General features: G+C 37.9%; 1 protein-coding gene across 1 annotated transcript; it reads right to left on the bottom strand.

Annotated features, from left to right (window-relative positions):
* Window positions 1-15,481: 15,481 nt before the first annotated feature.
* On the bottom strand, window positions 15,482-33,802 carry rspo1 (R-spondin 1). Its single transcript, XM_085177900.1, has 7 exons — window positions 33,349-33,802; window positions 27,591-28,251; window positions 25,454-25,648; window positions 22,965-23,108; window positions 22,156-22,380; window positions 17,316-18,228; window positions 15,482-17,274 (listed from the first exon to the last, which is right to left on the bottom strand). The coding sequence occupies exons 2-6, from the start codon at window positions 27,685-27,687 to the stop codon at window positions 18,059-18,061; spliced, it is 831 nt and encodes a 276-aa protein (XP_085034026.1). The 5' UTR covers window positions 27,688-28,251; window positions 33,349-33,802; the 3' UTR covers window positions 15,482-17,274; window positions 17,316-18,058.
* Window positions 33,803-50,892: the final 17,090 nt, after the last annotated feature.

The raw sequence follows: 50,892 nt of genomic DNA, 5'->3' as shown, positions 1-50,892 counted from the left end.
GAGAAGTTCAGTCATTCACCAGCATCTCAGAGTAGAGCCACTACTATTCCACATTGAAAGGGGCCAGTTGAGGTGGTTTGGACTGGATAACTACGGGTTGTTTCTGACTTAAATGCCTCCTGGTTGCATCCATCCATCCATCCATGGGACAAACCGCAAGTGAGAGATATAATCTCTCTCCTGGGTTTGCCTATGGGTCTCTTCCCAGTGGGACACACAACAGGTAAAATAAGTATTGAACACGTCACCAGTTTTTCTAAGTAAATATATTTCTAAAGGTGCTATTGACATGGAATTTTCACCAGATGTCAATGACAACCCATCCAATTCATACTTTACAAGAAATCAACCCATAGATGTCCATAAATTAAGTTATGTGTAATAATGAGAAATAACACAGGGAAAAGTACTGAAAAAACTTACTGAAATGTATTTAATACATCTTACAAAATGCCTTTGTTGGTGATGACAGCTTCAAGATTTTCCTCTATGAAGAAACTAGTCACAAGGGTTACTCAGTTGTGATTTTGGCCCATTCTTCCACAAAAACAGACTTCAAAACCCGAAGTTTCTGTGGGACCCTTCAATGAACTTCGAGCTTCAGTTCTTTCCACTGATTTTCAGTTGGATTCGGGTCGGGCAACTGGCTGGACCATTCTAGCAGCTTTATTTTCTCTCTCTAAACTGGACTTTCATTGGATGTGTGTTTGGGATTATTGTCTTGCTGACATGTTCACTCTCATTTCATCTTCATCATCCTGGTAGATGGCAGCAGATTTTTATCAAGAATGTCTCAGTCCATTTTTCCATTCATTCTTCCTTCAGTTATGTGAAGTGTGCCAGTCACGTATGCTAAAAAACAGCCTCGCACCATGATGTTCCCATCTACAAACCTCACTGTTGATATGGTGTTTTGGGGTGATATGCAGTTGTAAATGAACACGGCAGACCCGGTGACATTAACATGCTTTGCAGCATTCTTTATTAGCACACACACGGTTGCTGTTCACAATACACACAGAGCTGCAGCTCTCCCGCTGCCAGCTCACCATTACCACAACAACAACCCCAACCACAGGACCCAGTACAATATTTAAGTCGGCGGGCGTGATTGCGGATGCCGTGCAGGTACGTCCGCCTTCCCTGCACGGCATCGCAGGCCATGCCCCACCACAGCAGGCTTGTCTAAATATTGTTCAGCAAAATTTTAACACGCTTCAACATGCTTTCATGACGTGCAGGCCATGGCAGCTGAGTGCATTACTCATTATTTTCTTTAGAATAATTGTACCAGCTGATTCCAGATCTTTCAACAGCCCTCAAGAAATTGGTCCTTGGCTCTTGGACAAACTCTTCTTCTAATTCTTGTCACTTTCTGCCTGAAATCTTGTGGGGAGCACCTGGTTGTGGCTGATTTATGGTGAAATGATGTTCTTTCCACTTCCAGATTATGGCACCAACGGTGCAAATTGGAACCTTCAGTGGATTAGAAATTCTTCTGTAACCAATGCCACCAGTAGGGATGGGTACCGGTATCCGGTGCCATGATGGCACGTAGTGGTTACTACGTTTACTACGTAGTAACCAGACCAAAAAGCAGCGCACATTTCGGTGCTTTATTTCGGTGCTTTTTTTTTCCTGAGCTGCGATATACTTTCTTCTTCCTTACATTTGTATTGGCGGTTGGCAAACAACTGAAAGGTGCATTACCGCCACCAACTGGTATGGAATGATACACTTCAGATTCTAGCCAATCATTTTACGTTTCCGGGGTTAGTAGGCGGGCCCAGGTACGTACGTTCTTTTAGAGCAGAGCTACAGATTAAAAATGCCCAAGGTGAAGTGGTCAAAAGTCTGGCTGTACTTCACAGCAAAATATGCAAGCTCAGCAGCCTGCAACAAGTGCTTTAAGCTGATACTGTGATACTGTCAAAGGAGGTAACACCTCAAATCCGATGAAACACCTGGCGATGCATAGCGGGGGTTTTTTAAAGCCGAGAAATGCGCTGTATTTGATAGCTTGCTGCAAGACCTCACACCATGCACATCTACTGTGGGTGTGGTGCCTGTTGTCGGACCCGGAGTTAGCAACATCCCCCAAAAACCCGTAGAGGAGACTCCTCGCCCCTAGCCCTGCCAGTGTAGCAGAAGTGATGAAGGATGATGATGGCAGCAGCAGCCGTTCTTCTTTGCGTGAGTAGCTTAATGTTGTTCGTGTGTAATTTACGTTGAGTAAGCTAACCACGTTATTACATTAATGCATGTAAGGTGAACTAGCAAACATCATCATAGTTACATGCGGCTGTCTTCTTGTTTGATAGCAGAAACTCCCTTCACCCTGGCCAAAAAGGCTAAAATGACCAAAGACAAAGTAGAAAACAGCTAAACATGAGAGGTTTTTGGACAAAGTTTGTGTTTTTTCCATTGATTAAGCACTGCTTCCAGCCCAGAGTGATACCATATATGCCCTATAGCTGCAGAAAAGGCTAACATTGTTATCTTTAAAAAAAACAACAACAAACAAACAGCTGAACATGAGAGGTTTTTGGACCAATTTTGTGTTTTCCATTCTTTAAGCACCGGTTTGAGCACCGCTTAAGCACCGGCACCATTTCAAAAGTACTGGTTTAGCACCGGTATCGGATAAAACCTAAACGATACCCATCCCTAGCCACCAGTATGCTTTGCAGCAATAAGGTTGCAAAAGTCTGGAGAGAGCTTATTAGTTTTACTCATCATGAGATGTTTCTTGCGTGACATCACTGACATTCATTTGCACTAAGTGGCAGGATTGCTTTCTAATTACAGCTTGCATCATGACTTTTCATGGCTTTTTCCACTTCCCTTTCTATGTGTGTTCAATGGCTTTTCCCTTTGTCATGTCTCATTACACATAATTTAATGTATAAACACCTATGTCTTGATTTCTTTGGATTATTACCATGACTGGATGACATCTGGTGTGAATTTCATGATAATAGCAATTGGAAATATATCTACTTTGGTGATGTGTTCTTTACTTATTTTACCCGCTGTATGTCCCACTTGGAAGAGGCCCATAGGCAGACCCAGGATACACTAGAGAGATTAAATCTCTCTCTTGTGGTTTGTCCTCTCCAGATGGATGGATGGATTATAAATTAATCTCCACTGATGGGTACCTTTGCTGATTTTAATTGCCACAAAAAAAGCCAATACTTAGCTACAATAATTCAAATTGATTGTCCTACAAAATAAACTTCTTTTTGGAAGAATAAAAAGTGAAACAAAATTATTCATTTGTCAGATAGTATTACAGAGTTAAAATGCAATTGTTCATACTGTACATTGTGAGCATTTTGTAGGAGTCATGATCCAGAAGAAAGAAAAAACAATAAAATTCATGATTTAATGCATGACATACTCAAAATGACCATCTTCCCGCTTTTCATTTGCCATAAGATCAAGACAGACACAATGACAAAAAAAGAAAATAAAAAAAACTTGAGCAAACTTTAACAAGCCGGATGTTGCAGCAACTTCAGGTCATGTTTTTTTTTTAGCGTCTAGACATCCACACCATGAGTCAGTTGTACAGTACTATTTTTCACACCGCAGAAGTATGCAAAGATGAAAACACAGAGCTGTTCTATTTTTAGAAATGGGCATAGACAAAAAAAATCGATAAGCTTTGTTCTTACACAATGAAACTTTAAATCTTTGTTAATTTTCAAGTAATTCGTTCACAGTATCGATTTTAGGTGTAGCCACAACTGACACACCTATGAGAAACAATTACTATATGAAGGTTGTCTCACCTGTTAATAACATATTGGGAGACCCACCTGTAGTGAGTAATAAAGGTCTTTTGTTTGCTAAAATGTGTGATTTGGTTTCGCTTGTAGAGGTTTGGTGGCATTGAAACAGACTGACTGTGAAGTTTGAGCAGTTTTCGAAATTTCCTTTATTGGACTCATTGAACTCCTTCAAAATATAATGTGATAATGTTGAACGTAAAAAAATGTTACCAATACATACTTTATACAGATTAAATTTAAAAAGGCTTAAATAACATGGCTTGTGGTTACACCACAGTGGGTCCTATTAGAATTCAAACCTTAAGTAAAGCTAATATTGAGTAAAATATTCCTGCAAAAACATGTGTAAGGGCAAGTCTGCAACTAAAGATGACTCCAAGAAGAAACTTGCATGACCTTTTAACTGCCTTAAATTAGGTTATTCTGTAAACCCATCTCCCAGAGTTTCATGTAACCCTTTTATCATGCTCCCACACAGTGTAAGAGGAAGTGTGTAAGTCTAAAGCCCACTTATCAGCTGTGACACAACAAAAGCTGAAAAAGAGCCTTTGGGGGAGGAAAGGTCTCTTCTTTCACACCACAGTCAACAGTGGGCTTCTGATGTTTGTGTATGTGAGTGAGGATCACTACGTGCACCACATATGTGTTGGTAATGCACACTCACTCACACTTTATTATGTACACTTGTTCAACTGCTCGTTAACGCGAATATCTAATTAGCCGATCACATGCTCGCGTCAGCAAAAACAGCAAACTGAGACTACAGTTCACATGGAAAAACACTACCTGGTCTGACAAGTCTCGATTTCTGCAACATTCAGACAATAGAGCCAGACTGTAGCATAAACAGCATGAAAGCATGGATCCATCCTGCCTTGTATCAACGGTTCAGGATGCTGGTGGTATAATGGTTTCTTGGCACACTTTGAGTCCCTTTGGTACAAAGTGAGCATTGTTTAAACACCACAGTCTGCCCAAGTATTGTTGCTGAGCATGTCCATTGTTGTATGACCACAGTGTACCCATCTTTTGATGGCTGTATACGGTGCCGTGCCCAAAAGCTCAAATCATCTCAAATTGGTTTCTTCAACATGACAATAACTTCACTGTATTCAAATGGCCTCCACATTTACCAAATCTAAATCCATCAGAGCACCTTCAGAATGTGATGAAATGGAAAATTAACATCATGGATGAGCAGCCAGAAAATCTGCAGCAACTGTGTGATGCTATCATGTCAATATGGAGCAAAATCTCTGAGGAATCTTTCTATTACCTTGTTGAATCTCTAGGAATTGCAGACTAAAGACATCAGTGTACGTTAAACAAATCAATAACATGCAATATGTCTTTTGATTACTGCATATAATCCGAAAGAGCAATGTGTTTTGACAGAAAACAGACTTTATGAATATTTTCCACAGTAGATCACAGAAGCAGCCACAGCTGTCAGAAAACAGAACTTAAAACGTGAGCCATACATCTCTATGGTTTCATCCTGGCCTCCAATGGCCTGAGGATTTTTCAGTTCAGTGTTTGGTGTCCACTTGACGAAGTACACTGGTCCACCGCAGCCACGTCTTCAGTATGTAACCTCAGCAGACGTGGGTTAACCCCAAATGTCTGAGAAATTATTCTGTCATTGGTAATAAAGGATACCTCAGTGACTACTTAACTGCATGTTTGCTGCTTTGATGATGCACTGTCAGGATGAAATGGAGTTACAAATCATGACAGTTTACAGTTTAACTTGTAAACTGAAATATTCCCAATCCAGTAGCTAAAATGGTAAATGGACTGTCTCTTACGGAGCTCCTTTCTGCTTTGCTTTAAAACTCAAAGCACTTTATACTACAAGCTTCATTCACACAAACACTTGCTTCACTTGTATATAAGTACTTTCTTAACATTCGCACTCTCATGAACTACTCAGGCAATTTCAGGGTTCAGTATCTTGCCCAAGGACACTTTGGCTTGCAAATTTGAGGAGCCGAGTCTGATTGGGACTGAATCATTAAGCTTGTGATTAATAAATGACCTGCTCTACCTCCCAAGCCACAGCCACTTCAAAAACACTCATGAGGAACAGAGGAGAACTTCTCCCTCCATAGTGAGCTGTCTTGATCCCAGGTCATGATATTGGGAATCACGCATGAGACAACTACTCTAGCAGCGCAGCATTCAAAGTAAGGCTGATTTCAAATAATTTTGTGAGCGCAGGTGTAGGTACCAGGACACACCACCATACCAAGTTTGGCGGCTATCAGACCAACTTCAATTTTGACTCAGAAATTTCCATTACAGGCTAATATTTGTTGCGTTTTTATATTACCGTCAATTTATAGAAGTAAATAGTTATCTGTACAAATTAGGTTAACTCTTTTTGATCAGATGCTTTATACTATGTTAAACACCAATGATCTTATAAAGAGATAAAATATAAATAACGAACAGATGGGAGTTCGGTTCATTGGTGCAGCCTTCCACAACAATCTTAGTTTCCCATGTGACTCCTTGGGAAACTTAACTGCCTACCCCTGGGAGGGTAATTAAGCTGATACCATATGTGGTAGCAGAAAAAGGTTTTATGAACCCATCTAATTATCTCAATTGTGTGATTGGATTAATTTAACTGAATTACTGCATACATGCCCCGACCCTGCGCTGCAGATAAGGGTAGCCACTTTCAAACTGAAAATTTCTGGCAGTAACTGGGATCACAATAACTTTTATTTATTTATTTATTTTCATTCCGTCGCTGAAACGTGGACTTTTTCCTTCTCAGCTGACTAATCGTTAATGAGTTCTAATTGTGTGTATGTGCATGTCTGTGTCTTAGACATCTTAGTAAACAACAGTGCCTAACGAGCTAATAGCATTAAAGCATTGACGTAATTGAGAGGTTAACTGAGTCGCAGAGTGAGTAAATATGGTCTCTTTTATAAAGACCACAAGGTTAAATGTAGGTCTTATGATCTTAACAGGCAACATTTTGAACAAAAAGAGAATACTAGATAATTGATTTTACAAATAGAGTGTGGGACACTCACTATGTGTCTTGGTTTTTGTAATTTATTCATTTGTTTTGTACTCTTTCACTGTCTTCTCTGTTCCCTCGTCTTTTTCCTGTTGGTCAGTTATTCATTTATAGGTAATTAATGTATTTTTTGACACCCAGAGGTGGGTAGTAACGAGTTACATTTACTCCGTTACATTTACTTGAGTAAGTTTTTTGAAAAAAATGTACTTTTAAAGTACCTTTTTTACTTTTACTTGAGTACATTTATGAAGAAGAAACTGACAGCCCTCTCAGGAGTTCCTTGTAACACCTGTCTACCAGGAAGTCCTGGCTTAGTCTTGGTGATAATGCAGCTCACCTGGGGCGGTTTCAGCAGGGGCGGATCAACTGTGGTGGCATGGGGAGGCATGCGCCACCCTTATTGCATATGATAATGGGTTTTTTTTATTAAAATAAGCTAGTATTAATCCTTTGATCCCAGCTACAGTTAACATTGAATATAAATGTTAAAACTGAATGTATTGCATAATGCACCTGGTGCTTGTCCCTGCTTGCCACATATCTTGATCCAGTTTGTAATGCTGTTTTTTGTTGTTGTTTTTTTATCCACAGCAACAACAGCTACCTGACTTTATTTCTTTGTCATTAGTTACTTTTGGTTTCTAGTTCGTGGTAGTTTAACCTGTTGTTGATCCAGCAACACCTTAACTTTGCTCTTGTGAGTTTATTAATTTTGCAAGCTGTAAATTTTCCTGCTTGGTGTCTTGCATTTGGGGCCTCATAGCACTCACCTCATAACAAGGAATGTGGAACATTGTCCAGCACTCCAAAATTATTCTTAATGGGTCCCCCCCCCAGTTTCTGATAGCTGATGATCGGTAATATTGCTTCTGTTACCACAGTATTTGGTTCATGTTTAAAGCTAGGATTTGACCAAATGGGAAATTTCACATCATGTTTCTGGGACTTCTGTTTTCTCTCATCTGTTTTACTTTTCCCAGTAAAATGCAAACTGAGTTAGATATTGTATTTTTGTAATGAGATCAGACAAACAGCACATTCTCTAACTAGAATGATAATCCTTGCTGTTTTCTCTGTATAAGCAAGGCATTTTTAGTAGTGGTTTATGCTTAGCTGACCTAAATGTTTAATGCAAGTTAAAACAATAGGTGTGACTGTGAGCACCTGTGGCTACAGACCCATAACAGAATGAAGGCTACCCATTAAATCCAATGTCTGCAGGTTTGCATTTAATCCATTTGAGAAAGTTGGGTCCAGAAATTTAAAGTTATAGCAGTAAAAATGTAAATTTCTGAGATGTGTAATGAAATGCTTCTGGGGATCTGGGGACAAAAGCACATTCTGCTGTCCGATCTGTGAGTTAGCTGTTAAGCTGTTGAGTCTAAATATTGTCACAAATGATAACCTTGGTAACCCTTCCGGCCAGGATTGTTCAAATACAAAGGTTAAAATTTAATAAAAAGAGAGACTTAAGACTTATTCTTAGGAAGTTAGCACATTTATACGTTGCTTGTATCAGTATTTTGCATCTGTATTTTTGTATCTGTGTACTAGGTTTTGTAGTAATGGAATGACTGTGGACTTTTTAGTTTTAATTGAAATTTTTTTCTTAAACACAATGCTGACCTCATATTTTCAGTGTTTTCATGGTTGTCATAAATCTTTTCAGCAAATCTTTCCTTTTCTTTTCTTGTCGATGGTGAACTGATCAAATATATTGCTTATATAAAGTGATGTGATGATGAGTGATGTGACGAAGATAAAATAACTAGAAAAATACATTCTATGTACATACTATGCAAGAGTCCATTAGAGTCATTAGAGCCGTGTTTATTCTGTGGACTCTGTGAATAGCTCCCTGTCCTTTTACTGACAACAAGAATGTTTCCACTATGAGGACTTCTTGCAAATATTATACAGATTGTCTGACGAATAACCAAATTCTAACATGTTCATATGTTAAATGATAAACAAAGAAACGTATGAGCGAGTGTGTTAACAAAGAACAAGTAACCAGGACATTTCTCATTGGAGATCTCCCACAACTGATATGAATAAAAGAGATGCTTTCTCATCCTCAAACTTTCTTCTGAAACCTACTCTCTTTAGCCAAAGTATCACAGGAGATTGTGAGGCTCCACACAGCTGTAGTTACTCAAAGTGTTGTGAAGGTCTGTTTGCTGTGCATGGAGGAAAAAAAACAAACCGATATACATCTGTGTCCCAAACTGACACTCCTGGGGCTGGTGCTTGTTGGTGAGGTTTGGAGTCTGCCTCTGCGGTTTGGCTCGACTTTCGTCCTCTCCATTCACTCCCATCTGAGGTCAAGGAGTTGTGCTTGTTTGTGGGAAGCTCCTTATACTGTCTCGTAATGAATGCTCTAAGCAAAAAAAGTTTTTCCAGACTTCAGAGTTGGATGTGTCCACCTCTCTGATTTGTCCTCCGTTGACAACCTTAATGTCCTGAGAATGACTAAACACAGCTCCAGTAATGGATGCATTACAGAAATGTTGTGCAGTCACTGTTGCATTTCACACCCACACTGTATTTCACACATTTGCCTCAAAATATGTTAGTGCGAGTTGTTTGTTCTGCTGCCATTTACTCCCCCCTCATACATTTTACACTTTTAAGGGTTTAATGTGGTTTCAGACCTAAAACAGTGTATTAATGTGGGAAAGCAGGAATGTGATAAATTCCTACAAAGCCGTTCAGACTTGAACATCCCTGGGACAGAAGGACATTAAGGACACTAAGATCTATTGTCTGAATGTGGTTTTGAACTTTGTCCTCTTTTGTATTTGGTCTGGTGAAACCACAAACAATACAATGCATAAAATGTTCTCTATGTAGTAAAAGTATGTTCTTTTTTCCTGCAGAGAGGTAAGATTTGTGTCAACAGATTATTAGCTTTGCTTACATCTCTTTCTTTGTTCTTGACTTAGACTGAGAGAAAAAGTATATCTTTTCACTTATAATGCTCACAAATTCTGAGGTGAAACCAGTGGTACCAATGAAAGCTTGGAATCTCAAAGCTCGACTTTTTAAAGCAGCTAAAGTGGAAATTAAGAAAACAAAGAAATGGGCCATTAATAAATACAGTTTTAATACCTTTTTGGGCTTTATTTTTACTCTTCACTTGACTTTCAGTGTGAACGATTGGAGGACAAAACAAAACTCAAGAGGTAGCAGGAATCAAGACAGCAATGGAGAGAAGGTCACGGTTCAGTGATTCTCCAGCAATTGTTTGGAAATACAACAGCAGTTGAAAGCAGGTCAGATCACTGGGGAAGACAATGAAAGATGGCTCAAATCACCCAAATGTGCTGAGAGGAAAAGAGGAACCTCTTGATTACTTTTCTGCTTCAGTGGGATTGAACAGTGTCTACAAAAACATTTCTACAGGAGGATGTGTTTGAACTTCGTGGCTTATTGAGACATGAGAAAAGTAAGTGTAAAGGGTAAGGTGGAAAGTTGCTGATCACGCATGCTTTTCTTTACCCAGCGTCAGATCAGTGGTCACACAGTTGCGCTGCTTTCCATTTTGGAGCATTGCAGCATAACTCCAGTCATTTAGTGCTGCCAGCTGGGCAGCTCAGATGGAACAGTTGTTTGGGATTAGATTTTTGGAATGCAAAAGGTTTGAGGAGTGGATTGACCGTGATTGACTGTAATTTAAAATGTCAGAAAGATTTAGCAATGGACAAAACCAGGAAACCTCTCCAATTCTTTTTTTTTATCAGTCCTCTAATTCATGTCTTTTGTTCAGGTTAAAATAGTTAATAATAAAGTAAATTGATGGAATAAAAGAGACCAACAAAGCCATGGACGAGGGTAATCTTGTAAAGTTCATGTGATTTAAGAGGATTTATTCAAACCTACTTTAAGTGTTGAGTAAGATTTCAAGAGGCCAGTTTTCTTTTAGTATTGTAATGTGGGGAAAATAGTGCTAACTGAATAGGTTTTAAACACATTCTGAATTCATCTTTATAACCTGTAAATGCTTGGCAATGCCCCCACAAAATGTAAATAAAATTAAATGAAAAAAAAGTTCTACAGGAAAGTGCTATGAAAATTTGAGGAGATGAAATTAAAGTCACATAACTGTGATAAAAGCAAGGTCACCAGAAAAGCGCATTTTTCTGGAGCTACTTGAAAATTGAATTAGAAATTAGATTTCCATCAAAATAAAATAAAGCAGAACATGATGTAGGGGTTGCATGATTTAAGCTATTCTTCTAGAAATGGTACATCTTTCCATTTGACCTGTAACAGCAAAGACTTGCATGTTCCTCATGATCTTTTCTTTTTACTCTTTTGTTTTCCATTTTTCTGACTCACTAACTTTCTGAAATCTAACAAAATGTATTGCAGAACGGACATTTTTCTTGCTTATTTGGAATTTCACAGTGAATGCTTTGTTTATGATGAAAACCATTGTAAAAAATCTCTTTCTGTTCGTTTTGTTTTTTGTTGCCTATTTTGTGTGTGTTCATACCTCCCTCTTGTGTCCAATTCAGTTATTGCAATCTTGAACCAAAAGGTCTTAAATTGCAATATGATATAGAATAGGGCAGCAGGTTGGCGCGGCAGTTAGCCGAAGAAACATCTTGAATTTGGCATCGACCATCTGGCCGGTATCTTTATATGTGGAGTTTGCTGTTCTCTGGGTACTCCACCTTCCTCCCACAGCCCAAAAACATGCAGTTAGAGGAGTTAGGTTAACTTGTGAATCTAAATTACTCATAGGTGTGAATATGAATGCAAAGTGTTGACTGTCTCTCTGTGTTAGCCCTGCATCACATTGGTGACCTACCAGGGCTGCAGGGATAGACACCAGCCCCCTTTCAACTAGATAACTTGGAGAATGGATGAATGGATGCAGGACCGTGTAGAAGTCTTGACCCATTCCATATCTTGATAGGAACATTGAAAGTGGGTGCACTGTTTTACTAAAATATGTGCATGGAAATTTAAACGTATGCGGCAGTGTATAAAGTGTATGGTGTATAGTGTATAGTGAGTTTGTAAGATTCTAATATGCCTGAAAGTGAATATTTGGTATGACCACCTTTATTGTCCAACACAGCCTAAACTCTCTTAGGCAATGTTCAGTTATTATTCATCTGTGTTAGATAGCTCTTAGGCCTGTCAGCAAGTTCTTGTTGTGTCGTCCACCTGTGCAACTAACTGTTTGAAGTTAGGTGTAAAAAGGTGTCCACTTTAAAAGCTGTGAAATGTTCAGATATATGGACTCAAAATGAACAACAAAGGAGCCAGTGTCTAAAGGAAAACTTTAGAAATGACCAAATAGAGAAAGCCTAGCTCTTTGGAAGGATAATAAAAACAAGGTAAAAGACTTTTACAGCATTACAGTCTTCAGCAAGGCATTTTCAAAGATCTTATAAGCTCATGAAATTTTTTTGTAGTGATACAAAAAATGTTTTTTAAATAAAAATCATTTTAACAAATGATTGCTTGACAAATTTGGCACCACTGTATATAAAATATAATAGAGTATTATAAATAATAATTAATGATTGCTAATAAAAAAAGGTATGTGATCACTGTAAGCGTATTTATTTACACCTTACAGACCTTTACCATTTAAACATATAAACAGAGACGCAAACGTCATATTAAAATTAAAAACGGTCCCTTCTTTTAACATGTAGTACCATTTTATAACCAAAAGAGGGCAGTGCACTTCAAGTATCATACCTTCCATCCTACAAGCATCTCCCAACCTTTCCTCTTAAGTATCAGGAATTACTGACGACCTTTTTCAGCCAGTCCCTTCCAGTTAAATCAAGCTATATTTTAAACTTTCTTAAAAATAACTTGACAGCTGACACAAGTTAAATTATTTTTCCAGCCTCTTTCTTTAGTAAGTGTTGAGTGAAGACTACCAGAGTTGAGAAATCCACTGACACCCTAAAATACCTCTATGTTTGGGTCTGGCACTAAACATTGAACCTAAGTTTCCATATTAAACAAAAGGTCCTTCCTCACTAAGTCTTTTAGTTCTGATTTCCATTACACGTGTGTGTGTGTGTGTGTGTGTTTAACTGTTGTCAGATGCACATTTGTGATTTGTCTTTTCTCACAAAGCATCCTGGCTTGCCCTAAAACACAAAATACTTCTGTTATTTTGATTTAGAAGCCCTGCTTTTATTGATATCTGCTGCTGGTCAAACATGCCAAGCTGTCAGTACTGATGTACAATTCTCTGGAATATTTTTGAATCAAATAGGACATTTTCTTTTTGTAGATTTCCAGAAATGGCCTCTCAGATCTTGAGCCACAGAGAGGGTATGTTCGGCTTTAGAAATGATCAAATCGGATTGCTGATGGGACATCTGCAGAGGCTGATCTTTAAAGACGTTAAAGTTACTGTAATGTACTGTGCATTCAAGTTCAGATTAAAATTTATATCTCTGAGATGCCTTTAAAATGTTATCATTTTAAGTTAAATTATAAGCATTTAATTATATATTCACAACACCATTCAAATCAGTACACATTGCACTGTAACCTTACAGTATTTTAGAGCAAAAACTCAATTCCCTTGAAGTATAACAGCTGAAATAGGCTCTAAAGGCATGGCTCAGTTACCTTATATGACAGCCTTTATTGACTATGGGTTATTCTGAGGAAGCTGCATAGTATCAAAAGATATAAAAATTAGATATGAGGAGATATATATATATATATATATATATATCTATATATATATAGATATATATATAGATATATAGATATATAGAGAGAGATAGATATATAGAGAGAGATATAGATATATAGATATAGATAGATAGATATAGATATAGATAGATAGATTTGGTGTGTTTTGAAATAACAGTATAAACTTTAACTTGTATAGACAACTTAGAAATACCACAAACAAGGAAGTTCATTCCTGGAAACAGTTTGACAAAATCATCAAACAGATGAGTCAGTTTATAAAAACAATTTATGATGATCACAAGAAAAAAAAGTAATGAGAAATTTCAAAATCCTGTAACTGAATCCTCTGATCTGAGATTATTTTAACTACAAAGGGTTTTTTGAGGGTTGTTATAGTGATAGTACTATTTTGTTTACCTTTGGTCAAAGCATTATGCATTCAAGTCCAGCAGACATAGAGAGGGTGTTCCCTGTTGATGTGATGCACTTTCTGGGGTCTGGGTTAAAAGCCAAGCTAAAGTAATGAAATCATTTAGTGTTAAGAATCTTGGCAAATCAAGGGCACCCATATACTCCAAAGATTTACCATTCATTTCTCTTGGAAAACATGGGAGCGGGGAACAAGAGAACGAAAAAAGAGAGTGGGAGCTGAGGGAGAGCTCCGTCCAGTGGAGCCAGGGTAAGAATTTATGGTCAGGAAGAGCGATGAATGTGTAATTTACGGTGCATACTCTACCATTCCCCCTGCCCTCCCCTTTGGTAATGAGAAACGGCTGTTTTGTTGTGGGGCCAGTGCATGGTATACCCCCTCCCTTCTGGCTATGACACACCATTAGTTTTTATTTCTGTCTCTGCTTTTACGACCCCTGCCCAGGCGCCAGCATTTGGCCAGTGATCGGGACCATCACACCATCTAAGCCCTTCCACCTCTCGAAATGGCTTCCTGTAGCCTGAGAAAAAACACGCCGCAGCTACAGAAATCTTTCAAATTGAAGATAGATAGCAACATACTAACAGCTCCAATCTACCAGGTTTATATTCAGCACAGCGAGGAGGAAATGGCTACTTAAGGTACAAAACTGTCCAAAATAGATCACATTGAACAGGATTGACCTTCCTTGTCACATATTTTGTTTCTCTCTGAAATGAATAAATAATTACTATTTTCATTTTTGTTATGATTATAATAACAGTCCTAATTTTGGTTTGGCTATCATATCGATTGCTTATGTAACTGTATTCACCTAAAGGAGTCACAGATCTCAAATTGAGGCAACGCAGCTGCATTAAAAGGCTAGAAAAAGAGCCGCAAGCCATCAAAAAGAACAGGATCTTAACATTGAAGTGAAGCAAATTATAGCAAATATGCGCAGCTGACTCTTGGGTTTTTGTTGATACTGATTTTAATTTATTCTGTATCTTAACTTGTTTTCATGGCATTCAAGTTTCTTATTTATTTTACTCTAATTTGTGTGCAGTGCTTTGTGACAACTTGCTTGTAAAACACACTTTATATATAAATGTTACCACCTTAACTGAATCTATCTGCTGCTGGAATAAAAAAAAAACCCACCCATGATGCAGATTACAAGTAGGAACATTTGTTTATGTGGCCATAATGACATTAAAAAGATCAAAGTTAAACCACAAAATCAGTAACATGGTGAGGCAAGTTGATATTTTGTTTATCCTGTTCCTTCTGAATAAGCTTGACTAAGCTTGAGATTTGTACAAATGTAGTACTTTAACTAAGTTAGGCTGACTGTGTTTCTTTCTGGAAGTGAAAAAAAGACTAAAAGCAAGGAAATTAGACCACCTTGTAAAAAGGAATGAATTCATTCAAGTTTACGCATAGTACTTGTTACTGTAAACCCCACAGCAGCAATTATTTGTCATTTATTGAGAAAATAATAAAACAGCCAATCTAAAATCAAACAGACCAGGTGCAACATGAGCGTAGGAGTGATGCTCGTTAGCTTCATCTGAACTTTATTTAGGCTTTCACAGAATAAGCTATACATGATAGTACTAATACTTTTAAATTTGTTGATAAACACAGCTTGACATATTCAGTATCACAACTCATAGTATGAATGAATAATAGAGCGTGTAACTTTCCCCGAAACGAATACCTTGTTTAACAAACAGACCCATGGAAAACACTCTATCTGCAATGTCATAAAGCCAGTTTTTACAGTATACGTTTATAAAATGCTATTATCGTTCTGAAATATGAGCAGTAGGGAACATTATATTTGTGCAAAATCTTCAGACCCTGTTGCAAACATACTGATTAGTGATGATTTGATGGCTTATATAGTAATAATTGGCTTGTATTTACTGCGTATTCAATATATCACTGTGCATTTACATTTTTTTGCTGTTCTCCACATCCTTTTCCTTCAATCTGTTAGATCAGTATTACCATATACTATATGTGCAAACATCAACAAACCTACAAACAACTAAGTTCTGTCATCAAACCACTTGAATTCGTGCAGGAATGCATATAAACAAACACCCAGACTTCAGGCACAAACAAACAGATGCACACGCATACACACACTTGCACACACATGTAATCGTTTGCCATGCAAATACTCATTTCTGTGCAGAGATATTTTCAGATACAAACAATTTGTTTTTCAAAACAAACATTAAGCTATCAAATGACAAAAGTTTGTGACTAAAGACCAGAGGATATAAGATGTGCGCCCAGTAATCCTCCTCTGCATTTTCTTCAGCTTGTTTTGGAACAACGACTCAATTTTTGTACACAACACAGTGGGTTTTAAATCAAACAATAAAGATGTGACTGGGGTACAGACTTTCAACGTTAATTCAAGACATTTGACAAAAAAAAAATCTATCAACTGTTTAGGAGTTTAAGATGTTTTATACACAGTCCCCAATTTTCAGAGTATTGATTTACAAGCAGTTTTATGGCCAGGTGAGGCCTGTTCTCTCAATATTACACAGCAAATTAAACAGATGAATGATCTGAATGTGAATCTAAGGGTTGTGTGTTTATCTTCAAAACTCTCAATATGAAGTCCAAATAAAGGTAAAGGAGGCCATCATCAGGCTGAAAACCCCTCAAAAAACCTACTAGAGAGATAGACTTAAAAAAGAATGAATGGACCAGCCAGCAAGTAGTTTTATCATTGTCAAGGTCTACAATCAAGAGATGCCTCAAGACTAAATACACTCAAGAGTAAATATAGAGGGTTTACAACAAGGTGCAAATCACTGGTTACGCCCAAGAACCGGAAGGTCAGATTAGATCAGCCTTTGCTAGAAAACATCTAAAAGAGCCTGCCTCCTTAACTAATTCTAAAGAGTACAGGGCTATAGTCTGCGCTCAGATCCAGCCGAATGCTGCAAAACCGATCTGGTGCTTCACAGTCCAGATGGATTAGGATCCACAGCACTACAGAAGAAACCCAGTAGTTTTTCAAGGTAAAGAAACGGGATATTCTTCAGTAGCCAGGTTAATTATGTGATATTGAAGTCAATAAAGAATGAATTTCAGTTAATGGAGACAAAACTGAAGGCAGAGAGACTCACAAGCAAGGACATATTGAAAGTGACTACAATCTACAATCAAAACTAATGGAGAATCTAAAGGAAGCACAACATTTGGTAATTCATTGACTGCAAAGGTTAAAAAAAGCATGAAAAAGAATCTTTCATCTAAATTATGGCTGAATTTGAGCCTCTTAAAATGGGGGGACTATGTATAAAAAATGGCTTGACTAAGCTTGAGATTTGTACAAATGTAGTACTTTAACTAAGTTAGGTAAAAAAGTAAATGCAGTACTTTTATGAAACCTCCTGAATCAGAGTTCACAGATCATGTATTTTTTACTTGATTTAAAATCTGCTGTTGTGGTCTACAGATGACGTGCTACAAAAAAATGTGTTTGTCCAACAAATTATGAGCCTAACTGTATAGAAGACTTCTGTCCTCAGCAACCACAAGTGATTTCCAGTGCCTTTCTTTCTGTTTCCTTTCACAATAGGAAATAAAGGTACCAATACGTAATACTTTCTTTGTCTTTACATCACAGTGACAGTTGAGAAAATCCATCTGCCACCTCTTACAAACATGAAAACAAATGGAGAACAGACGGTAATTAAAATCAGACTGGAACAAAATACATCATGGACCAGAGGAGATTCAGGCATCCCTTCATTCATAATCAGGCTTGAATGCTGCATTTAAAACACATGGTCTGGTCTTAGTTTAAGAGTGGTCAGTTCATCACACAAATCAAGTCCAACCATAGTCTTCATTTTGGCTTTGCTGTCCAACATTAAGACAGCATGTCTCTTCCAGATATGGTGAGCTATTCAAAAAGCTTCAGGGAATCTTTTGTGTTTCAGCAAACCTCCAGTTCTCTCTGCATCTTCTACAATGCAGCATAGCAGCATTAATCCCTTCCTTCAACATCAATCTGTGTCTGTGGCTGACACTGCTTGGCGAGGCATTGTCTCTGGTTTTCTCTCAGCCTCATCCAGCAGGCGCCAGCGCTTAGGTGACAGAGCTGGTTGTGATGCTGGGAGCAGTGGTCGTCCTGCTCTGGCCTTTTCTCCGCTTTCCTCCTCCTCCTCCTCCTCCTCGACTATCTTGTCCTCGCCCACGTGCGTTCTCCCTTTCTCTCCTGTTTGTATCGTCTTGTCGGTCTCCTTTACTCTTCCTCTCTGAAAAAAAAAGAATGTATAAGGAAAAAAAATTGGGGTTATACTACATATTACTGTATTTCTTATATAAAAGGCATCTGTCCCAACAAAATGTTGCACATAGAAATACTCCTGCTTGGCTAAAAACCTCCTGAGGGGTTGTGTTATGCATCAGAACTTTTAATACAGGCTACCAGACATAAACCGTAGTCAAGAAATCCCAAACAACAAAAGCTAAAATAATGTTATGTTTAGCCATGGTGACAGTATATGTATAGCAGCAATTACCGCACAACATGCAGCCAGCAAAAAATAACACATCTAAACATTTGGAGCCAGTTTGTCCACGACTGGACTGAAATAACCCAACAGCTGTTGAATCAGTCTCATGTCTTCAGTGCAGACGTTCACGGCCAGAGGAGGTAGAATGCAAATCCCTTTAGAGTCTCCCTGACTTCTGTGGCATCACCTTTCACCTTTGTTGTTTTCAGTAAAATATCTTCATAACTATCGCACCTGTTGCCTGGGAACTTGATACAGACACCTTTATTCCCATGCAGACGGGTTGTAATCACAGTGACACTCCCTTTACTTTTTCATCTCCAATGCAGTCCGGTCCCAATAAAAAACTGTGTAACACCAGCAGAAGATGGTAATCGTAATTAATATTGGATCTACTAACACCTGCATATTGATATTTTCATAGCATAGCTCCAAGCGCTGCAGTACCTAAGTACATTCTCACAAAGGTGTCATCCACACGCTAAGCTCTCAGTCTGTTTAATTTCTCTTTCAGCACCCCGCTCCCTCGTCCCACTTGACATACACTCAAACCTCCCCCGGTCTCCTCTCCGCTAGTACTCTTGCATTAAAATTCACAGCAGTTACACATTTTAAGAGCATAATTGCTCTCTAAATGCACACATCCATCATTGTGTGGTTAATTTCCACACTAAACCTGTTCATAAAAGTGAAGGGCTTAGATCGGCTGGTGATTTTAAATTACAGCACACGTAGTGACTGTAAGAGCGGAAGGGACAGACAAGTGACAATTTGCTGTCAGATAAATCGCATCTGGCTTAATGAGTTAAACATCGTCAAGGACCCGGTAATGGCCCACAATGATATGAAGAGCTGTCGGAAAGTGCAAATGGACACGAGGCTTGTGTCTAGTGTCAGGTTTCAGTTTAACTTTGTCAACTTTAACTTTGTCAACTATTGTTTAGGCAGCACTGAAAAGTATTTGATTTTGTATATACGATGGAGCATAGTTACGCTGGAGTGTGTTTGTTATAAAGTTGTGTGTTGAGACTCTCTGCACATCCGGAAAGCTGAGAGGACACGTGCCAAGGGCTGGACAGTGTTCACTGCACGGCTGACGAACTCAGAGCTTATGGCGCCACCATGTTTGTCTGCTGCTATGCAGTAGTAACTTTATGTCTGTGTTTATCTCCCTACCAGCACTTTTAAATTTGTTATGTTCAAATTGAAAGAAAAGAAAAAAAAACTCAAGCCATGATATTTCACAAACTTGAAAAAGAGCAGAATTCTACAGTGAAATTCAGTACATGGGCGTGACGTAATTTTGATGTGAATGTGAACAAACCCAACACAATAACATTTATCCACCACTGACCCATGCATGTCACAGTTACTTTAGTCTGAACTGTAAACGAGAAGGCTCAGTCCCACACAGTAGTGCACAAACAGGAATAACATGTCTTTTTTTGGCGCTATTAGTGCCAAAAGTGGTGGAAACTTCACTAAGATCTCATTTGTTTAGTTGACTTAAATTACATAAGATGAGTTTGTCCAGCTTGTTCATCATTTGTCTTGAATAAATAAACATATTTCTAGACTTTTATAGAAACTATTAAAATAAACACTTAATATTGAGAAGTTACAGAGTCGCTTTAAATCACTGAGACACAATGAAAGAGAATGGCATTAAGTAAGGGTCTTCAATCACACACTGCAGCCTCTGAGATGATGTGCTTACTGTGTAAGGACTTAATTACTTCTATAACAAATCACTAATGGAGCCAAGAAAGGCGGACACCATCAGTTTATGACAGCTCTGATTGCAGCTCCTCTTCATCCAAGCTAAACAATTTTGCCTGACAAATGAAATAACACATCCAGAAAATTTTGTTTTCGCGTGAGACCTTTTTGTGGAGCTTCAGGAAAAGGGTGGGAAAAAAAATCGCAGCCAAATCAACACAAAGCGTGAGATCTGCAGACCACTAAATCACTAATGTTATACAAGGTCTGCCCCCTGTGTTTTATATAGCCAGTTGCCAGCCAACTCCCACCCCACAGATGAATCCACAGCTGCGCTCTTTTTGCAGAGTTTACCCACATAAACTAGTTCATTGGAGTTGTGGTACCATCACGCATGAATGACCTCACAGAGGGAAACTTATCCCTGTACGTTTTAGCACCAATAAGCGTCTTCAGTTTATACACGTTTACCTATTTAACAGTAGCTTACTCAATGTGAACAATCACATCCACAAAGCTTCCACAACTCATCTCCTCAGATGAAACCTAACACACCCTTTGCTTAAAATTCGACAATCTACATAGCAGTTGTTTTTATAATATTTCACTATTCAGTATTATTCTGAACCAAAGGCTGAATTTTTGTTCCAGGGTGCTGGTCCCACACAGAGCAAATCTGCCACTCATTTGTCAAACTGCGCTGTAACAGCGTGTCCAGCGAAGCGGCCCCTCCTCACTGAGCAGTTACGAGCCATGCCAACCTCTCTCATTTCCCATTACCACAGATCTATGGGAAAGTGTCAGATCATGTTCTGTTTTTTAGACTCAGACCCCTGGAGAAGAAGAGAATGATACCAGAGTACGCAAGCCTCCACCATGTTTACTCACATATATCGAGCCATGTCATCTGTTACGTGTTGCAACATCTGTACTGTGGCCAATTAATATTGTTATGCAATGCTGCTGCTGTGCCCGAAATCCCCAAAGCGTGCCACCGAAAAATAAAGACCTTAAATACTGCTCATTAACAGTTCTCTAAGTCTTGTAAATAAGTTTACAGTTTAAAATTGGCATATTATGCAAAGCAGATTAATATGGGGGTATTTAAAGACAAAGAAACTTTCTAACGACATTTCATTAGCAATAACCCCTTTGCACCTAAAGAGACCAAAGCCGATGATATGAATCAGGAACAGGGTAAACCCATCCACTTATTTTCCTGTCGTTTGCAAGCTTTATCACCCCCAGAATCGCTGCTGATACTTATTTATTTGTTTGACTAAGAAACAAAATATTTAAATGTAAATAAGCCTTATTTCTGATTTTGTTGCATTTTTGTATTTAGTATGCTCAGGATGCTTGACTCAACTGAACAGACCCGTCGTTTAATAGCCGTAGCAGCAAATAAGCCCAAGAGCACTTAATACGATGTTATGAAAACTGATAATGACCACTAACTGGTGACAATGATTGTTCACCCACTGGAGAGCAAGCTGCTATGTGGATGAAAAGACCTCAAGCAAACATGTCATGGGCATGTAAACCTCGCGCTTCAGCAGTCCTCAGAACAAATAGCTCTTTCTAGCTCTGATCTTTATCCAGATTTGCAGTGCGTAACGTCCGCCCTTCATCTGCTTGGCTCGCAGATGAAGTTTATTGTTTACATGCAGAAAAGTCAAGAAATTCTGTGTTCTGCTTTGGACTCTGCCAAACCAAACCCAATCAACACGCTGCGGGTCACAGACACACTGGCGAGAACGCAGGCCTTTGAATGTCGAGTACTGGTTCCATCAATCATCATACTGACTAAGAAGGAATTGCATAAAATACATGCAGAATATTGCCTCTTAACATGTTATCTAAGCCCATAAACATTTTAATATTTGACATTTATTAAGGGTTTCATCTTCAATCCGTTTGTTCGGTGCGTGTGTATTTGTTTTTTACCCCTCACACACGGCGTTTTGGTCACGACGCACTTCCTCCTCTCTGTCTCGGCAGCACAGGTCTGCGAGGGTACAAAAGCAGGGGAGGTATCCGGACTGTGAACCTGCGGAAGGGGCACACGAACCCGGGACTGCGTGCCTTTCCTAAATCCGCATGTTTTGTTTTTCTTCATACAGGAACCCCATTGACTCCACTCACCCAGTTCACACTCTGAGGCACGTTGACCTGGAATGAAAATAAATAAATAAGTACATAAAAATGTGGAAACCACTAAGGTACTGAGTAAATGGTTCACAGCTCACATTTGCTTCACAGCCTCTCAGCAGTTTTAACTGAGGATAATGAGTTTAAGTAAATCTGAAAACAATTTTTGCTTGTTTGATCTCTGATGAGAGAAGGACAGATAGATGAAGCTGAAGGAACCTGAAAAAGTAGCAAACTGTACAGCATAAAGTGCATGTAACAAAGTCTCGTTTTAGGGGCCCATTCAGTATATTCACTGTGGATGAGCAAGTCTAATTTAAAAGAACATTATGTGAAGGCCAAAAAGGCAGCTTAAGATTCCAGGTCTCTGGAAAACTGTCCCAAGATGCCTGGAGAGCTTTGAGTTTCCTTTGTGTTTTCTAACTTATGACAGAATTATTTTCACAAGAAATAAAACAACAAAAAGGGACAGCCCAAGAGTTCGCTTCGCTTTTCCAGACCCGAACATAGATGACTGATGAAATTAAGTGATAAGTAAATTTTATAGATTCCAGCAAATTGCTGTGAGTTGGTAAGCAGTAAATATAAAGAAAAAGACCACTCACCGACACACTCCATGGTCTCATTGACGGTGCGTTGGCCTGGAGGGCAGCTGACATAACATCTCCCACTGTGTGAATACAAGCCCTCCTTACATTTTGTGCAAAAATTGCGATTGAAACACGCTTCACAATTGTCTATTTTACATTCTGCAAAACACAGGGAGACAAAAAAAAAAAGGAGTAAGCATTCTGTCAGTTTAAAGTCACGTTGAGACTGGAGACTGTGTTATTATTTTGCCTTCAAATTTTTGGTATTGGTCTGAAACCTTTCTGAGGTTAACGTAGAAATAATAATATGGAATATTCATTGTTCTCATTCATGGTTGTGGAGACTGAGGACAAGGGGAACTTAAATTTTATTTCCTCTGAGAGATTTATTAGTGATGGGATCTTTCAAGGGGGAGTAATCCCTCTAAAAACACATGCACCACAGTCCTTGTTTTTTTGGAAACGGGGTGTGAATGAGTACAGCCAGAAGTCTATCCCTTCACTAACTTTTGGAAAAGTGGGTTTCTCCACACCTTAGTCTCATTAAATCTCTGACTCAAACAACCAACTTCTTGAAATTTGGATAATGAGAACCATAAAAGGATAAAAACCAGACATCGACTCCCAAAAGCTCAAGCTCCATCATGAAAGGCATTTCCTTATTCATTATATCTGAGAAAAACAGTGGAGGCAGGTGAAAATATCTCAGTATAGGAAATATATATATAGCTATAGTTGATGTAATAGCATGTTAAGAATGTCTACTCTGCAGCTCTGGTCTGATACCAAGATCCAAAACGATAAAACGTCGAATCCCTCAGTGGGATTCTTCCGTCTCCCGATTACTATTTTCAAACTCTTGACAGCTAAATTTGACCGTCCTGACGTTTGTAGCCTTATAATGTAAGACATGTGTTTGTAACAAGACATTGTGGAATGATATGTATAAAGTTAGACGATTGGATAATGACCCAGGTTAGTCACTGAGGGCCTCAGAAAAGAATTCAGCAGCCTTCTGCAGCAAACTGGGACGGTGAATGAATGCCACATTAAGAAAAACAGTTATAAATGATATTCCATTTGTTGCAATCTGCTAAAAACACACAACTGTGTCATTAGTACTGATAAAACAAACTTCACATGCAAAACAAATACAGTGCAACCTATCTTATTGTTCTGATCTGGAATAGAATAATACATACCCCTTCTATGTTCTCGATATAGCTATAAAATTACAGCTTTTTAAATCTCGGCATCTGAAATAACCAGTTGTGAAAAAGTTACATCTTTATAACCAGAATTATAAGCTTTATCTGCTTTTGGTTTATGAAATCATTATTTAGCACTTGTTGACAGATGCTAAGTGTTGTAAAAACAGGCAGTCAAGAACACTAAACTCAAAGCAATCACTGTCACTAAAGCAATGAATATCATTAAATGTGGTAATGACCAAACAACAAAGCAGCCCTCATTATATTCACCTTAAACAATCTTTCAAATGTTGCTGAGCAAAGAATAATCACAAGTGATTTAGTGTACACTCACATTCAAAGAAACCCTTTAACGCATTTACTTAGTAAACAGGCGTGTATGCAGACCGTACTGTGCGTGATACATTAAGGTTCCATCAGAATAACAAGTGTGTAAAAGGGAAACCAAGACTATCACGACTGTGGCCTGGCATGAACTCTGCACATGAAGGCTAAATAAAAAACACAGACATCCTCTTAAAAAACAGACAAACAACAATGCATTACGAATGTTTTGGTTGGGATTTTTTTCCAGTCTTGTTTTCTGCCCACACGTAAGAGAAAACAGACAACAGGCGGAGTTGCTGAAACTGCCTCTTAAAAGTAAGTAATGTCAGTTTGTTAAGTACTGTGAATGTGACCGTGCTTTTGTCTTATTCCAAATGAGCCAAACCTGTCTGTAACCCTTTCAATTAAAACTACTGACATTCATTCTGATTAGGAAATAATTTGCTTTAGTTCATATTTTTCTTGCCCTTTTTCCATGAAAACAAGAAGCAACAGATGATTTAATCACCAAGTGGCTACTTCTATTATTACTATCGCCTTTTTTGTAGCGTGCATTCTGTAATGAGGCGCTATATGGTATTCGCTCACAAACAGGATCACATAAGACAACATCAAAATCACATAAACTAGATAGATATAAATAGAGGGTGTCTATTATAGCAATAATAGTTTGACTTTGTTAGATTCACAAAGGGATTTAGAAAAAAGGGAAAACAATCAAATAAGATACACAAGACAAAACTTAAACAGGTGAAGATGAACCGAGGATAAACACTTCCGCAGGCCTGTTCTGAAACCAGATGTGTGGAATATCACAGAGTAAAGAGTTAGCTGGATCTTTTTACATATTTGCAAGATTCCATATGTGTATCTACAAAGTTAAAGCGCCTGCTGGCATCCTGTTGATATATCACTAACACTTGCATCATTCTGTGGTCAAGAGGGTACAACACAATTAGAACTCACGGGTGCATCGATTGTTGCCTTCGGGGTTCCTCATGCCAAAGTATCCCATGGGGCAGGAGGCAAGGCACACGCCTATCTGACGGATGTCATTGCGCTCCAGGAAGATGAAGAGCTTGGGCTTGCATTTAATGCAGCCGTTATACTCAGAACATCGGTCACAGCCTTTGGGGCAAGACGGGGGCCCCTCAGTGCTGACTGTGGAAACATAAGGTAAACAATGAGAAAGAAAAGGCCACACTGAGGTAGGTAACAGCATGGCCCACCGACGGAAAAAAAATAACATAAATTGTTTCCAGCCACATATTAATTTTAATGAGGAAATAAAAAAGTTCCAATAGTCAACAACCTGCCTAGTAGAAAAACATCAGGAATTGCAATATTTTTTTGGCGTCGTCACCAGTCATAAACATGCAAACATTTAATATTCCAACAAACAAGGGTTTAAGCTTAATTTAAGGGGGTTTGGCCAGACATGAGTGGTTACTCAGTGTTTACTTCCAACTGCTTGTCGGAGATGCTTAACAGATTTTAACTTGGAGAAAGCCAGGTAACTGCGGCTGACAGTCAAGACCAAGAGCCTCTCAGATTCAGCCAACTGTCACTGGGCTCGGGCAGAAATGCTACGGTGACCGACATGTCCGAAATACAGTTGCTGAATGTGTTGAACGAGTGAGGAATTTTAGCATTGCAATGCATTTACATTTCCTTTAATCTAATCCCAGACTTGGACAAGAGTCTAGTTGCCTCACTCTCCAAAAAGGCACAACCTGCAATCTAAATCAATTTTGGGTAAATTGTGTAAAAGTGCACATCATTTTTGAAGAACCATTCTAAGACAAAAATAACAGTCGCCTGAGTTGATTTACTGTCGTTTACTTTCAGCTAAAAATACACACAATCTTACACAGCCTGACCTCCCGCCTCCCTGACATAACTCGTCCAATAAAAGTATTAAAAGTGTTTTTCTATGAACAGATTAGTCTATCATTATCCAGTTACCGCCAAGTCTTATTGTTACCACTAGTAACTATAACATGTCATCTTTAGCGACAGTAAATGATATAAGTTCAAGAACTGTTTTTTGGTAAACAGTGTAGAGAGTTTGTGCTCTCGGTATGTTAAAATTGATCAGTCTGCTTTGATTAGTCAAGTCTGATCTTTGCACGATACTAAATCCTTTCAAAGAAGAAAAACAAACAGCCCTAAGCAAGTCGCTCTGTCTTTTTATTATAATTTTCTTGTTGTCGGGGATGGATGAAAAAAAAACGAACATCATTAAATCAAATAACTAAAGAAAAAGTGCAAATAGCAAATGTTTATTTAGTATCTAGAGGGACTAAGACTGTCGCAGTCTGCATGGCACTCGTGTATATGGCGAGTGACCTCAATCCTTCTGTCTAAATTAGATGAACTGCAACGACGTCACTGTCTACATATACATCAGCGGACTTAACACAAACTGACACAAACAATAGCTATTCCTTCCCAGTATGTGTGATTTTAATAATGCCACATCTGTTATTGTGGATAATCTTGGTATTATATGAATTCTGGTTCAGGGAGGTTGGGGTTAGCTTGGCATTGGCTGAAAGCTCCTTGTGTGTAAGGGAAGAATTATTTCAAAGCTGACAGTAATACCAGATCTGAGGCTCAGAAGCCAGAGATATACTGCGAGCTGACCTGAACACTGTCTTTGCGGTTGCGTGAGGTTAGAAAAATGCTTACAACAATATCGGCAGCATGGTCCAATTGAGAGCTAGAACTGTCAGGTACTCATTCCATTATGTGCCCACGGAGCCAGACACGAAGAGAGCGATGGCTTTGAGAGGGAATCCATCAAAAACCCCTTTATAAACAACCCTAATACCCAGAAAAGCTTTACATAAACTGAGAGAGGCATAATCTTAAAAAGAGGAAGAAACACGAGCCATTCTGGGGAAGCACTGAACCGAACATAACCCGCCTAGGAAAAACAAATAGGAATGATGAGGAAAATAAACAAAACGTTATCTTTACTTTGCTTGTTAAATGTTTATAAGGCGTCCACCACAGTGACTCAGACCACAGAAACGAGAAGCAGCAGTGCTGCTACGAAAGAAAAAGGAAATCAAAACAAACTGACAAAGTGAGAACTCACCACGTCTATGCCGTCTTGCCTTGGAGAGCTTCAGAACATCACTGTGACCCATGGAGCTGAGAAAGACCATTGCCAGCGCCACCAGTCCCAGCTGCATAGTCTCTGTTGCCTTCCAGGCTATGCAGGGTCCCCCCCCTGCGACGAGATGGATCAGGTGGGGGGGCCACCTTCCTATGCGGGACAGGTGGATGCTTATCTTACTGGGATAGATGATCCCTCCTTTCTCTTGTAGTACTGCACTCCTTCTCTGTGTGTCTGTCCCTCCTCCCCAGTCTTTTGGTATCGTTCACTCTAGTGGCTGACGCATCTAGAAGTCTGTGTAGTGGTGTGTGATGCCGCAGTTGCTTGTCCAAATGTCCCCGCGGCACAACAAGCCATCACGCTGGTGTTGGTTGCACTGGCAAGGCAGTAAAAAGGGCACAGCTGTTGATGAGGAGGCGGGGTCACGGGGTTGTGCAGAGACTGAAGAAGAGCAGAGTGATGGAGTTCAACAGGGTCATCACAGGAAGCTTGGGCTGAGCTTTCGATCTGTAACAGCGGATCTGCTGTTTAAGGCGGGTTTACTGTCAGTTACTGAATGACTATATGGTTGCAGAGTGACAAAAGAAGACTGGCTGATTATGACTACAGCTGAATAAAGATTTGCTGGTATTAGAGTGTGCTGAAAAGAAAGAAGACAGAAACATGTTGAGGAACTGGATTGTTTCTAGATACAGATAGATGCTAGTTGTTGAAGAAATGGTAAATCAATATTACACTTTAACTCAAAACCCTTTTCATGTCTCTAAGATGAATATAAAGCTAAAGCCAGTGGCCTGGTGGTTTAATTGGCTCAATCAAAAGGTGAAAAGGTCACTTGTACAATGTCATGTCACTTAATCACTATAAATCTGCGGTATAAAAATGAGAAGCTGCAGTCTTTTGCATCCAACCAGCTATCCTACCTCCCGCTTAACTTAACCTCTTAGGTTTTGCAAGTTGCCCATCTTAAGGGTTATAAAAGAACACTAGAAGTTTAAGTGCCTTGCCAGGAAATTGCCCCTACCCCACTTAACCGCTCATAAAACTGCTAATAACACTAAGTTAATATACAATTTTTGCCTTTTTATCCTCCCTTTTGCCAAGCTAAGACAGCCAGTTGGTGACTCTAACTACATCTTCATTGTTCACATAGCAAAATAGCTTTAATCTAACTCACAGCAGGAAAGCCAATATTTAAGTTTCATATTTTCCAAAATCTCACTTGCTTTATTATGTTTCCCAGCAATAAGAGAAAAGCTTGCTATCACTGCATTTATATGCACAAACCAGCAACATTAAACAACAAAGATGTTTTAGTTGGCCCAAACAGCATTCGCTGCAGTGTGATGCATACTTTTTCTCTTTAACATTAGTGGTTTCTGTAATTTGAGGAACTAAAGCCATAACTGGATAAATCAAATGATCAGTCGTACAAAAAGGAAACCAAATCCCACAAAACAAACATAGCCCTGGATAACAAATTGAACATGTTTATCCTTTGGAAATACAGTGAAGTAAGTTTCTTCTGAGAAACGCACCACACAGTCAGACTAAAGGCCTTTGTCATATTTGGTGCTGAGATCTTTTTTCGATAGTGTCATGTGCTGCCTGTATTTACAGCTCTTGTGTGAAGAGGACACACAGAACATGTTAGCATCGGAACAATGGGAGGTCCTCCCTCGCAGCTCAATAAAGAAAAATAGGACCATATTTGGGTGTTGAGTCGGTTGTGGCTCTGAATCACACAAAGGACAACGCCATTTGGTGTGTTTAAACATTCCAGGAGGCAACATTGCACTCGTTGCTAAAATACAAATCAAAAGGGATGAAATAATTTCGTCCCTTTCGATAATTTCACAAGATTTATTTTAGGTGGCCGGAGACGAAAACATTTTGATCATGCACATCGAACTTACAGCTATAGTTTTACAGTTTCTAAATGTCATATCATTTTTTGTAGTTTGTTTCATTTCAAAATAATGAACACAAGCAATTGAAAATGTAGTACTGAAGTTATTTACACAACTATACGAAAGAAAGGAGAGTCACTAAGAACAAACTGAAACTACTTAATTTACTGCTTAGTTTAATAGAGTTGCGTTTAGTTATCTCGCAAAATTTGTCATTTCTAATAATTAGTATTGAAAGGAGGAAACTGCTTTAGTAGACATTAAAATTTGATAGTATTATTTCAGGATAGGGATGGGCCAATGGGGCTTCTGGGCACATGCCCAGGGCACCATGTACAGTTGGAGGCCCATCCAAGAGAAAAATGAGAAAAAAATTACCAGGAATGTTTTCTCTTAACGCTTACTCTCATAAAGACAACTTTTAATGGCCTCCCCTGTACCTTTAATGATGAGTTTTGACCCCTCAGTATGTATCAATTAAGGTGTGGCTCGGTGACTATTACGATAGTTTCTGGGGGGTTTTCTCAAGTACAGCTGCACAGGCAAAAATAACTGAACAATGAACGTTCCGTCATTTGTCATTCCGTCAACGGCATAAAAAGGCCTGAAATATGACAAAACCCCTTCAGTTTAGAGCTTCAAGGGTTTATCATTTAAGCAAATGATAATTGGTAGATGTCCGTAGATTTTATCTGCATCTTTCTCCCCTATCCTTTAAGGCTAGTAGACTCTCCCAAACTCAGCTAGCTAGTGGATACAGCACTTCCAAACTAAATGAAATGGACATCAAAGCAAAAAGAAATGGATGCCTTAATTTTTATAAAAAATTCAATTTTTGTTCAGATAATTCAACATGAAAACACTGCAGTTAACTTTAAAGTTGTTGAGAAATTCAGTAAGATGTCCTGCAAGCTGGAAATTAGTTGTAGCAGTGTAGCTCATAATAAAACTGTGGTTGAAGGGGGCAGGCTGCCATCTCCCGTGGAGGCCTTGCTGAATCTAACAACCAAATATCTAAATAACCAGGAAACAGTTCTATTTTGGGTTTTTTAACATGGAAACCAAAAAGTGTATTCCCTTTCTAAATGAACACATCCCAAACGTGCTTTTCCTGAGAAAAGCTTAGACTAATTCATTATTTTTTTCAATACCCATCCAGGAGCAGGGCTGTGGCGAGAGTCACTGAAAGGAGGGGGAGATAACAGACAGACAGGAAAACAGACAGACAGGGAGCGAGAGAATGAGAGATAAAGAAGATAGTAGCAGTTTTGTTCGTGAAAACGTACATTAAATACAATATTATTGTTTTAAAAAACACAAAAAAAGCTCTGACTGCTTCATTTTCCATTTAACTCAAGGTACTTCAAAGAAATGTATTTTGATGGTTACTTAAAGTACAGTAAGTACAGTTCTCTCAATTGTAAACTATTAAGTGTACATGTATGTCCACATTCCTGCATGATAAACCTCATTACTGAAGAAAGAAAAAAACACAAAACTGGTCATCAAAACAAGCTGGTTAGGGTCCACCAAACATTTGTGCCACGGAATCTGCAACTTGTTGATCTGGGCACGAGACATGGGTTTCCTAAATGGGGAAAATGTTGAAAGTCTCCCTAAGTTTATTTAATTCTTCATTCTTAATGACTCACTATCTCATTGACACAGCTCAGCTAAAGCATTATTTCCAGGAAAGAGCCAAAATCGTGGCTTGCAGCCAGTCTTCCACAACACCTGTTTGTTGGGTTAGAGAGTGGTGACTGGAGGACATGCTAAGACTGGATCAACTCAAGACATGTGCCAGAGACTCTTTCACCCAGCACTCCCACAACTGTCAAAAGCCTAACTCATCCCACTCCATATGTGCTCTCACATGTTGCAGAGATAAGAGGAAGCACTGGGCTACAGAGCACATCAATCAGGAAAAGGTCTTTGCTGCCACTTTTAACATGCCACATCACAATCAGTCATTTCTCTAGGAAAGTCTGGCACTTCAGCTTTAATAGTTCTCTGAAGCTGCTTCCTCGTCCATTTAACAGTCTGTCTTTACCCAACAATAGCCACAATCAAATGAGCACAATGGAACTAAGCCCAGCTCATCAAATAGTCAGGAGATTAAATTGCCTCCTAAGTTTGATCTATCAATTATTCAAATACTGAAAGGAAGCTCTCACACTGGGAATTTATTGAACTCTAGAAGGTGCCACAACTCTGAGCTCAGAGTTGCAAGTGCCTGTAACTCAACCTCAGAGCTGAACAATGATCATCCGTAGGTAAAATGTGTGCCAGAATTCCTCAATTACACAGAGACTTGCTGAAAGGGTTATAGAACAACGGCGATAGCGGGATTGTAAGTCTAAAACATAGAAGGCGATAAACTAAAGAGGCAGCGATTACAGATTTTATTTAATCAGCTTTTTCCCTTCATGAAAATAGGAAAAAATGTTAGAGGCACATTTTACCATTTACTACTAATTTACAGTAATCTGAAAACCTTCAATTTCCAAATTACAGAATTTTAACACAGCATCTGCCACACAGACAATAAAAAAAGCAATTAGTGGAGAATTCTTGACTATTTATTTACCACTAAATGTGGTCGCTCATGAATGCAGGAAACAGTGCAACGGCAATTTGTGGGCGAGTTCAAGCAGTCATACTTCGCATTCGTTTTAAATTTATTTTGATATTTGTAAAATCCCTGACATGTATAGCCAAGACCTGAGCTTTGAGCTAACCAATTCACATTATCAAATTTGCAACACAAAGGGGGAAATAAGTGTTTACTGAAGCTGAGGCTCTAAAGAGAAACAGAACCAGACTCACAATCACATACACACTGATTAAGTTTTAGTTTAAATGTATTAATAATAAGTAACCTGTACTCATTCTATAGTATGGCATAACACCTGGCTGCACCAGCAGCACCCACAGAATTTTGGTAATCACTTCCTCTGTGGCTTAAGGAGTAAAGGGAGTGAGAAGTCAAATATGCAGCAGTTGTAACACACTCAACTCCTAGAGCAGAGCACTCAAAAGTATCTCTGGCATCTTCCCACAATGTAAGCACAAGCAAACTGTCTCTCTTTTTTTTTTTTTTTTTTTTTTTAAGTTTTCATGTAGGACTCAAGACTGCACAGTTCCAGCAGTCTGAAGGTTTGATTCTGCACAGCTCATTTGGGCACGGTTCAGCTTTTCTGTTATATATTACTGTGATTAATGCTTGCTTTTATTTATTTTGCTGTCCAGCACTTTGTGGCTGCATGTCTGTAAAAGCAGATTTATAAATAAGCTTTACACACGTACTTTCTCTCTGGGGCACCACACATTCTAGTTAAAAGCTATTTGCTGTTCTTCAGCTAGAGTGATGCTCAGCTGTCAAATCCATAAGTAGATATACAGATTAATACATTTATGGAATGTAAAAATAGCGTGAGAAAAATAATAATAACCTTCATTATACTCCGGGGTAAATTTTAGTCTTTATATAAAAGTCTCATCATCTCAGTGCATACTGATGTGCCAAGAAAGGCGGCATTCCCTCTATTCCATGTGCCACTGAGATAAGATGTATTATATTTAAACTATAATACATCTACACTGGCATTCACAATAGTTTGAAATAAAATAAAAAAAACCCTCTTAAGTTCTACAACTTCGAAACGTTTGTAAAATATAAATATATAAATGAACATATAAATGAACCTATACAACAATAATGTGTGATATATACATGTATACCCACACGTGTGTCTGTGTGTGTGTGTATGTGTGTGCAATCCTACGACATCGGCAAGTACAAAACGTTGAAAAACAAACAGACTCACCTGCACGTCGGAGCCCACGAAAATACTGTTTATGAACGCTCGGGTCTCCGTTTCCTTTTTTATAAGCGAAAATCTGTTAGTGGTTTGGTCACAAAAAACTCCTCCTCCATGAGACCCCCATGCAACTTTTCTGTCATCACTTAAAAAGACATGATTTTTATGATCCGTTAAATGCGATGCAACTGCCTTTAAGGCGGATTTACGCACACGGCAGAAAATGTGCAGAGGATTAAAATTCCATCCCTCCGACAAAAATGATTTACATAAAAAAAAGTATACAGTAACACTGTATATATACATATATACTATATTCCGATTAAGTTAGCCACTCTGACTTTTCTAGTGCGCGTGTGTGCACTGGAGCTCCTGCGAGATGCGCGTTTTAAGTCCACTTTGAAGCTCGAACTGCATCCAAGTCAGGCAAGTACTTGCAAAGCCGCGATATGTGCATCCAAACCCCAGCACTGCCAGCGGGCATTACAGGCCACACCCCTTACAATTTTACTGAGAAACAAAACCTGCGATAGTGTTGTGTAGGTTAAATGTAGCTGTTTAATGCAAGTTTCCATTTATTTCTGTATTCGATGTTACTGATAAAGCCTTTTATTTATGACCTTTTATCTGAAATGTAAAATAAGTTTGCGTCTTTGATATTTATGGTTAAACATAAAATATAAGACAAAGAATATAAAGCATTTTGCTCAAGTTGCTGAATAAGGATGCTTTCAGATGATCTTCAGTACCTCCCACTTAGTTCCATGAAATGTGCCTTTTAGATAAGACTCAGATAACTGATTTCTGTCAGCTGAGTGGAGGAATAAAGTTGTTTTTGAGAAGAAAATTATACATGTGTGTGTCTATATAGTGAGAGACACACACATATATGTTACTATCAACACAAAATCACTAAACCCATCTACAAATAACAAGTATTAGATATGAGCAGTACTTGTTTTCTTGCTATCCAACAGGGGGCCATAAACAACAATTCTTGGAGATCAGAGACCAGAATTCCTTGTTTTGAGACTGGAGCGTTTATCAACACTTACTATGTGAACAACTACTGGATAAACATCAGCCGCATTCAGTTACCCTCATCTTGCTGAAGGATTTACCATGAGAATTAAGTTACAGTCCAGAGAGTTTGTTTTTTTCAAAGTCACCAAGAAATAAACCCAAACAATATGCGATCACGTCATCATGATGATGGCCAGTGATTTAGACAAAGATATAACATCTGAAACGGATGATACTGTAGGTTAGATTTAAAGCAGTTGGTCATAGTATTCTGCCAGCTGGTGTTTAGATAGATAGATAGATAGATAGATAGATAGATAGATAGATAGATAGATAGATAGATAGATAGATAGATAGATAGATAGATAGATAGATAGATAGATAGATAATGTAAACAAATCCAAAGAATAAAATGCATCTTATCATATAAACTGTCTAATGCTAGGTACTATTTTACAACAAGAAGATTAGTGACAAGCACACTTCTGAATTGGACAGTCAGACTTTATTCTTAAAGTTCTGTAGTGACTTTGACAGGCTGTAAAGTCATGAGGGCATCCACTGACTGCCAAGTGATATCCCACAGGAGCACTAAAACAGAGCCAGACAGTCATTATTGTATCAGTTCTAAGATGCTTATGCATGCAAATATTACAAAGTCAACTTTATTAAGGTCATAATTTCTGTCGTAGCTGAAAAGCCAAGGGTAGTTTTGGACAATGCAATACCTCCAGGGTAGACTCCAGAGCAAGCAGTTTAAAGAGAGGGAATTATTAATGACTAATGATAGGTTTATGACTCCAACACTGTGACTGTGCAGAACACTGAGAATGCTGAAAAAGATATACAAGAAAAGTGTTACTATTGTCCCTAAAAATGTAAATCAAAGTGAGATGATGTTAAAACCATTCTGCAAAATGCAGTGATGTATAGGTATATTATTCATGATTATACAAAAAACAAACAAAACACAGCCTGTTCGAAGTTTCCGGTGGTGTATTTATGTCAAGATACCCTTTATCTATTTATTGTCAGTGTTGTTTTCTTTGTTCAGGCAGTTTTAGGTCTTCAACCTCTATAAAAATAGTACCCTGATTACATTGCTGTCGCTCAGTCTTTCTCCTCTGCTTTGTGCCTCTGAGTCTAAAGTCTCATGGAGTTTTGGGGCCTCAATTTCACATGTAATCAGTATTTTGTTTTAATGATTAGTAACAACCTAATCCAACCCCGATTGGATATTAATAATGAACCTGTGGAGCTGTGTTAGTTTTGGCGAATCCATCTGACGGTAATGTCTGGAAATAGGAGCAGTTTTAAGAAGACCAAGAAGTTGGGTGGTTGATAAAACCCTTGTCTTTCAGATTGACTGACATATTGTAGTATGTCATTCAAAAACCAAATGCAAAGTCACAGTTGACCAGTCATAAACACAGTACTATAGGCTGTCAAAGACACACACATAGTGGGGGTGGCTTTCCAGACAAAAGCTAAGGTGATAGACAGATACCTAACTTTCCAAGTCCTACAGGACCCAAGCTCTGACACACTTTTTCGTGCAAAAAAAATGATCTTAGACTTTGACAGCTGGATGTGTCAAAAGTAAATAGACACATGTGCATGCGTGCATGTGTGTGTGTGTGTGTGCACTGTTCACAACTTTAAACTGTCTGAGACTCTTCAGGCCTGCACCAATGTCTGCCAGTCATCAGTGCAAAGACCGCCAGGACCCATGCCAATTCCGAAGTACATACAAACTTACCATATGTGCATTATTCAGCGCTCACATGAACTATTATCACATACTTTAGGATATGTTTCTGCAATTTAAACTTATGGACTAAAATGACAGTTACATATCACAGAAAGAGCTGAGCAATACTTCAGCTATCAAGACAGAATAACAAGAAAAAGACGGATCAGCGGGAACTCTGAAATATGATGGAAATGCTGTATGAACTTCCAAAGCCAGACTTTTCATCACCAGCCCTTGTACTTGGAAGCTTAAAATCTAAATTAAATATGGTGGATTATTCCACAGAACATTCAGAACCCACTGTCACAAACTGCCTGAATTCATCAACATGATGAGTCTTACACTTCTTACAGAGTTTTCTGTTGTTTTAAAAGTGACAGGCAAAATTTTGGCTAAAATATTTACGGTTGTGTTAGTTGGCAAATTATCTGATTACTGTAAACAGATTGGCCTTTTCTCAACCTTTAACCATAAAGCTTGTTGCTCAACAAAATGTTCATAGAACAAAATCCAAATTTGCTTTTGCAAACACTCACACCATAGCCTAGAGTAAAGTCATCACGAATATCTAATTTGGTCCTATCCAGTGGAGAACCACTGCACAAATGCTAAATTTGTTCTCAGCATTTTCTTACACATGAGACTAAATTGTGAAACGATGTGGCGCTGACTGAGATAAATGTGACTGAATTATTCATGGGCCAGTGATTGAGCAGATGTTGGTCACAGCTGTGCAAAAGACTGATTCAATGACCGTTTCGTTTCTCTTCTTTAAGCAAAAAATATAGGAGTTAAAATAGTATAAGTGACTAATTTCATTGACCCAGCAGTTTATTTTCATCGCCAAAGGGCCATTAAAAAGCCTGGGAAAACAATAATGAAATTTAGAATGAAAACACAATTTATGGAAAGCAAAAAAGTGTTTTTGGCGTCAGTCTCTTTGTCTATGTCTCAAGGCTAATTTGACTCCTCTTTTGGACTGTTATCATTTTTGTGTTTAACAAACAACATAAGACTGAAAAACTATGATTACGGAATTACAAAGTAAAAGGTTTAATTACGGCTGTGAAACCCTATCATAACTTAAGTAAACAAAGAAAGATATCCTGAACCATTGCCTGCTGTTTACTGTAACACCAGGCTTCTTGTCTACTTTGTCATGGTAAAGTGCAGACACAATAATCCCTCCTGGGAAAACACACACCATTTCTGCAGTGGTGCTGATAGATGAATGGTTAAATATTGTAACCAGAGATCGATGAACACTGCTGTGTTCACGTCATGTTTTTGTGAGGAAGACTGTTGTGTATGGAACAACTTCACGTCACTGCACAAAGAAAAAAAAACTGAAAAAAAGACAGCACTGTTTATCATATTCTGATTACAGCTTTCCACTAAAGAAATATATGGACATCCATGTGCCTCTTCTCAGTTCCCTTTTACTCAAACAGGGAGAAAGAATTCATTTTTGCTGCTTTTTAAAGAGAGTAGACTCTTTCTTCAGAAAATCCTGGATCTTCCTGATTAAAAAAAAAAAAAAACTTTTGTGATTTTACACTTTAGAGTTTTTTGTTGTCATTTTGGTTTTATTGTACTCTGGTAGCTGTTTCAGCTACACCTGAGACAAACACAAAATCCGATAGCTAGATATCGATCGATAGATAGATAGATAGATAGATAGATAGATAGATAGATAGATAGATAGATAGATAGATATACATATTCAAACTAACAAATATATACAAACTAACAAATGAGTAAGTAGGTATGTAAATTAAAAACTAATAATATGAAAATGAGGAAGAAAACAAACTTTTGCCATCTATTCTAGTGTTTCCATAATAGGGTGAGGGCTGTCCAGAGGCACAATATTTTCTTGGTCTTAGTTGTATTTTAAAGCCATCTAAATAACCGCATGATTTTTTTGTTTTAACTGCGTAGGACTCGCATGTTGAACCTCAGCCTTTACTGCGACTACATTTCCACTGAAACCCTAGCAAAGCTATGTTTACTAAAGAGGGGAACCGTTTCATTTTTGAACATACAATTCATTCATAACAATCTGAGAAGTCATAAACATCATGTGCACAATTTATCACATTAATTTATTCTACATCAACATTATGAGTATGTAAACTTAAATAAAACCCTTCTTGTCAAGTGAATAGAAGCTCATATGTTAACGGGAAGTGTTTTCTTTGACTCTAGTCCCAATACTTGAAAATAAAAATTAATGACATCTGAAACAATGTGCCCAGAAGGTTAGCATGTGTTTGCCAGATTGGTCAAGGCATTTTGAGAGGATGTGCAATAGCAGTAAACATACTACAATAAGTCAGTCAATCTGAAAGACAAGACATACACACCATATTCCATCATTATAAACTTACCTAAGTAATACCAGATTGATAGTATGCACTCTTAGATAAGAATGGCATAGGTTACAGGTCTTTTGAATTGTTTGCATGTCATTATTTAATCGCCAAACACAATTCCTGCACGCTAAGAAATGAAATCTTGTATTTACTTAATCCAGTTATCCAGCCAGCCTCACAAAAGTTTAAAAAAAAAACTATTTTAATGGGAAACGTAATATACAGTTAAATGTAGTAATATGTTTTACATGGATTTAATTATATTGTTAATGAAATGCTAAAGCAAACAGTTACATTACATTAGCTTAACATCATTGCATTGATTAAACTTAAAAAGGTTAAACTTGCTTAAATGCAATTTCTCTAAATACAATGGAGCATTATTTGTGTTATGATGTTATGTTAAGTGTACACTTTTGTTCATTTGTTGATTAAGTTGCCTTAACTCACATGACTTGATGCGACTTCGGATTTATAAAATTGCCCAGCAAGTTGTTCATGCTATATTACATTAAGTGGAATTTTTTTTAAATTATTTTTAAACAAAACTATATGGCATATTACTTTTACCATGTGTACAAATACAAGTATTAAACAGGTATAAAATTACAAGTAGTTAAACTATTAGCATAATCCAAATGAAGAAAAACAAAAACATTAGAATATATGAAAAATACTTAACACATTCTTTGTTAGTAAATTTCGTCTAACTTCACAGAAAGCTAATGGAGATCACTGGGCACTGGATTAGTCTGTGGAGTATTATCTAAATATTTTTGTAGTGAAGAAATACAAATAGCTTCATATATACTTGGTCAACAACACATTTTTTATAATTCTAGCTTTGTATGCTACAGTAGATTTGAAATTAAACAATACAGATGTTAAAAAAAAAAAAAAAGGGGGGGGGGGAAGCTGTTCTTAACCAGTCATAAATCAAGAACGATACCACAAAAAATAATGCAAAATATAAATAAGTAACATTAATCTTGAAATTAAATTCTAATCCTGTTTGGTTTAAGGAAAAACTTTGAAAAATTTGATGGTTACTATCAGTATTGACCTTTAAGCGTGACAACACTACTCTGTCATTACTCAAAAACTTACGCAATTATCAGGATAACCAATCCACAGACAGGTTTGTTTTGGGGCTGTGCTTTATAAACAGTGTTGCAGCTTACCAGGTATTCGTTAAGAATGCAGTCAAAATCTTCATTTAAGTAGACACATACTACTTTTAGTATAGATTCCCATCCTACTTTGACACATGGACTGTTTAGGAGGCAGCAATCAAGCAAGTGAATAACAGCTATGAGGTAAATGCATAGAACACGCAGAATACTGTGTTTTGTTTTGTTTTTAAAGTGTATTAATGAAAAAGTAATACTTTGATTCATCAATTTATCAATAATCAAACTTTTTCTTTCTTTTAACAACTCCAGTGAAATTTATGTACTCTTTCTTTGGGTGCACATTTGACAGAAATACATCCTTCACCTAAATTATTAACATAACTAAAGATTTAAACTATAAAGAAAGGAGTCAGTTTCAAATGTATGTTGCTGCTGTGACTATCCCCAGATTTTTTTCTTCTTCGGTTTTGTATGCGTTGATATTTTTGATTTTGAAGTTATTGTAATCAACATAACAATGTATGAAATTTAAACAACATCAGCATATTTCAGTTCTTAAAGTGTGTACGCCAAATCTGTGAATTCAATAGAGATTAATTATGCAGGGCAGAGAAAATAAGACAGGAAGTATATTTCAAAAGTCATTTATTTTAAATTCCCCCCTTTTGCAGGCCTGAATGACACAATCATTTAGCGTTCTACTCAGACAATTTAAACCAGGTGAACTGCATGCTCTAAGATTTCAACTGTGAGAAAAGTCTCAATCTAATTTACTAACTACAAAGCATTTGAAATATCCACCTGTAACCTGACCTTGGTCCATACGATTCGAATTAAAGTAAAGCTAAGTTTTATTTTCAGGGAATTTGCTAATGTGAAAGTCGAGGTCAAAGATGTGGTCCCATAACATCAAGATTTCAGGCATAATATAACTGAGAAAGAGAGTCAGAGAGGCCTCAAAATGCATGAGGCAAATAGCAACAGATGCTTGAAGGATCCAGATGTGAAAGCGTAAGTACGAAAATGGCATTTTCTATACACTGTTGTTTGTAGTTGGTGGGAAACAACTCTGTCCCTCTTTCTCTATCTGTCTTTCGCTACATATATATATGTGTGTTTGTGTGCTAACACAGAGAGGCAGACAACTACACATTCTCATAGCCACATTTACAGCCAATTTAGAATAACGAAACAGGCATGTTTTTGGACTGCCTGAGGAATCAGAGTACCTGGAATAGTGAGTGGCCAGCCAAGCGTTATGGAAAGACAGTTATTATTCCCCATGCTTGGTGGACACCCAAACAAAGCTAAATGGAGAAACATTACTCCAAATTATTGCTAATGTGTCTTTTGAATTTGCAAACAGGAAAAATTGTTGCTAGCAGCTATTAGAATGGCAAAGCAGATTTATCGTGGTCACAGTGTCTATTATTGCAGCTAAATACATTTTCCGACTAGACAAAACAAATTACTTTTAATGTAAGGATAGGTTGCTCTGAAACAGAAGTACAGAATGTGTACATGCAAACATTTTGTCAAAACTTTAATGTAAATTTCTGTTTGCTTTTATAACAGAGAAATACTAAAAAGAGTAGTATGAGAAACCCATACAAGGTGCACTTGTGTTTGGCTGACACATCCAAAGCCAAGGCAAAGGTATTTTAAGGTGAGCATGGTCGTAGCGGTTAGTGCCATAAACCTGCTGTTGTGCACTGGCAGGTGCGCAAGAAGATGATCTATATTAGCCAGTGGAACATAAAACAATAGCTCTCTGGGATTTTATGCAAAATTGATGAAGGTACAGCTAATCAACAGTGAACATTACTCCATTGATCATAAAAAGAAACACATGAATAGACAACTTGGCTGCTGGCTGAGATTCCACACAGTCTCATATCAGTAAATCTTGTTTCATTTTCATACCCTCCAGAAGCTAGTCTGAGAGAGTCCCTGACGAACCCTTTAATGAATATATTTATTTTCTATTTTCCAAGTGCACTATAAGGTAAGTGTCTGATATATTGTTTCTAAAATGAAGAGATTGGGAATCATATAAACTCTTTATAGTCAACCTTTGGTCTCTAGTGATCCATTCTCAGCCACTCATCTAAAATCAATTACAAAATTCAGTGCACTGTCCCTGAAGTAGCTACAATAGTTCTGTCTGATGTTTGCCTTAATATCGTCAAAATAATTGAATGTGTCCTGTAAGTAACTAAAAACTTGATATATACCATATAATAACTTTTATGTAACAACAAAACAAATATAATAGAAGAAATATGGCTCTGTAAAAGTCATACTGAATGGGGTTTAAACAGTGTCAAAAATGCTAGTGCAGTGTTCATCCAAGTTTTTACAACGGATCAAACTGGGAATTTGACATTGGTTTGTTAGACTGAAAACGGATTTTCTTTTTGATTGCAGACATAGCCACAAATTGGTTTCAGTTTCAGCTGTTTAAAAACATAAGACAGTTTGATATATCAGATTCAAGGATAATGATGCATTTGGTGTTTTTGGATTTCAAGAATGTTATGCTTAAGTGGTCTTGCAAACTTGTTCCCATTGTTCCCTTTGTCATTGCAATCCCATGTGCCAGGGAAGTTAAATGGTTGCCTATGTCCCAGTTTGTGACAGTCTCATGTTATAACAAAATCTATTTTCAAACAGTGCTTTGTTTTATATCATGCTTTTTGACATATACAGCACTGTTAATGTCTGCATGCAGGTAAGTAAATCCCAAAAGGTTGATTCTGTTCATCTGGACGTAGTGTTTTCAGTGGCAGAAACGTTTCGTCAGTCGTCCAAGTCCAACCTTAGAAACTGTACATTTGCACAATGACCTCACAGCCCATTGTTCATTGAATGGGCTTTTTCTGACAAGAGTATAACCCATGCACTTTTATTTGTGTATTTTACAAATCTATACTGTCATGTTATCCTGTATTAAGATTAAGACCAATGCCAAATCATATACACAGATATACTGAGCTGTGAACCGATAAATAAGCCAATAATTAAATAAATAACGGCAATATCCAGACAAAATTCCAAATCCCACTGTGTCTTGGCTGATTTCTCTCACACATGGATAAAATCAAGAGTGAATGATGGCCTCCGTGACTACAAGCCTTGCATTTAAGAATTTTTAATAAAAAATTTGTCTATTTATTTTTCTTTTAGAATAAGTATTCAGATGCCATCCAAGACAACCATCACTGTTTCATTTAATCAAAATGTCTAACTTGCATTTTGATGTGATGTATTAAAAATGTTATTCCTATGGAGATACTAGAGAAAAAACAACAAGTTAATAGTTTTAGATCCCAGTTTTGCTCTCCTTTTATTGAATTTTTACTTCTCTTTTTTTTCTGCTACATCTTTCTATCTGCTGTCTTCCTTCGTCACTTTCACCGCGTGGTGCATGGATTACACATCTCCAGTCATGCTTTTTCTCTCTGACCGATATTGTTTATGTTTCACTCAACCGCAATTCGCCTCCCACAGATGTTCTGGAACTGTCCAGGGTGTTAATCACAAGTAACGTCCTCTGTGGTGTAAAGGAGCCTGGCGTGATTTCAACCCAAAACTCTTCTATAAGGCTGGTGTGTTTTTCTCATCCAAAGGCTAATGAGTTCATTACCACGTCAAACTCAAAGAGGCCTCTGAAAGGCACTAAACTTACTAGATAAAAGACTATGTATTGTATTATTATTATTACTTACTATAAAACATTTTTATGCAAAACATTAATGTTGATGAGGGCAATTTTCCCCTGGTTGAGTCTCACAAGACAAACTGGTCCTAAAAGAGGAGTGATACTAAGCAATATTTAGAAAACCTGTGTAAAGAAACAAGAATTGAGGAATGCAGTTACTCAGCCAGACATATCTCTTATTCCTAGTTTCTAAAACTGGGCATCAGGACTTGGGATGTTACCTCTTTGGAGGGGAAGGAGCACACAAGGTTGAAAGGTACTGAGTAGATATAATTGGACAAGTGGCTCTGGCAGGAGCTAACACAAGAACAATTGTGTGTGAGGATTTTAATGAGGTCAAGGGTTTCTGTGAGAATTAAAAGCAATTCTGGCAAACTGTCAAAGGACTCAGGAGGGAAATGATGCTTCTTGTATACAGTGGAAATTAGTGCTACTGATTTCAGCTGAGGGTATTATGGGCTACTGGAAGTCATACTTCAAGGATCTCTTCAATCCTGCTGACACACCTTCCATAGTGGAAGCACAGTCTGGGGACAAAGGTGATGACTTGTCCATCACTTTGGGCAGCATGTGGATGTGAGTTTTTTAAGGCTCTGGATGCTGTGGGGCTGTCTTGGTTGACATGCCTCCGCAGCTTCACATTGAAGTTGGGTACAGTGCCTCTGGTCATTGAGGAGGGACTGAGTGTAGAGCCAGTGTTTTTCCACATCAAAAGTAGGAGGCACCCAGAGGGTGCCTCCTTAGCAGGATATTTAGGACATGTCCTACTGGGAGTGGGCCTGGATGGGCCCAGAACACTCTGTATAGATTATATCTCTCTTTTGCCTTGGGAATGCCTTAGTGCCCACCCAGAAAAGCTCGATGATGTAGCCAAGGAGAAGGAGATCTGGGCATTTCTGCTTAGACTGCCGCCATGGATGGATGGATGATTCCCACATAACAGAATATAAAGAAATTATGTAATTACAAGTAAAAGAATGCAAATATTTCTTAGGTCTATGTCAAGCTGTTATATAATACTGCTAAGCCACTCCCCAAATGAACACATTTGGGCTGTAGTAACATTCACCAAAAAAAAAAAAAAAAAAAAAAAAAATCAAAATAAATAATCTTAATTTCACTGTAAGTGAAATTAAGATTAAGTTGAAATTAAACCTGGAAGTCCCAGGCTTTTCTAAGCCCACGTCAGCCAAGTGGAAGCTAAATTGGCTAGTCTTTTAGCATCAATTCATATGTAAATTAGGTTGTTACTTGAGGAGTGGGGGAGTGGGGGTGTGTGAATGATTGCTGATTTCTAACTACCAACTGCCTCTTTGTTAGTGTGTGGGGGTGGGGAGCTGCTAAAAGCTGTGAACTTCCTTTCCTGTTGAGGTCAATGAAATTGTCCTCTTGCGGGGTTTACTAGGCTGCTGCTCAGCAAACCTGTGAAACCCACAGTATAACCCTAACCCTGCAGTATATAGCAAGTAAACCTGACAAGTTTGGGATCAAGTTTTGGGTGGCTAACTGCCAACTGCCTCTTTGTTAGTGTGTGGGGGTGGGGAGCTGCTAAAAGCTGTGAACTTCCTTTCCTGTTGAGGTCAATGAAATTGTCCTCTTGCGGGGTTTACTAGGCTGCTGCTCAGCAAACCTGTGAGACCCACAGTATAACCCTAACCCTGCAGTATATAGCAAGTAAACCTGACAAGTTTGGGATCAAGTTTTGGGTGGCTAACTGCCAACTGCCTCTTTGTTAGTGTGTGGGGGTGGGGAGCTGCTAAAAGCTGTGAACTTCCTTTCCTGTTGAGGTCAATGAAATTGTCCTCTTGCGGGGTTTACTAGGCTGCTGCTCAGCAAACCTGTGAAACCCACAGTATAACCCTAACCCTGCAGTATATAGCAAGTAAACCTGACAAGTTTGGGATCAAGTTTTGGGTGGCTTGCGACCTAAAATCCAAGTACATTTGCAATGTCTTCCCATATCTTGGCAAGGGAGGTACATTTGCAAGAGAGTTGGCTCACTCTCATATGGCTGGGAAGAAGGCAAGAAAAGAACAGTTGCTTTGGACACAACCCTCCACACCTTTTTTGTTTGTTGTTATCAATAACTGTTTTTATCAATAAATCTCAGCAACAAAGGAAATACACCCATGTGTGTTGATTTCTCCCTAAGATGGCAAACAGAAACACAAGTTTCCTTGTGGGTTAGGGTTAGGCTAACCCTAACCCTAGGGTTAGGCTAACCCTAACCCCTAACCCTAACGGCTCAGCACCACCTTATTTACATAACAAAAGCAGCAGTTCACAGTTCAGTCCAGGATATTAGCTAAAAGATTACCAGCCATTTGGCTGGTTGGTGGGTTTTAAACGTAGAAAAGCCAAATGGCTGCTCTCTGGGAGTTCCTGTGTTAGAGCTGGATAATTGGTTTATAGAGTTAGTAAACTGAAAAACATGAGCAACTGTGAGATTTTAGTAAAAGTGCAGTTTCACAATGCAACACACACAAACACACCAAAGACTGGACCGGGTTTCCTGAAAATCTCTAATAGCACGGCTGGATGATGTCAGCGTTAAGAAACTGGGTTGCCTTGCGTGACTTTACAAAATTGCCTTCAGATATGTAACCTCCACCCTCTGCCAGTTTGAAAAGCAACTAAAAGCCACAGGTCTGATGGTCACCAGGGTTCTGTTAGACATGCCTGTGAAATGCTCTCATTAGGGTTGATCAGTAATTCAGGGAACACTGAGGACTTGTCATGGCTGTGGTAAGTGTGGACAGACCACCAAAAAATGTACATGTTATGTGATGGCTGCGTGCAGGCAGGAGAAGGACCCAAAGTGCAGACTCCGGAGACAAAACTTAAACTCAAAACCGCTTTAATCTTAAACTCAAATATAACATAACTGGAAAAATCAAAATAACTTACACCGAAGGACTGAAAAAACACACAGCTAAATAAACGGTAGATCGCGACAATGACAAACTGAAACACAAGCTTAAATACATAGAGGGAGCAATCAGGGAATGGACAACAGGAGGGAAACACAGCTGGGGCAAATCAGAACTGACGAGACAAGGAAGCGTAAACTGAACACACTGAGATAAGACAGAGACCTTCAAAGTAAAACAGGAAACACATAACACAGACTGAACAAAAGACACAGACTCACATGCAGGCACTACAGAGGGAACAGAGATGTGGGACCAGGGCAGACACAGACACTGACTGGACACGGGGATATAGCAGACAGGGGAGACAGCAACTAAGGATTACACAGAGACAAACCATAAGACATGACTCTAACGAAAACCCAAAGAGTAGAAATTATAAATAATATAATAAACTCAAAATCTCACATCTGCTTTGATGTGAGGGTTATATATATATATATATATACATATATATATATACATACATATATATATATATATATATATATATATATATATATATATATATACATACATACATATAACCCTCACATCAAAGCAGACATATTAATATGTTTACATATTTTTTCTTCACCCTTTTTTTCTTCAATGCATATTAAAGATTTTTGCTCTGTATTTATATATTAACTAATCCGAATCAGGGCATACTTTCATAAGCCAAGTGAAAGTTTAATTATATAGTTCGTTTTAAATAACCTCCATTGACCAAAGTGCTGTACATGTTATACTAAATATACACTATATAAAAGTCAACAATAAATATAAACATTTATGTTGCAAAGAAAACAGCTATTGTGCTGTTGAACAGATTTTATTGCATCACTTATTTCACAAAAGACAAATCCATACACTATGAAAATGTTTGAAGTCAGTTATGGCACATGCTTTGCACATTTGCAGCCATTCTCAAAATAAATAAACCACTGACTCTCAACAACTCTTAAGGATAATATCCAGAAGTAGCAAACACAAATGCAGCTTTTCACATGCTTTGCATTTAGCCAATATCTTCTTGTTATCAGTTCTTATTAAGAGAGCCATCAGTTTACCTTCCAATGTGTGTATTTTTTTTTTTTACATAAGACAATAGATGTTTGCCAACTCTGCCTTTTTCAATGGAATTCTAATTACCATGGACTTTCAAAGAAAAATCCTATTATATATGGGAATCCCTTATTTTGCTTTAACCCCACATAAAAAAGGAAATAGAAGAGCATCCTAATATTAATTCACATGTGTTAGTGGTCTTGAGCTCATTTAAGCTTTGGCAAGAGACACTGTATCGGTTATTGGGATGACCCTGATCATTCTGACTTCATCGTCTTTGTATTAGAAGACCATTACAAAATAATGGCTTTGCTTCTTTTAACTTCAATGGAATCGATGAAAAAGTCTGCTTAAAACAGTTTCACAGGCCGTTTTTTTTTTTTAAAGAAAGAAAGAAAAGAAAAACCCCACTATAAAGTCACTTAGAATGTCAACCAAAATATATTTTTTTAAAAATGGGTCATTTCATCCTTTAAATTGTTTATTGAAGCTGACACGTGATCATTAGTAAGCGGGTGACTTTTGCCAGATCTAAATCTGTTCCATTCTTGTTTGGTGTAAAACAACTCAAAGGACACATTTTGGTTAGATTCACAAGTTTTTTTTTTTCCCTTTTCTTCTTTCATTGTTAGTCTGCTTGTTGGTCAGTCCACCACTTTAGCAAATACTAATGTTGTGCAATTATTGAATAAATTGCCATAATATTTTTTACAGATATATTTGAGCCTAGGAAAACAATTCCTACTAACTTTATTAATCCCATCCATCCACCCCATCAATTTTCTTCTACTTATACAATTCAGTGTCTTGGGAAGGCTGGGCCCTCTTACAGCTACCACAGTATAAGAGGTGGGGTACACCATGGAAAGGCCGCCAGCCTGTCGCAGGGCTAACAAATAGAGACGGACGAAAACTGGCATTCACTTTCACAGTTAAGTCTACTTGAGAATCACAAATTAACCTAAGGCGTGATCGATACTTCTGCAGGGAAGCTTTGTAGAGCCTACAACGTAACCTACAGGCAGTTACGGGCAGTTACGCTTGTGTGGCATTGTGGTATTTATGCAGTGCCAAGGAATGGAAGCAAATACAATGCTGGGACCACTCTTTGTTGTGGTCAGTTTTTTTTAATGGGCAACAATATTTGTCCATCAAGTTTTTCCACTGATTTATATAGTTTTCAGGCTAATTCTGTTTCAGAAATCCAGTCACTGTCCTCCAGTTGAAAAATTAGGTTAAAACTTCTGGTTTTAAGTTAATGAATTCTTTCAAGTTCATCAAGTTAGTCGCTCAATTATAAAACAACTAAAGGCTAGTGTTTCTGTTAAGTCATTGCATCTTTTTGTCTCTCTCTAGGGAAGCATTTACGTAAAGAGCATAACTTTCCCTTAAAACAGGTTTTGGACTGAAGGATAATAGCATAATGTTTATTTATCTCTGAACTCAGCTATTAATCATAGGAAACACTTCCCCTATTCACACTTTGTTGATAATGTAGTGATAAGGAATGAATAATAGTGATGTGGAAATGGTACTGCTCATGCAGAAAAAAGCTCTACACATTGATGAAGAAAGCTGTGACTCACACTAATGCTTTTCTCTGACGGAAGACGTAAAGCTAAATTTGGATTAAATTGCTGGAAAATTGTTTTCTCAGACACAGAAAACTCTTTTGTTTTCTGTGTCTATTGATAATCACCAATAACATCCTAATAACTGTTTAAAAAGGCAGTTATTATTATTACCAAGCAGTAGAAATCTCCTGCAAAACAACCATAAAATGCTTTTTTTGATGTACTTTTATTTGAGTTTTCAATCTGACCAAAAATGTGTAACCTGCTTGAAATTCTGATCACATCATTGAACAGGTCTAAAGCCAGCATTATCTATTTCCTTACCTGTTATATACTTGACATCTTGTTAGGATTGGAGAGGTCACTGAAAATGCACTCCAAAATAAACACATTTTTGGAATTTCTTCTCTCTTTTGGGCCAGACAGATGTCCAATCTGGCAGATGAACCAAAAACATCTGAAACAACTCTTTTAACCTTAGTTCAACAAATATACTTTTCCACACTTTTACAGGAAAAACCCACATGCACAGCTTTTGCATTTCTGATGTCCAGTACATATATCCTTTAGAGTAAATATAGATGAGATTAAGAGATAGTTATTTAAATTACTAGGAATGGTGTCTATAGTACTGTATGTGACTCGTGGCAGCACAGCTTAGCTTTAAAACGTGCATCTGACCAAACTACAAGACTTCTGGAAGACTTCTGCAACAGGACCTGGTCACCTTTGAGTCACTGATGGCCATGGATTCTTCCGTATAACAAAATAATCCAGAGTCATATGTGAGGGCATCTCTCTGACTAAAGCTTGGCCATAAATAGAACAATGACTCCAAGCAGACCAATGTCAATAAATGAAGCAACCTTAGTCATACAGGCCATATAGGAAATTATACAGGAAGTGATACAAGAAATCAATACAAATAGTTTGTTTTTTTGACACAGTGATTCTGCATTTTGGCTTAGTTTTTTATTAAATATATAATCACACTGTGTAATCATGCACTGTTGTTCATCTGAAGTTGTATTTGCCTAATTTTGGAACCTTGTATCACCCAGACATTTTTTAATATGCTCTGATACATATAACCTTATAAAATGAAAAACTTCTTCACAGCCCAGTGAGTGTTGCTGTAGAAGAAAGACCCCAAGGAGTATCAAATAACTAATTACTTGGGAAAAGAAATTGAGGATACCAGTGAAACTCTGTTAAGGAACTAAAATATCAGCTTGTGTAACAAAAAAAAACAAAAACAAAACACACTACCCAAATCTTTAAATGAATGTTTTGGGAAAGTGAGCAGGAATATTGCCATAATATAATTGTTGTTTATATAAGTATTGATTTGCATTTCTAGAATCAAGCTGTTATTTGACAGTCAGCATTGATACAATTTCCAGTGAATAATAATACCTTCAATGAAATCTGGTTTTGGTTTTAACAGTTGTTTGCAGACTGAACTGTGCAAACGCAACAGTGGACACATTTTTGAAAGGGATTTATCTTTATCAACGAAGGTTTCAAAATGAAATATTCCAGGAACAATCAAAAAAGAAAAATTAAAACAAAATTAAAAAATAAAAAAAGATCTGAATAATAGATGAAGTACATCTAAATACAGAGCTCCCACGTGTATGTGAACTCACATCTCCTGGTTAAAAGTCTTGGGCCTACACCTCCAATTATGGACCGTAGCTGTGAAATGTGGAAAGTTTTTGAGGAAGTGCCTCTTTTTATGTGTACTCAACATTTGGACTTTGAACTCAAAATCAAAATAATTAGAATCCCCCTTTTTAGCTTCTACTTTAACAAAAGTAGTCACAAGATCAACCTTTGAATGGCATGGCTCTATAGTCTAGTTCAGGAATGTCAAAGTCATTTTACATGTGGGTCATCTACAGCTCACCCATACTACGAGAGGAACTGGACCAGCCCAAATTAGCCAATGCAACACAAAAATAATATGATGTTGACTGGATATCGAAAGC

The sequence above is a fragment of the Neolamprologus multifasciatus genome, chromosome 11 (assembly GCF_963576455.1).
Source record: "Neolamprologus multifasciatus chromosome 11, fNeoMul1.2, whole genome shotgun sequence".
In the NCBI taxonomy this organism is placed as follows: Eukaryota; Metazoa; Chordata; class Actinopteri; order Cichliformes; family Cichlidae; genus Neolamprologus; species Neolamprologus multifasciatus.
This window is presented reverse-complemented; position numbering and strand designations above follow the sequence as displayed.

Bases quoted from the DNA above. Each gene is read 5' to 3' on its own strand.
- rspo1 (XM_085177900.1), bottom strand. From the start codon at position 27,687: ATGCAGCTGGGACTGGTGGCGCTGGCAATGGTCTTTCTCAGCTCCATG. The intron at 25,649-27,590 runs GTGAGTTCTCAC...ATGTTTCCACAG, and splicing joins GGCAAGACGGCATAGACGTG to TCAGCACTGAGGGGCCCCCG. The intron at 23,109-25,453 runs GTGAGTTCTAAT...TGTGTTTTGCAG, and splicing joins AGGCAACAATCGATGCACCC to AATGTAAAATAGACAATTGT.